At 38.4% G+C, this 72089-nt stretch overlaps 2 protein-coding genes and 1 long non-coding RNA gene across 5 annotated transcripts; 1 reads left to right on the top strand and 2 right to left on the bottom strand.

Moving 5' to 3' along the window:
* Nucleotides 1-40013: 40013 nt before the first annotated feature.
* On the top strand, nt 40014-42669 carry LOC110895640 (serine/threonine-protein kinase BLUS1-like). The gene is made up of 3 exons (XM_035981026.1): nt 40014-40983; nt 41293-41550; nt 42147-42669. Exons 1-3 carry the CDS (start codon nt 40110-40112, stop codon nt 42563-42565), a joined length of 1551 nt encoding a protein of 516 aa, XP_035836919.1. The 5' UTR covers nt 40014-40109; the 3' UTR covers nt 42566-42669.
* A 1430-nt stretch (nt 42670-44099) lies between these two features.
* Nucleotides 44100-45983, bottom strand: LOC110897010. The gene is made up of 2 exons (XR_002568364.2): nt 45062-45983; nt 44100-44448 (listed from the first exon to the last, which is right to left on the bottom strand). It is a non-coding gene; the product is annotated as an uncharacterized LOC110897010 (long non-coding RNA).
* A 140-nt stretch (nt 45984-46123) lies between these two features.
* On the bottom strand, nt 46124-49608 carry LOC110895641. 3 transcript variants are annotated; one of them, XM_022142959.2, is made up of 6 exons: nt 49360-49608; nt 49212-49275; nt 48844-49100; nt 48193-48321; nt 46880-46928; nt 46124-46742 (listed from the first exon to the last, which is right to left on the bottom strand). In XM_022142959.2, the coding sequence occupies exons 1-6, from the start codon at nt 49444-49446 to the stop codon at nt 46282-46284; spliced, it is 1047 nt and encodes a 348-aa protein (XP_021998651.1). In that variant the 5' UTR covers nt 49447-49608; the 3' UTR covers nt 46124-46281. The 3 variants fall into 3 exon arrangements, with proteins under 3 accessions (XP_021998651.1, XP_021998652.1, XP_021998653.1); XM_022142960.2 differs by having other exon boundaries at nt 48847-49100; nt 49360-49599; XM_022142961.2 differs by having other exon boundaries at nt 48853-49100; nt 49360-49588.
* Between the last annotated feature and the right edge of the window lie 22481 nt (nt 49609-72089).

The raw sequence follows: 72089 nt of genomic DNA, 5'->3' as shown, positions 1-72089 counted from the left end.
CCTCGATTGGCGTAAACAATATGACAAACAAGAGCCAATCCAAGAGCCAATCCAATCTACAAATTGTAGGCCAACATGAACCTACTAAGTAAGTAAGACATATCATTTGCACCCATTATCTTTTGGGCCCAACATGAAGCCTAAAGTCAATATACCCCTTATTACCCTAATACAAACGAAACATAGTACAATGAAAGAAATATAAGATGGACCTAGCAGTGGTCTTCAAATCCTTAACTAGTCCACATGATATGTGTTAGCCGCCAGCCTAATCATGTTCCAAGCCCATGCCATAATAGTCCAAACCCTCAAAAACATTTCCAGTCTTATTGTTTATTGTAGGGATGAGATCTTTTACCAAATACCGGTATCGTACTGTTACCGTACCGATGCTGTACCGTACCGATTATAAACGGTACCGGTATCGGTAATAGATTTTTTGAAATTCAGTATTGGTAAAAAATGGTATCGGTACCGGTATTTTTCGGTAAATACCGGTATTAATACCGAATTTAATAATCATTGGTAAAAAGCATGGAATCCATTGAAGTAAGTTAATTTTTTAATGGTTTGGTTATAAATTATCAATTTATCTTTTATTATTTTTAGATTTTTAATATCTTTATGTTTGGTTGTGTAGGGAGACGATACTATTATTGAAGAAACCCCTTCTGTCGAACTTGGTGGTGACTTGGAATTGGGTAAAAGTCGAACCCATGGATGTTTAATATGTTTACCTTTGTTTAAATTCCTCTATACATTACTCTAGTTCGGTTAATAATGGACGGATGAGTTGCACATGATATTTTTTTAGGTAAAACAATGGATGACACCAAAGCGGTACCAATGGGGTAAAGTACCGAAATACCGGTACCGTAACGGTATCGAATCTATAAATACGGTACGGTAATCGGTATCCATATTTCCTCAATTTCGGTAACGGTATTTACGGTATCGGTACCGGTACGGTACTGGTATCATCCCTAGTTTATTGCCACCTCCACTAAATAATAATACGTAGACATGTGGTACAACTTATAAACCTTGAGATATATATACCACTAGAATTAACATCTAGGCTCGTTTGCTAATAAACATCATCCAATATAAGTTCCAACATTTGTTCTCTTTCCCCCCGTGGCCCCGTTATTCATATAAATTTGGCCCAAGTTACTCCTGCCATAACCTAACCAAAAGCAACCCACAACGGTAAGCCCACGTTCCCAAACAAAACGCTACATAGCAGGCCCGTTTATCTCCAAGTCTCCAACTCCAACTCAAATCTATATATATTAATAAATGAGATGATTTGGGCTATGTGTCCTTAAATAGTGGAGCCATTTTGCTGATGTGGCATCCATTGGTTTAGTGAACCTTGATTTTGGGAGGGAATTCATGTAATTCTCTATAAACAAACCAACTTTCACAAAACATAAACCTAAAACCAAAGAAATACGCGGGATCCAAAAAAGTTTGGGCCGGGTTTCGGGTTTTTCAGATTACCCATTTTGAATATGGGTCCTTTAAATTGTTTTTACTCAATTATTGTGCATACCAATTCTTAATCAGTGATCTTCATTCTCTCTGTTCTCTCTCTTCTACCTACCTTCTCCGATCACAAGCTTAAATCAAGAAATCCTTCACAAATCAAAGCTAAACTACATGATCCAAGCGAAATAGTCTTTGTTTATGTTATCCGATCACAATCTTCAACCAAGAATCCGGTTCAAATCAAAGGTAAATAGACCAAATCAAACCAAGATCTGCGTTATTTATGTTATTCGACTTTATACAAAGTTGATTTTATAAAGATTATTTCGATTGCTAAAAACCATTTTTTTTCTGATTTCTGTAGATCCGATCAAAAAAATTAAAGGTATGTTGTTATTTATGTTATTCGATTGTATACAAAGTTGATTTTATAAAAATTGTTTCGATTGCTAATAACGTTTTCTTTGTTCTTATTTATGTAGATTCGATCAAAAATTAAAGTTGATTTTATAAAAATTAAAGGTATGTTGTTATTTCTGTAATTTTTTTGTTGTTGATGATGATTTTAATTCTCCGATTCTAATCTTATGAATGGATCTATTCTTGATGTCTTGAAAGAGTGATGTTGTTAGTGATTTTATTATTTTGGTTTTTGTTTTTTCTTGAGAAACCCTAAATTTTATGCAACTGCTGGACTCTAAATCTTCGTCGAACTGAAGAGGTAAGTTTAATTTTATGGTTGTTTTGGTGTTTTTTGATCCGATAATTGTTATAGGTTAAATCGTTTATGCTAATCTGTATAACTTTTTAGTTATTTTTATTATTTTTTATTTTTGAAAATCTAACTAAGATATTTTTTTAAAATTTGAATGTCTTTGTTTTCTTAGTAACAAATTTTGTATTGTATTAACTATCAATCCATTAAAGATTTCGTTATTTCCTTTTTTAGTATGATAATTTTCTGGAATTAAGGTTTCTATTTCTATAAATAAATGGTGATTTATTTTTAGTATGATAATTTACGGGATTGGATGATAGTTATTTAATTTTCAGAATTCAAATTTTAAATTTTAAAATTTGAGGTTTCTATTTTAAATTTAAAATTTTGAGCAATTTTAAATTTCGTTAGTGATTTATTTTTAGTATGATAATTTCCGGAATAAAGGTTTCTATTTCTATAAATAAATGGTGTTACGTTTTTTGAAACTTCAAATTTAAAATTTTAAGGTTTCTATTTCTATTTCCAAAATTCAAATTTTAAATTCAAAATTTTAAGCAATTTTAAATTTCATTAGTGATTTATTTTTAGTATGATAATTTCCGGAATTAAGGTTTATATTTCTATTTCCGGAATTCAAATTTTTAATTTAAAATTTTGAGCAATTTTAAATTTCGTTAGTGATTTATTTTCGAAACCTCAAATTTAAATTTTAGTGATTTATTTTTAGTATGATAATTTTCTGAAATTAAGGTTTCTATTTCTATAAATAAATGGTGATTTATATTTAGTATGAGAACTTTTAGTATGATAATTTACGGCATTGGATGTTAGTGATTTATTTTTAGAATTCAAATTTAAATTTTAAATTTTGAGGTTTCTATTCTAAATTTTAAACTTAAAATTTTTAAGCAATTTTAAATTTCGTTAGTAATTTATTTTTAGTATGATAATTTTTCGGAATTAAGGTTTCTATATCTATAAATAAATGGTGTTACGTTTTTTAAAACCTCAAATTTAAAATTTTAAGGTTTCTATTTCCATTTCCGGAATTCAAATTTTAAATTCAAAATTTCGAGCAATTTTAAATTTCGTTAGTGATTTAATTTTTAGTATGATAATTTTCCGGAATTAAGGTTTCTATTTCTATTTGAGGAATTCAAATTTTAAATTTAAAATTTTGAGCAATTTTAAATTTCGTTAGTGATTTATTTTTGAAACCTCAAATTTAAATTTTCATGATTTATTTTTAGTATGATAATTTTCCGGAATTAAGGTTTCTATTTCTACAAATAAATGGTGATTTATTTTTAGGATGATAATTTTTACTATAATAATTTACGGGATTGGATGTTAGTGATTTAATTTTCCGAATTCAAATTTTAAATTTTAAATGTTGAGGTTTCTATTTTAAATTTTAAATTTAAAATTTTGAGCAATTTTAAATTTCGTTAGTGATTTATTTTTAGTATGATAATTTTCCGAAATTAAGGTTTCTATTTCTATAAATAAATGGTGTTGCGTTTTTTGAAACCTCAAATTTAAAATTTTAAGGTTTCTATTTCTATTTCTATTTCCTGGAATTCAAATTTTAAATTTAAAATTTTGAGCAATTTTAAATTTCGTTAGTGATTTATTTTTGAAACCTCAAATTTAAATTTTAGTGACTTATTTTTAGTATGATAATTTTCCGGAATTAAGGTTTCTATTTCTGTAAATAAGTAGTGATTTATTTTTAGTATGATAATTTACAGGATTGGATGTTAGTGATTTTTTAGTTATTTTTATTATCTTTTATTTTTGAAAATCTAACTATGATATTTTTTAAAATTTGAATGTCTTTGTTTTCTTAGTAACAAATTTTGTATTGTATTAATTATCAATCCATTAAAGATTTCGTTATTTCCTTTTTTTTAGTATGATAATTTTCTGGAATTAAGATTTCTATTTCTATAAATAATTGGGGATTTATTTTTAGTATGATAATTTTTAGTATGATAACTTACAGGATTGGATGTTAGTTATTTAATTTTCAGAATTCAAATTTTAAATTTTAAAATTTGAGGTTTCTATTTTAAATTTTAAATTTTGAGCAATTTTAAATTTAGTTAGTGATTTACTTTTAGTATGATAATTTCCGGAATAAAGGTTTCTATTTCTATAAATAAATTGTGTTACGTTTTTTGAAACTTTAAATTTAAAATTTTAAGGTTTCTATTTCTATTTCCAAAATTCAAATTTTAAATTTAAAATTTTGAGCAATTTTAAATTTCATTAGTGATTTATTTTTAGTATGATAATTTCCGGAATTAAGGTTTATATTTCAATTTCCCGAATTCAAATTTTTTATTTAAAATTTTGAGCAATATTAAATTTTGTTAGCGATTTATTTTTGAAACCTCAAATTTAAATTTTAGTGATTTATTTTTAGGATGATAATTTTCCAAAATTAAGGTTTCTATTTCTATAAATAAATGGTGATTTATATTTAGTATGATAACTTTTAGTATGATAATTTACCGCATTGGATGTTAGTGATTTAATTTTCAGAATCAAATTTTAAATTTTAAATTTTGAGGTTTCTATTCTAAATTTTAAATTTAAAATTTTTAAGCAATTTTAAATTTCGTTAGTGATTTATTTTTAGTATGATAATTTTCCGGAATTAAGGTTTATATATCTATAAATAAATGGTGTTACGTTTTTTAAAACCTCAAATTTAAAATTTTAAGTTTTCTATTTCTATTTCCGGAATTCAAATTTTAAATTCAAAATTTTGAGCAATTTTAAATTTCCTTAGTGATTTATTTTTAGTATGATAATTTTCCGGAATTAAGGTTTCTATTTCTATTTGAGGAATTCAAATTTTAAATTTAAAATTTTGAGCAATTTTAAATTTCGTTAGTGATTTATTTTTGAAACCTCAAATTTAAATTTTCGTGATTTATTTTTAGTATGATAATTTTCCAGAATTAAGGTTTCTATTTCTACAAATAAATGGTGATTTATTTTTAGTATTATAATTTTTAGTATGATAATTTACGGGATTGGATGTTAGTGATTTAATTTTCCGAATTCAAATTTTAAATTTTAAATTTTGTGGTTTCTATTTTAAATTTCAAATTTAAAATTTTTAGCAATTTTAAATTTCGTTAGTGATTTATTTTTAGTATGATAATTTTCTGGAATTAAAGTTTCTATTTCTATAAATAAATGGTGTTACGTTTTTTGAAACCTCAAATTTAAAATTTTAAGGTTTCGATTTGTATTTCCGGAATTCAAATTTTAAATTTAAAATTTTGAGCAATTTTAAATTTCGTTAGTGATTTATTTTTTGAAACCTCAAATTTAAATTTTCATGATTTATTTTTAGTATGATAATTTCCGGAATTAAGGTTTCTATTTCTACAAATAAATGGTGATTTATTTTTAGTATGATAATTTTTAGTATAATAATTTACGGGATTGGATTTTAGTGATTTAATTTTCCGAATTCAAATTTTAAGTTTTAAATTTTGAGGTTTCTATTTTAAATTTTAAATTTAAAATTTTGAGCAATTTTAAATTTCGTTACTGATTTATTTTTAGTATGATAATATCCCGGATTTAAGGTTTCTATTTCTATAAATAAATGGTGTTACGTTCTTTGAAACCTTAAATTTAAAATTTTAAGGTTTCTATTTGTATTTCCGGAATTCAAATTTTAAATTTGGTTAGTGATTTATTTTTAGTATGATAATTTTCCGGAATTAAGGTTTCTATTTCTATTTCCGTTATTCAAGTTTTAAATTTAAAATTTTGAGCAATTTTAAATTTCGTTAGTGATTTATTTTTGAAACCTCAAATGTAAATTTTAGTGATTTATTTTTAGTATGATAATTTTTTGGGATTAAGGTTCTATTTCTATTTCTATTTCCGGAATCAAATTTTAAATTTAAAATTTTGAGCAATTTTAAATTTCGTTAGTGATTTATTTTTAATATGATAATTTTCTGGAATTAAGGTTTCTATTTCTATAAATAAATTGTGTTACGTTTTTTGAAACCGTTTTTTGTTTGTTTCGATTTTATATGTTTTCTCGCTATTATGAGTTTATTTCTATAAATAATTTATCGTTTTTACGTGTTTAAAACCGTTCACATTTAATTTGCAGGTATGGATTTGAGTAACAACAGTCCTTCATTCTTAAAGTTGATTGAGGACGATGATCCTGTTTTTTTGTATGTTTATTGGTTTTATGATTACTAAACATATTGTATTTAGACTTATGTATTTAATTTTTTATTTGTTTTTTTTTTTGTTTTCACTCATAGGAAATACCTAATGAATTTGCTTCATTAATGTGGGGAGAACAACCACCTTACAAGGAATCTAACTATGATTCATTGTTTACAAGGAATTTGCTTTATTTAATTTTTTATTTATTTTTTTCGGTATAATTTTAGGTTTCATTGTTTATGCTGATGTGTATAATTTTGTAATTTTTTTTTTTGCAAATCTAACTATGATATTTTTTAAATTTGAATATTTGGGTTGTTTCTAATAAATTTTGTACTGTTTTAATATGTATTAATTACAATCCATCAAAGATTTCATTATTTCCTTAAATTTTAGTATTATATGGTTTTCCTAAATTAAGGTATCTCTTTCTATAAATAAATCTTGGAGCAATTTTGCTTGGCAAGGTTAGACTTTCCTAATAAGTTTGCTTAATTTACGGTATTGGATGTTAGTGATTTAATTTTCAGAATTCAAATTTTAAATTTTAAATTTTGAAGTCAATCATTATTTTACATTTAAATTTGGAAGTCAATCATTATTGTAAATCTTCAATTTTTTTGTTGTTCAAGATGTTTAATTCGGTTAGAATTAAAAGGGTTTGGAAATAAAAGGTTTGGAGTTTAGGTTTTCAGTTTAGATCTACGTTAATTAAAACATTCTACCTTTTTTTGCAATAGGTGTTTTGCTTTCTTTAAAGTATGGTTTAAATCAATATGATAGAACCTACCATAAAGATAAAAAATATATAAATACCTCCTCGCGTTTGTGATGCGTGCGTGTTCACCTCTGCTCTCAGTCTCTTGCCTCGGTTCCAAGGACCCTATTTCAGTATGCAGTTTTCTGATCTGATCTGTGACAACCCTCGAAATTTCAGGTACTGTACAATTAATTAATTTTAATTACGTGCTTAATGACTGTGCTTGATAACAACTGACACTTTAAACTACTTACTGATTTATGTTACATACATACATGTGCATCACTTTACATACAGTCGCTCCATTTATTTCATACAGACTCTTAGTGACAGACCTGATGCACAAAGCACAATTAGCACAGTGAGCGGATACCTCAGACACATGCTGACAATGCCAGCACATAGACAGACACTATATTGTGGCCAGTACGAGCCAGGGACTGGATACTACACTAGTATGGAGTGTAGGGAAGTGAGGACCATAAGACTATGTCACTAAGTGATAGTTATAGTGTCGGGAAGTGCCTAAAACTCATTTTTAGTGCAGAATTCTGCATCTTCAGCAACGATGCCGCTTTTAACGTACTCGTATTATACAGAGAATTGACTAAATGGTCCTGAACGCTTTCCTAAGTGTTGGAATTAATTTCGTTACAAAAAGATGCATAAAAGACACTATACGATACAATTTAACACTTTAACGGAACGATACTTAACCGAACAACCGGACATTACCCGGGACACCAAAATTTTGTCAGAAACATTATTTTATTATTTCTAAATAATCATGGTCACAAAAATCCCCACACACTATAGAAACATGACATACACCCACTATTCTAGAAAATACCCGGTATCCAGTTAAACACCCGTTTTAGCCTACATAGGGTATGTTTATATAAAAATTCACACCTTGACCCCACCCCTTTGATATTTTCAGGTCATATCTAGTGTGGCCCTACCAAATTTTTGTAAATCTTGCAAAATATCATGTAAGACTTTTATGGACAAGTGTCCATGCATGCTAGCCCCATATCTCCTTAAATCTCTACATAATCTTCCAATTCCAAGAATCATCATCACTCAAAATCCTCTTCTCTCTCCCTCACCCAAACCGTCCCATCTCTCTCTCTCCTCCATCTTCATCTTCTTCATATCTCCATGTATTGTTCTTCATATTCATGTCCCTTCCTAGCAACCTTCAAGTTAGTGTGAAGATCTAAGGTGGTTCCAAGGTGTTCTCAAGTGATTCAAGCTTCCCATCATCTTCACAATAGAATTTCTACCCTAGCTTTAAGCTAGTAGTAAGTCTTACACTTTGCTTCATTTTTGTTCTTAGTCAAGATATGTAGTATGATGAAATTTACAAGAACACTAGAAAGTTTAAACAAGATATATGAACGAGAAACATGCTGATTGGAATTTCCAGCCAACTTCAACAGGCTGTAACTGGGTCATTTAAAATCGAAAAACTAAATTTCTGGAGTCTAAATTATGTATTTTTGAACAACCAAACAAATGGCACTGGAATCGTAATTTTTCGAGGTCGTTTACTATTTTTAAAGAATTGTTTTAAGACAGCAGCTCAAGCTGAAATTTTCCTGCTGAAAAAGTGTGTCGTATTCAGAGTCAAAACTCGAAACCTGAGTAGAATCAGCTCATGGGATTTTTACTGTAGATGGCCACTGTTGTTTCCGTGATCCTCCAACTGGAATTTTGTCGATCGGACTTACGATCAACTTTTAGTGAATTTTTCCGTAGACTGCAATCAGAAAGTAACAAATCTGATTGCAGTCGGGTAAATAAATTTTTATATAATATTGGTAACGAACTGGACCCCGATATTTTTACATAATAAAATTTGGAACGTTTATGACATTCTGTAAAAATTTGGGAATTTTTGAAAAATGTTAACTATTTTATTAAAATACTCTAAAACAGTCCAGTTTTGTTTAATAAAGCTGAAATGACATAAGTAGTGTATTGCATGCATGATTGTCGGGTTGGCTATGTGGGAACAATCTACGGGATATATGTAAAAGAAAATGATATGCTATTAAGCATGGACACCTCTATTTACAAAGGATACTATGGCGAAATTTTCCAAAAATCCTAACACTTAGTAAATATTTTCGGGACAAGCGTTACTAGTATATTCTAGACTATGTTTTTCAAGCATAAAACTCGCCATAATTTTTATAACGAAATACGGAATATCGGGGGTTGGTTTTATACAGGAATATGGTTAAATATGTATTCTCTAAAATGGGACTTAAAAATATAATCCCAATATGAACAGACACATGTAAAATATCCCATCCTTGGGAAGGAAATACGAATACACAAGCATGAGAAGTATTATTACTAAAATATTAAAGACACTTTAAAACGTAACTCAAAGGCACTAATCAATACTAAGACAAGGCACGACCCGTTCGTCTAATAGACTTTAGACCATTGTAGGTAGTCGTGTTTGCTGAGGAGATTTGGGTTACGAGTACCGAAGACGCAATACTGTGAGTTCATGTCCCCCTTTTCTCTTAACTATTTTCAGTTTTATACTTCGGGGATGAAATACATGTTATAATTATTACAGACATTTACAGACATTTACAGACCCTTTTATACATGGTATGATTAGCTAAGGAATTTATTGCTAGATCACGTGAATGGATAGGCTATTATCGTAAGACCATTAATCCTTGTATAAGGACCGAGGGACATGAGTGATAGATCTATTGGGTGTTGCGAGCCCCACACATGGGCCAGCGTGTGGCTGCATGTGGTGACTATGTCGTTCCGCCGGAAGGACCGGTATGAAATACGCGTTACAGGTTTGAGTGCTTTCTAGACCATGTCACTTATTAATGTGTTAGCTACACATTGATTGATCTTTCTTTTTCTTTCCTTATTGCTACATACCAAGGACATACAGACACATTTTAACAATTTATGCAGACATATATTAACGATTTGTACAAACTCACATACACATGAACTCGCTCAACTTTTGTTGATGTTTTTCAAACTACATGTATTTCAGGAAATTAAGTATGGATCTGGCGGGCGTTGGAGTTCCAAGTCATGTTAAGTATAAAGATGTCTTCCATGGTTCTTGGGTTTGGCCAGCGTGTCTTAATCCTGGACGAGACACATCTTCCAAACTTTGATTTCAACTATTATCTTTTGACGAGTCCTTAGCGAACTTTTACACAATTCACACGGTTTGTAAAACTTGAATTTGAAGTCTACGTTTTAGACAATGTTATTATGTTTTAAACTCATTTTATGGATGACAAATCTTTGATTTTATCATATAGTTGTTTGATATGGTTGAATGCAATGATAACAAGTAAGTCACACCATAATCACGCTTCCGCAAAAGTCAGGGTGTGACAACTTGGTATCAGAGCTTCGATCGTAGCGAACTAGGATTCTTTCTCGAGTCTAGACTACGATCATTAGGGCTCTCACGAAAATGTTTTCACGACTTGTTTTTCATCGCATACACAAAACGTCCAGATCTAGGGAACAAACATTTTTACAAACAAAAGGCACACATACACATTTCAAAATTTATATTTACAGATCAGTCTTAGAGGCTGAGGGAGGATCAGTCCTAGAGGCCAGGGAATTAGTCTTAGAGACTGGGAGGATTGGTCTTAGAGGCCAGGGAATTGGTCTTAGAGGCCAGAGATTTAGTCTTAGAGACTAGGAGGACTTCTTGCTTGCGTTGATTGTGACTACATACTTTTATTATTGCTACCTGCATGCTTAATTGCTAATTATTGATAAACGGGCATATGTGGTAGTTATTGCATACACAAATTGTTAATAATTACTATGGATATACATGCTACTCACCGGCACACGTGTCACTCTATTTAGAGAACGAGTTATCAGACATTGATAACCTTACGACCACCGCCACGGATAAGGAGACTGCATCTGCGCCAGAGATATTTACGGCAGACACTGAGAGTGATCCTGAGATGCTGACCAAGGACGAGGACGACTTCCTACAGTCCGCGCTACCAGATTCTGGTGATACTTTACCCTTGTGGATGGCTCCTCTGACAAGAATCCTTCTGACACTCTTATTTCGGTCCATGACCACTTCACCACTGGTCATCCCGATGGTGAGCACACTATGACCCCGATCCTCGACGATGCGTCTCCTATGGACTTTCCTACCGAAGGTTGGCTACGCGACGAGCAATTAATGATGATGTGGACATATTTGTTGATGGTCCTTCTGCTGAGACCTATGATGATAGAAAATTAGACGAGAACACTGCTGCTAATTTCACTTCTTAAGACCCCATTAACAAGCTATCCTCTGATTCTTGCATGCATTCGATTTCAGACTCCTTTGAGTCTGTGACATTTACAGCCTCATAGATGGCCGGAATACAACTTTTTTTTTACTACTGACACAGACGACGATGCCGTCATGACTGCGGCACTATCACTTGCTCGAGGCACCACACCATTACACGACCCAGAGTCTACCCCTGAGCTAGCTTCTGCACCTTTGTGGGACAGTTTGATGTTGTACCTGCTGAACCCACACCTTTACTTGACCATGACCATGTTTCTTTTGGTTTACCAGGCATGGCATCCCTTATACCCGACCCAGTACCTGCACAGATGATATTCTTATCAGTTGAGACGTTTGCACCTGCACCTTCACCCGCTGACGTTGTTCTTGTGAAGACCGACGTCCATTGTGCCAAAATGCCTAACGCTTTCCTTCAAGATATACCCGCACCCTGAGAAGGTACTCTAGATCAGCACCTGCGTAACGATCCCATCGGCTACAACAACATTTTCTACGACCTCACAGACCGCACCATTTGCTACTTTCACCCCTACGGCACTGGATGAGCCATTTTGATGGTTCTTATCATACACTACGCTAATGTTAAATCCTCACATAATGGAGGCCACACACGAGATGAGTTGCTCCTGTAACATGAGCTACAGTTTGAGGATATGATTCGCAGAGTGTTGGAGCTTGAGCTGACACCACATTTGGTAACTTCAAATGCAAAAACATTGCATAATTGAAAACATGATTTAAGTATTTACATCACAAGACAGCATATTGCCTGAAAAGTTTATGTAAGACACCATGCCCTCCACCCTGTCTATTGCCAGTATACATTGAACCTCCACATATATCAAGGTTCCTTTTGCGCTCTCGACCGTTGCTATCACACCGTTCCCAGGATTCTGATACTCATTTCTTTACTATCGAGCAGCAGAGCAGACAATTACTTCGACGTGTACACAAGCCCGAGGAGGAAGTCCACGCGTGTTAACGGTTTACTTTCTTTTCCTCCTCTTCCTCAGTCACCAGCATAGTTGGTTTCTGGATTCATGCGGATTGCATTACACTTTGGTAAAAACACTAATGATAAGCCGGGTTTGTGGAGACTTTAAAGACCACTTCTGACTACGTAATTTTGATGCACTAATATACTTGTTGGACAAGGGTAGGGTGACCCTGCGTTCCTTCTGATATGATACGTTTTGTAAGACACAGTGATTGTGGTCGGAGGATGACGAAAGCCCAATCATCTTTAAACATGCGACAATACTTATGACTAATAACTAATGAAAAAATCGGTCGCTATGTTCCCACTAAGCACGCTGTTGATCAGCATATTTGTGCTACAACTATAATGCTACATGTTTACTTGTTACGTTCCTATTTACAAGTTGTGCAATAATTGTGATGATACGTGATTGAATGTTACAACGACTGTGTATATACATATATGTAATATACCTCTGAGGTCCTATTCGTTAAATAGAGACTTGTGTACTCGTGTCCTTAACAAGACCTGACCTAACCAACTTTCTTCTAGGAAGATGTCGACTCAAGGGAACACCAATACCAGCAACCCTCTGCCAACGACAGAGGCGGAATTTCAAGAACGCCTCTTACAGGTCATCGCACAGTACGAGGCCCTTCGCTCTGAGCGCAGCGGAGGTACCTCAGGAAATAACCCAGCCAACGGCTGTACCTACAAGCAGTTCTTAGGCTGCCAGCCCCTACATTTCGACGGTACTGGGGGTGTCGTAGCTTTCGTGCGCTGGGTTGAGAAAACGGACACTATTTTGCGTGCGAGCAAATGCGCCCCAGAGCACCAGGTCACGTACATTTCCGAACTGTTCCAAGATGGGGCTCTGTCATGGTGGAAACTCCAGGTTCAGACGATAGGCGAGACTACTGCGTATACTTTATCATGGGACGAGCTGAAAGAGCTAATGCATAAAAAGTACTGTTCGAGAACAGAAAGCCAGAAGGTGGAAACTGAGTTCTGGAACTTGAAGATGGAAAGTCCAAAAATAGCTGAGTATGTGGAGAAGTTCCAAGTTCTGTCGCGTATCGTTCCTTACATGGTAGACCCAGAGTTTAAGAAGATTGAGCGTTTCATTTGGGGATTGGCACCCCAAATCATGAGCATGGTGACTACATCAAAGCCTGCAACGATCGCTGAGGCCATCAATCCAAGTGTGGCCTTGACTGAAGAGGCAATCAGGATGAACAAATTTTCAACCTCCGAGGAGAAGAAGGAGACTCATGTAGAGTCATCTGGGGACAACAAGAGAAAGTTGGCAAATTTCAAACAGGGTACCCAGTAGAGTAGCAACAACAAGGCCAAAAAGAGAAAAGAGTACATGGGTAAGCTACCTAAATGCGACAGGTGCCGACGTCATCATACCGGGCGATGTAAAAATGGGAAGTGTGACAACTGTGGCAAAGTGGGACACAACAAGGAAATGTGTTGGAGTGAGACGAAGCGTGGAAAGAAAGGAAAGGGGAAAGATAAGGGATGTTATACCTGCGGGGATAGGAGGCACTTTAGGAAAGATTGCCCAAGGGAGATTGAGCAAAATCATGGGAAAGATGTCTAACACCAGAGCCAGAGAAGCACGCCAGGAATCCAAGCATGGATATCGGTACGTCCCATACTACTCAATGTTATGCATCTGTATTGCCAAATACTGTTGCAAATTCTACGATTCGCACCTCTAGAGTTCGAGAGTATAATTGGTTTAAGCAGCGAGTAAGTAGATATTCTAGTACCCATTAGAACTAGCTTAGGGGAAGCTAGTGGAAGCCAACACAGTAACTGGAATTGGCAAGATAGAACCCGGGAAGTGTAAGATTACACTTGATCTACTGCCAATGAATTGGGAGACTTCAACAAGGTAGTTGGAGGGATTGGTTGACAAATGAACAATAGGAGATTGATATCCGCACCATGATGGTGAACGAAGAAGTGAACTTGACTCATGAAGTAGGATACGCCTCTGCAAATTACAAATCGCTTGAAGGCACAAAGAATGTTGCGAAAAGGATGGGTTATTTTATGGCTCATGTCGGGGACAAGGGAGCCGAAGAACTAGAACTCGAAGATACCCCCGTGATCGGATAATATCCTGAAGTCTTCTTTGAAGACTTACCGGAATCGCCTCCGCAACGATTAGTCGAGTCTCGCATCGATTTAATCCCAGGCACCACGCCTATAGCCGATGCATCGTAGCGACTTACACTTCCGGAGATGCAAGGATTGACAGTGCAACCCCAGTGGTTGATAAAGAAGGAAGTTAACAGACCAAAACTTTTGTTTTGGATAACCTCAGCTCTGCTCGCCAAAAGAAAGGACGAATAACTTTCAAATGACCGGGAGTCGGACGAGCTAGCCAACCAGAGTCGGTGGCTCTTGCTGAGGACTAACGAACTCCTTACATAACTGACTGTGAGGACCCAACTACTATTACATGACTGGTCGACAATCGAGCGTCGTTAACAGTGAATTCAAGAAGAAAGCTTACCAGTGAAAATTGTGGGACAATGATTAGTTCTTAGACGTACACAAGGTGCTTCCTACACAATGTACAAACCGGGTCTACACGGGATACGAAATCTGGAGAATCTAGAAAACTTATAATTAGGACTTTTGGGAACCCAGGTCCAAACTCGTAAGGGTTTCATTTAGGAACCATATTTGTCAACTCAATCAACCATCATTAACCTGGCGTATATGCCAGTTCCATTGACCAAACAGAGAGTACTTGGATTTCTTTTACTTCTGGCAAGTAGATGTTTGCATCTCTACTCCCCTTAATGGTAGTTGCATCACAATAATTTTCTCACTGAGAGCGAACACACATTTGCTTCGATATCTGGTCATTTCTTCACTTTAGCAGATACTCGTTGATCCTTTTCTTGGAAACTTACTTGACATACATGCATCATTTGCTACGCATGTGATTTCGTTTTGAACAAACACTTCATTGGAATTTACATATTATTTTGCTAAACTTAATTACTGATTCCTGATTCGAGTAACCTACATTATTGTTATTGTTGGCTCTTTTGTTACCAAGCCAACACGTTTTTCTTGAAACCGCTTTCTTTCAAATTACATTCATGGTTTATTTTGCTACCATGCCGAGAATTCCTTGTTGATACATACATTGTCAGGTTACGTTGAAACCAAGTTCAATTGCTTGGACTTATCCAGTTCACAGGTCTAACTTGAAACGCTATATGATGTATTGGGAGCATCTAACTTGAAACGCTATATGATGTATTGGGAGCATCATATTCAACTATTTTTGCAGACATTCTTTCATTTTGAGTCATAGTAGATTTGGTTGGTCTACGACTCCACTAGAACGTTTGATTTGTTTCGATACCTTGCGGTGATATTTTCACAAAATTGGAGCTCGCGCTAATTTGGTTACTCCATTCGTACGCGGATACAATTCACTATTTAGTTGTTAACAATCCATTTTGGATCTTCACGATCAAAGCGGTCTCAACACAATTGTGTGTTAAGGCAATGGTACATATATTCATTTCATAAGCACAATGTACCTCTTAACGATTCTTTCATTGTCTATCGAATACCTTGCGGTATTTAATACTTTTTCACCTTCGATCAAAAACAATGGCTCTTTGATATTCTTTGTTCAACTAGAAACTTTACGACATACCTTCGGGTTGCCTTTGTACACTTTTCGTTAAATTTCAGGCACGGTAAACTTGTTTAGTCACCACTATTATTGAATCTCGTCATTTCGACACCCTGTGGTGTCATTATCTTGTGCTAACCATGGTCAACTGTTTCACCCAAACTAGATATACTTTTGTTGACTTGTCATTAAAACATTTCTGATGCAACTACGAATCAAGACCGGGATACACCAACTTCGCTTATATTCCGTTCGGTGTACCTTCGAAACTTAAGAGTGCCAACACACTAAACCTTTCCGTTCATTTAGTCGGGAGATTTACAGATCACTTTACTACTACATTTGGGTTATTGATTTTGAGTTCATATAGCTGATGCTACGGTTGTGAAAACTCGTTGGCATATTGTGACCGACTATCTAAGTATCCTAATAGACAAGACTCCTCTTTTGTGGAACCCCTGTTAACCGGATTGCACTAGACTACACGTCGATACGTCTTGTACCCTCGACACCAAATGCTAAAAGCACATACCTTTTAACTATTGGATTTGTGATATATATATATATATATATATTCTTGGACTCACCTGAGGTGAGTAAGGTTTGATTCGGTTTGGTGATTATCTACCTCAATATTATTCATATACATACACGTGTGACGTAACCCAAAAGGAGTTAAGGTAGTACAAATTTCGAGGACGAAATTTTCTTAACGGGGGGAGAATGTGAAAACCCTCAAAATTTAAGGTACTGTACAATTAATTAATTTTAATTACGTGCTTAATGACTGTGCTTGATAACAACTGACACTTTAAACTACTTACTGATTTATGTTACATACATACATGTGCATCACTTTACATACAGTCGCTCCATTTATTTCATACAGACTCTTAGTGACAGACCTGATGCACAAAGCACAGTTAGCACAGTGAGCGGATACCTCAGACACATGCTGACAATGCCAGCACATAGACAGACACTATATTGTGGCCAGTATGAGCCAGGGACATGATACTACACTAGTATCGAGTGTAGGGAAGTGAGGACCATAAGACTATGTCACTAAGTGATAGTTATAGTGTCGGGAAGTGCCTAAAACTCATTTTTAGTGCAGAATTCTGCATCTTCAGCAACGATGCCGCTTTTAACGTACTCGTATTATACAGAGAATTGACTAAATGGTCCTGAACGCTTTCCTAAGTGTTGGAATTAATTTCGTTACAAAAAGATGCATAAAAGACACTATACGATACAATTTAACACTTTAACGGAACGATACTTAACCGAACAACCGGACATTACCCGGGACACCAAAATTTTGTCAGAAACATTATTTTATTATTTCTAAATAATCATGGTCACAAAAATCCCCACACACTATAGAAACATGACATACACCCATTATTCTAGAAAATACCCGGTATCCAGTTAAACACCAGTTTTAGCCTACATAGGGTATGTTTATATAAAAATTCACACCTTGACCCCACCCCTTTGATATTTTCAGGTCATATCTAGTGTGGCCCCACCAAATTTTTTTAAATCTTGCAAAATATCATGTAAGACTTTTATGGACAAGTGTCCATGCATGCTAGCCCCATATCTCCTTAAATCTCTACATAATCTTCCAATTCCAAGAATCATCATCACTCAAAATCCTCTTCTCTCTCCCTCACCCAAACTGTCCCATCTCTCTCTCTCTCTCCTCCATCTTCATCTTCTTCATATCTCCATGTATTGTTCTTCATGTTCATGTCCCTTCCTAGCAACCTTCAAGTTAGTGTGAAGATCTAAGGTGGTTCCAAGGTGTTCTCAAGTGATTCAAGCTTCCCATCATCTTCACAATAGAATTTCTACCCTAGCTTTAAGCTAGTAGTAAGTCTTACACTTTGCTTCATTTTTGTTCTTAGTCAAGATATGTAGTATGATGAAATTTACAAGAACACTAGAAAGTTTAAACAAGATATATGAACGAGAAACATGCGAATTGGAATTTCCAGCCAACTTCAACAGGTTGTACCTGGGTCATTTAAAATCGAAAAACTAAATTTCTGGAGTCTAAATTATGTATTTTTGAATAACCGAACAAATGGCACTGGAATCGTAATTTTTCGAGGTCGTTTAATTTTTTTAAAGAATTGTTTTAAGACAGCAGCTCAAGCTGAAATTTTCCTGTTGAAAAAGTGTGTCGTATTCAGAGTCAAAACTCGAAACCTGAGTAGAATCAGCTCATGGGATTTTTATTGTAGATGGTAACTGTTGTTTCCGTGATCCTCCAACTGGAATTTTGTCGATCAGACTTACGATCAATTTTTAATGAATTTTTCCGTAGACTGCAAACAGAAAGTAACAAATCTGACTGCAGTCGGGTAAATAAATTTTTATATAATATTGGTAAAGAACCGGACCCCGATATTTTCACACAATAAAATTTGGAACGTTTATGACATTCTGTAAAAATTTGGGAATTTTTGGAAAAGGTTAACTATTTTATTAAAATACTCTAAAACAGTCCAGTTTTGTTTAATAAAGCTGAAATGACATAAGTAGTGTATTGCATGCATGATTGTCGGGTTGGCTATGTGGGAACAATCTACGGGATATATGTAACACCCCGTGTTTTCGAATGTCAAAGTCAAAGTCAAAGTCAAAGTCCAAGTCAACTTTGACTGTTAATGTTTCTTTTTACTTTTTGTATTATGTGGAGTAAGTGTTATCTAAATGAAATGATCGAATGTTTAATCAATGCGACCGATTTACGACTGTGAATAGTAGGAAGTAACAATGCGATAAAGTTAATCAATCAATAATCAAGCTAATCGACTCATCAATCAAGCTCGAGACTCGAATTATGTGAACTCTGGTATTGTATTACGTGTGTGTGTGCCTTATGTGTTACTTGTGCGTGTTCACTTATATGTTTTGGTGTGGTATTCAAGCGAATCAATCGAAAATCGAATCGAAACTCGAAAGGCAATCGAACTCAATCGAAACCGACATCGAAACATGACTTATAGAAGATTGTATGTTAGATATAGTGGTTGAGACTGAAAGTAATTTGACTAGGAACCCTATCGTATTCATAATTACCGTCCATCAAAATCGAAACATCGAAAATCGTCACGAAATACTCAAAGTGGGTCACGGATCGAACAGGAGGCATCCTGATCGAACAGGCCAGCCGATCGGCTAGCATCTTCCTAGCCGATCGAGCAGCCCATTCGATCGGAGCTCCTGGCCGATCGGCTGCCACTTTCCTCTTTTGGAGCCTATAAATAGGGCTGTCATTGTTACACTTTCTATTTTTGGAAAGCTCTGACCGAACCAGCCTTCTTCTTCACCTTTTCTCAGATTTCTCTCAACTCCGGTAAGTTTTCACTCTAATTCTTGTACGTTTTCGATCATTGCATGATTCTACACCTTTCTATCTTTCAAAACTCGATTTCTAACCGTGAAATCACCAAGATCTAAGTGTTCTTGGGTGATGTCATCATGGTGTTCTTGAAGAACACCAAACTTTAGCCTCATTCAACTATGAATAGCTTAGATCTGACCGGTTTCCACATAAACAAACTAAGATTTGTAAGAATCTTAACATTTTTTTATGAATAATTTCCGACTTTCTTCAACCTTTTACACTCGAAACCTTAAAACCGGTAGAAACGGAGCTTGAACCGGCTAACTAATCGTTCTAACAGTTAAGAGGTTCAAGATTTGGATTCTATATACAAGGTTCACCGACGATGGGTTAAACTCTAAACCGACATTCCGAACCGTTCACCGGCCGGACTTGGGTGATTCCTGTCCGAGCCGAAGGAACGAGTAGGAACGGAGGATATCATAGTTCAACTCGTTATCAAACTACCTCGATATGACAACAAGTAATTAAACAGCCAAGAGTTAGACGAAAGGCCGACCAGGTCAGACTTGCTGGCCGAACGGCTAGGCTGTTCGAACAGCCCAGCCGATCGGACATGCCAGCCGATCGGCTAGCACATGGCGTCTCACTTTTCAAACTTCCTGAGGTATGGTGTTGACGAAGTGATGTTCGATTGAGTATGCTACTCGATTGGTAAACATTACTCTTCGGATCATGAGATACTATGCTTCAACACTTGATTGATTTTACAACTCGTTCGTAGTAGGGAATGCCAGCCGATCGAACAGTTTGTTCGATCGAGCGACATCCTGTTGAGAACCACTTCAAAAGTTCCCAGCCGATCGGTTAAGCCGGCCGATCGACCGGACCGTTCGATCAATCGACCTGAAAGGTAAGAACACCTTAGTGTTCTCATATACTACAACGAAAACTTCAAAAGTTCAAACCATCATACACAAACACACCAGAGGAAGAAACAATCCACTTGAATGGTCTAGCCGATCGAGCCTACCAGCCGATCGAACAGGACTGTCCAAACGGACATACCAGCCGATCGAACAGCCTATTCGATCCATCCACATTTGTTTACATTTCCACGTTACTCATTGTTGTGCTATCGAACTATTCAGGCTAACCCTACTCTCAGCGCTCCCTTCAATCCATAATCAATCACTGTGAGTATACTCGATCCCTTTTTGCTTTTAGCACTTTTGGGTGTTACATACGTTGCTTATATCAAAACACAAACGATCACACTACTCAAACTATTTTGAACGCTAACCAATATGCATGTATTACGTGACTAATGAATGCTTGTTGATTGTGTTTACACGTGGAATGCTGTCTACCTGCCTTAACGACATAGTACTATAGTTTGGACTCAGCACCCGTTCACACGGGGGTTGTTAAGGACAATTACTTGCATGGATTACGGTGGTAATCATGTATTGCGAACCGTCTCGGACGGTCAACCCGCAGTCATTGGTATCGATAGGTCCATGTTGATAATTAACATGCTTCGTTTTCCTCTGTGTACGTGCTGGTTATGCGTAAACTATTCAAACTCTATATGCTATTATCAAACTTGTATGCTCACCTTTACATTTTATGTATTGACTTTATTTTAACGTATGTGACAAGTATTTAGGATGCTTATTTGCTAGGAAAGCGAGGCTAGAATAAGTTTCTAGAAGACCCCAACAAATGGTTGTCTGCCAAGAACAAGTGTCTGGGGCATAGTTGTCTGTAGATCTTGTCCTCTGGCATTACAGCCAGAAAGTCAACAGAATAGGGGTCTAGAAGCAGATAAACAATTGCTGTAATAATATTTGAATCTGAGTTGTCGGAACGGAATTTCTTGTTTGGATGATTATCTGTAATGACATGTTTGTTTATTCGGGATATGGTATGGGACGTATCTTTAACTGGATTATATAAATAGTTGTTATGGAAACTTCTGAACAATCTGTTTCGCTTAGTGCCGCGCCCCGATGATTCCGCCATTGGTTGGGGTGTGACAGATTGGTATCAGAGCCATAACTATAGGGAATTAGGTTAGACACGACCTAGTCCGGGTCGCTGTCTTAGAGACCTAGACTATAGCTAGGAACCAACAGACCCAGTTTATGTGCCTTAATCTACAATCCTTCACTATCACTGCACTCGAATTTTCAATTAAAGTCAGGCGATTCAGTCAGGAATAGTTGTGAAAACCGCAAACTCCCGACTAAATTGACTGACTTACGATGATTTTATCCTAATATTTTCAATTACATATAAGGAGAATTATACCGAATCAGGAGTGAAACCCTCATTTTGATGAAAATTCTCTTTAAATTTTCTTAAACAAGGAAGAAATTGCTAAGCCAAGGGGTGAAACCCTAACCTTGGCAGTTTGTTCTGGACTTTATTTATCTCACCAAGGCCTCGATGGACTCCAACGACCTGAACTCATGAAGTATGACCTAGGGAATACGTTTTCAATGCCCAAGAATCGAGGCAAGGACACGAGCCCGAACGTTGAAAGTGACAACAAGTCCGTTGCGAATAGTCGAATCGCTTTGGGTAGTCGATGTCTAGTAGCCGCAGACAATCTCCCTCTCGATTTTATGCGTTTTGATTCTGAGAACTGCAGCCGCGTACTCTGATGACTCGTTGATTTTATGTGTTTCTGTGTGCTTTATCTGTTTACGTGTTTATATTTTAGACAGTATTCGATTTTGCTGCCATTTCGATCAACACACGACTCGCATTTGCTGTTCTATCTCAATTCGATCTCCAGTTGCTGCAATCTAGACGATGTTATATTATGATATGCTATACGACTAAGTTAGGCTATACTATATTATGCTACTCAATGTGCTATTCGCGATCGCTATATTCAAATACTCGTAAACTTAGAAGCAGTCAGGAAACGGAATGTGCTACTGTATACCGATAGGAGAATTACGTGACAATAACTGCTTCTGTGATTAAATACCTAGGTACTTATATGCATCTGTGTTTTGTGCTCTACGTGCTTATGTGCTTTTGTGACCTATGTGCTCTATGTGCTTCTGTGCTCCATGATTAGGTATATCTGTGAATCTGTGTTTATATGTTACGTGATTCGACGTAATTCTAAGCTTTAATAGTCTAGACGTGTGAGGTGAGATTCGACTACGTTGTGTTGAGTCCTGTGACGATGTCTAATGCAGACCATGTCGTCGTCTGGAACCCGACACCGCCTGACCCGTCAAGAAAAGAGAGACCAACGCCTCGCTGCTATCATCTCCAAGCAAGTGGCGAAGGCCGTGAGTGAGGTGTATGAAAATGCCAGCAAAACGTCTGAGGAATCCCGAGCTGAAAACCCTAAGGATTCAAGCAAGGCTGCTTTCAGCTTCAAGCAGTTCAAAGCATGCGGGCCAAAAGAGTTCACTCGCGAAGATGGTCCTACAACCATGTTTCACTGGTTCGACTAAGTCGAAGTCACTCTGCGCCAGAGCGGATGTCCTAAACATCTCTGCACTCTCAATGCTACAAGCGTCTTCCAGTCCCGTGCTATAGACTGGTGGACGGCCGAACGAAACAAGCGCGGAAATGATGCAGCTTACGAGCTAAAATGGGAGGAGTTGAAGGCAATTATGATCGACGAATTCTGCCTTCCTCATGAGCGCTAAAAGCTGGAGGACGAGTTTTGGACGATTAAGCAGAAAGACTGAGACAACGCTGCTCTCACTGCTCGCTTCAAGCAGCTTAGCATCATATGTCCCGACCAAGTCAAGACCTCAGATCAAGCCATCAAGAAGTATATCCGAGCTCTGCCAGACTGTGTAGCAGATTTTGTTCACGCCTCCAAGCCAGCAGCGATCGAGGAAACCTACCTGCTAGCCGCTGAGATCAACGACAAACGGGTAAAGGCCGGTTTCTGGGATAAGCAAACCAAGTCTCTGCACCAAGCTACAACAGCATCCACCGACAACACCACTGCTCAAGCCTCCAAGTCTTCAAGAAGAAGGAAGAAGAACAACAGCTCCAGCAACAAGAGCTGTGCTGCCGCAACCACTGCTGCTCCTCTTCAAGCTGTACCAGTTTAGCAGCAGCAGCACCAGCGCTCAGCTCCAGTGATCAATGCACCGCCAGCAAAGCGTGCATACACAGGCCCTCACCCACTCTGCCCGACATGCTCTTATCATCATCCAGTGGGTCTGGCTTGTCGTTTCTGCGCTCACTGCAACCTCTACGGGCATTTCACTACGAACTGTCGCTATGGTCCCTGTCAAGCCCCAGTTCAAGCCACTGTCAACCAAGCTCTACTCCCTGCCCCTCAAGGCCAACAAGCAGCTCAAGCACCAGCAGCCAATGCTCGAGTCTGCTTTGCATGTGGTGACCCTAACCACTTTGCAAACAGGTGCCCAGCAAGAGCCCCAGCAGCAACAGCCACAACAGCAGCCTCAGCAACAGCAGCAAGCAACCCATGCCCGAACCTTCAACATCAATGCCCGTCAGGCTCAGGCGGATAACAACGTGGTTAATGGTACGTTCCTTGTGAATGGTATTTATGCATCATGTTTGTTTGATACTGGAGCTGATAACTGCTTTGTGTCGTTTGAATTCGAGAAGCTCCTTAGTCGTAAGCGCACTTATCTGTCCTCGTCATTCGAAGTCGAAGTCGCTACGGGAAGGACTATTGCCGTAAATTCTGTACTCCGTGATTGTACTCTCGAACTCAACAATCACATCCTTCCAATCGACCTTATTCCAATGCAACTCGGAAGCTTTGATGTCATAATAGGCATGGACTTTCTTCGCGAAAACCATGCTGAAGTTGTGTGCTTTGAAAAGATGATTCGATTCTCGTTCGCGAATGGTGATCTATTGTGTGTGTACGGTGAAACAGCGTCGAAAGGTCTCAAGCTTATGTCATGCGTCCAAGGCAACAAGTATCTCCGCAAGGAATACCGAGCCTTCTTGGCCAACATTGTAGTAGCGGAGAGGGAAAAGAAAAAGAAAGTTGAAGTCAAAGACGTCCCAGTGGTTCATGAATTTCCTCAGGTGTTCCCTGATGATCTTCCTGGATTACCACCAAGTCGTGATATCGACTTCCGCATCGACCTCATTCCTGGAGCTAACCCCGTTGCCAAAGCACCTTATCGACTCGCACCACCCGAAATGAGAGAACTCTTGAATCAACTCCAGGAATTACTCGAAAAAGGCTTTATTCGCCCAAGCACCTCTCCTTGGGGCGCGCCAGTCCTTTTCGTCAAAAAGAAGGACGGATCGTTCCGGATGTGCATCGACTATCGGGAATTGAATAAGCTAACCATCAAGAACCGATACCCCTTGCCCCGAATTGACGATTTGTTTGATCAGCTACAAGGTGCATCATGTTTCTCTAAGATCGATCTGCGTTCAGGATACCATCAATTGCGGATTCAAGAGGAAGACATCCCCAAAACCGCTTTTCGAACCCGTTATGGCCATTACGAATTTGTTGTTATGCCCTTTGGTCTAACCAACGCACCCGCGGTTTTTATGGACCTGATGAATCGCGTGTGTAAGCCTTATCTTGACCATTTCATCATCGTGTTCATCGACGATGTCTTGATTTATTCCAAAACGAAAGCCAAACACGCGCAACATCTACGTTTGGTTCTCGAGTTACTCCAGGGGAACCGACTCTATGCTAAATTCTCCAAGTGCGAATTCTGGTTGGAGGAGGTTTAGTTTCTGGGTCACATCGTGAATAGTCAGGGCATCCATGTCGACCCCGCAAAGATTGAAGCCGTCAAAAGCTGGATCACGCCTAAGAACCCGTCAGAAGTTCGTTCTTTTCTCGGACTAGCGGGCTATTATCGATGATTCATTGAAGGATTCTCCAAGATCGCTGTGCCACTCACCGCTCTTACTCATAAGGACAAGCCTTTTGTGTGGGGAAACGCACAAGAGACTGCCTTTCAAACCCTCAATCATATGCTGTGCAACGCTCCGATTCTTACGCTGCCCGACGGAAGCGACAACTTCATTGTCTACTGTGATGCTTCTAACCTTGGTCTCGGCTGTGTCCTCATGCAGCGAGACAAGGTTATAGCCTACGCATCTCGTCAGCTCAAGATCCACGAGAAGAACTATACAACCCATGACCTCGAGCTAGGCACGGTTGTCTTTGCATTGAAGATTTGGCGACACTACCTGTATGGCACTAGGTGTACGATCTACACTGATCACAGGAGTTTACAACACATCTTTAATCAGAGAGAGCTTAATATGCATCAACACCGATGGGTAGAACTTGTCAACGATTATGACTGTGAGATTCGTTATCACCCAGTCAAGGCGAATGTGGTTGCCGACGCGCTCAGCAGAAAGAGTTACGTGCTCAGTTCCCGAAACATCCAAGCCCAGCACAATCTCGAAACCCTTATCCGCGAAGCTCAACATGCTTGCTTCAACGAGCGTACATTGAAGAAAGAGAGGATCTATCACGATGGAGCTCAGTTGGTAAGCAAATCCGATGGGATATTCTATTATCTGGACCGAATTTGGATCCCTAAGTGGACCCAATTGCGAAAGATTATCATGAATAAAGCCCACAAATCCCGGTATTCTATTCATCCCGGTGCAGATAAGATGTACCAGGACCTACGCTATAAGTACTGGTGGCCGGGCATGAAACGAGATATCGCCCTCTACGTTGGAAGTTGTCTAACTTGCGCAAGAGTCAAGGCTGAACATCAAAGACCTTCTGGCTTACTCGAACAACCGCCGATACCTATATGGAAGTGGGAGAGTATGGCTATGGATTTCATAACAAAACTCCCGCCCACGCCATCAGGTCACGATAGTATTTGGGTCATAGTCGATCGTCTAACGAAATCAGCCCACTTTTTGCCGATACGAGAAGACTATAAGGTGGAGCGACTAGCCCAAATCAACGCCGACGAGATCATTCGTAATCATGGTACGCCTCGTGACATCATTTCAGACCGTGACGCTCGGTTCACTTCGCGATTGTGGGAAACGTTTTAAGCGGCCCTTGGTACGTCGCTTAATCTAAGTACTGCATTCCATCCTCAAACCGACGGACAGACTGAAAGAACGATCCGTACTCTTGAAGACATGCTCCGAGCGTGTGTCATAGATTTTGGTGGTAGTTGGAACAAACACCTTCCATTGGTGGAATTCTCGTACAATAACAGCTATCATGCCAGCATCCAAATGGCACCTTTCGAGGCTTTGTATGGTAGAAGATGTCGATCGCCTATTGTATGGCACGAGATCGGTCACTCGCAACTAACCGGTCCCGAGATTCTGCAAGAAACGACTGACAAAATCCACCAGATTCGAGACAACTTGGTGAAAGCTCGGAACCGACTGAAAAGTTACGCCTATAAAAGACGCAAGCCCCTTGAATTTGAAGTTGGTGACTACGTACTCCTAAAGGTATCACCTTGGAAGGGTGTAGCCCGATTCGGCAAGAAAGGGAAACTCGCGCCTCGATATGTTGGACCTTTTAGGATTCTGGAAAGAATCGGAAAAGTCGCCTACAGACTCGAACTACCGGAGGAACTCAGTAACGTCCACCCGACTTTCCACGTCTCTAACCTCCGAAAATGCCTTGCTGATCATGATCTAATCATACCACTCGACGATATTCAGGTCAAAGAAACCTTACACTTCGTGGAAAAGCCTGTCGAAATCATGGATCGCCAAACCAAGCAACTCAGACGCTCACGCATCCCTATCGTGAAGGTCCGATGGGAGGGCAAACGAGGCGCGGAGTTCACTTGGGAACTCGAAAGTGACATGAAGGCCAAGTACCCGCAGTTGTTTGAATAGATCTGAAGCGTCAAATTGGTCAAACGACTCACGGTGATGTGCAGCTTCGAGCCTAATTTCGGGACGAAATTCCCTAAACAAGGGGAGGCTGTAACACCCCGTGTTTTCGAATGTCAAAGTCAAAGTCAAAGTCCAAGTCAACTTTGACTTCTTTGACTGTTAATGTTTCTTTTTTACTTTTTGTATTATGTGGAGTAAGTGTTGTCTAAATGAAATGATCGAATGTTTATTCAATGCGACCGATTTACGACTGTGAATAGTAGGAAGTAACAATGCGATAAAGTTAATCAATCAATAATCAAGCTAATCGATTCATCAATCAAGCTCGAGACTCGAATTATGTGAACTCTGGTATTGTATTACGTTTGTGTGTGCCTTATGTGTTACTTGTGCGTGTTCACTTATATGTTTTGGTGTGGTATTCAAGCGAATCAATAGAAAATCGAATCGTAACTCGAAAGGCAATCGAACTCAGTCAAAACCGACATCGAAACGTGACTTATAGAAGATTGTATGTTAGATATAGTGGTTGAGACTGAAAGTAATTTGACTAGGAACCCTATCGTATTCATAATTATCGTCCATCAAAATCGAAACATCGAAAATCGTCGCGAAATACTCAAAGTGGGTCGCGGATCGAACAGGAGGCATCCTGATCGAACAGGCCAGCCGATCGGCTAGCATCTTCCTAGCCGATCGAGCAGCCCATTCGATCGGAGCTCCTGGCTGATCGGCTGCCACTTTCCTCTTTTGGAGCCTATAAATAGGGCTGTCATTGTCACACTTTCTATTTTTGGAAAGCTCTGACCGAACCAGCCTTCTTCTTCACCTTTTCTCAGATTTCACTCAACTCCGGTAAGTTTTCACTCTAATTCTTGTACGTTTTTTATCATTGCATGATTCTACACCTTTCTATCTTTCAAAACTCGATTTCTAACCGTGAAATCACCAAGATCTAAGTGTTCTTGGGTGATGTCATCATGGTGTTCTTGAAGAACACCAAACTTTGGCCTCATTCAACTATGAATAGCTTAGATCTGACCGGTTTCCACATAAACAAACTAAGATTTGTAAGAATCTTAACATTTTTTTATGAATAATTTCCGACTTTCTTCAACCTTTTACACTCGAAACCTTAAAACTGGTAGAAACGGAGCTTGAACCGGCTAACTAATCGTTCTAACAGTTAAGAGGTTCAAGATTCGGATTCTATATACAAGGTTCACCGACGATGGGTTAAACTCTAAACCGACGTTCCGAACCGTTCACCGGCCGGACTTGGGTGATTCCTGTCCGAGCCGAAGGAACGAGTAGGAACGGAGGATATCATATTTCAACTCGTTATCAAACTACCTCGATATGACAACAAGTAATTAAACAGCCAAGAGTTAGACGAAAGGCCGACCAGGTCAGACTTGCTGGCCGAACGGCTAGGCTGTTCGAACAGCCCAGCCGATCGGACATGCCAACCGATCGACCGGGCCAGCCGATCGGCTAGCACATGGCGTCTCACTTTTCAAACTTCCTGAGGTATGGTGTTGACGAAGTGATGTTCGATCGAGTATGCTACTCGATTGGTAAACATTACTCTTCGGATCATGAGATACTATGCTTCAACACTTGATTGATTTTACAACTTGTTCGTAGTAGGGAATGCCAGCCGATCGAACAGTCTGTTCGATCGAGCGACATCCTGTTGAGAACCACTTCAAAAGTTCCCAGCCGATCGGTTAAGCCGGCCGATCGAACGGACCGTTCGATCAATCGACCTGAAAGGTAAGAACACCTTAGTGTTCTCATATACTACAACGAAAACTTCAAAAGTTCAAATCATCATACACAAACACACCAGAGGAAGAAACAATCCACTCGAATGGCCTAGCCGATAGAGCCTACCGGCCGATCGAACAGGACTGTCCAAACGGACATACCAGCCGATCGAACAGCCCATTCGATCGAACCTGCCGTTCGATCGACCAGCCTATTCGATCCATCCACATTTGTTTACATTTCCACGTTACTCATTGTTGTGCTATCGAACTATTCAGGCTAACCCTACTCTCAGCGCTCCCTTCAATCCATAATCAATCACTGTGAGTATACTCGATCCCTTTTTGCTTTTAGCACTTTTGGGTGTTACATACGTTGCTTATATCAAAACACAAACGATCACACTACTCAAACTATTTTGAACGCTAACCAATATGCATGTATTACGTGACTTAATGAATGCTTGTTGATTGTGTTTACACGTGGAATGCTGTCTACCTGCCTTAACGACATAGTACTATAGTTTGGACTCAGCACCCGTTCACACGAGGGTTGTTAAGGACAATTACTTGCATGGATTACGGTGGTAATCATGTATTGAGAACCGTCTCGGACGGTCAACCCGCAGTCATTGGTATCGATAGGTCCATGTCGATAATTAACATGCTTCGTTTTCCTCTGTGTACGTGCTGGTTATGCGTAAACTATTCAAACGTTATGCGTAAACTATTCAAACTCTATATGCTATTATTAAACTTGTATGCTCACCTTTACATTTTATGTATTGACTTTATTTTAACATATGTGACAGGTATTTAGGATGCTTATTTGCTAGGAAAGCGAGGCTAGAATAAGTTTCTAGAAGCCCCCAACAAATGGTTGTCTGCCAAGAACAAGTGTCTGGGGCATAGTTGTCTGTAGATCTTGTCCTCTGGCATTACAGCCAGAAAGTCAACAGAATAGGGGTCTAGAAGCAGATAAACAATTGCTGTAATAATATTTGAATCTGAGTTGTCGGAACGGAATTTCTTGTTTGGGTGATTATCTGTAATGACATGTTTGTTTATTCGGGATACGGTATGGGACGTATCTTTAACTGGATTATATAAATAGTTGTTATGGAAACTTCTGAACAATCTGTTTCGCTCAGTGCCGTGCCCCGATGATTCCACCATCGGTTGGGGTGTGACAATATATGTAAAAGAAAACGATATGCTATTAAGCATGGACACCTCTATTTACAAAGGATACTATGGCGAAATTTTCCAAAAATCCTAACACTTAGTAAATATTTTCGGGACAAGCGTTACTAGTATATTCTAGACTATGTTTTTCAAGCATAAAACTCGCCATAATTTTATAACGAAATACGGAATATCGGGGGTTGGTTTTATACAGGAATATGGTTAAATATGTATTCTCTAAAATGGGACTTAAAAATATAATCCCAATATGAACAGACACATGTAAAATATCCCATCCTTGGGAAGGAAATACGAATACACAAGCATGAGAAGTATTATTACTAAAATATTAAAGACACTTTAAAACGTAACTCAAAGGCACTAATCAATACTAAGACAAGGCACGACCCATTCGTCTAATAGACGTTAGACCATTGTAGGTAGTCGTGTTTGCTGAGGAGATTTGGGTTACGAGTACCGAAGACGTAATACTGTGAGTTCATGTCCCCCTTTTTCTCTTAACTATTTTCAGTTTTATACTTCGGGGGTGAAATACATGTTACAATTATTACAGACATTTACAGACCCTTTTATACATGGTATGATTAGCTAAGGAATTTATTGCTAGATCACGTGAATGGATAGGCTATTATCGTAAGACCATTAATCCTTGTATAAGGACCGAGGGACATGAGTGATAGATCTATTGGGTGTTGCGAGCCCCACACATGGGCCAGCGTGTGGCTGCATGTGGTGACTATGTCGTTCCGCCGGAAGGACCGGTATGAAATACGCGTTACAGGTTTGAGTGCTTCCTAGACCATGTCACTTATTAATGTATTAGTTACACATTGATTGATCTTTCTTTTTCTTTCCTTATTGCTACATACCAAGGACATACAGACACATTTTAACAATTTATGGAGACATATATTAACGATTTGTACAAACTCACATACACATGAACTCGCTCAACTTTTGTTGATGTTTTTCAAACTACATGTATTTCAGGAAATTAAGTATGGATCTGGCGGGCGTTGGAGTTCCAAGTCATGTTAAGCATAAAGATGTCTTCCATGGTTCTTGGGTTTGGCCAGCGTGTCTTAATCCTGGACGAGACACGTCTTCCATGTGACAACTGGCACAAAACCGGTAACTTCCATACACTTTAATTATTATTTAATGACTGCAATTATATGATTAAATGTCAACATTGACTGATTAGATGCTAAACAAGTGAATTCATGCACGTTGTATACTACAAAATATTGCTTATTGCAAAAACGAGAGCGTTGCGTCAGAAATATTAGTAAACTCACCGGTAAGACACACTATGCCAACGAAACTGTAGAAAGCAGTTAGACAACAAAAATTGGAACCTAGGTGTAGGCCCAACAACAAGAATACATTAAAACCCGAGAGTACATACAAGGGTTAATAAATATTACGGAAGCAAAAATAAGCACTAAAAAGCACCCGAAACGCACTTTAAGTGCAGAAATTTACATAATTCAGCTATAATCAGCATTTTGGCACTAAAACATTATGCAAAAATGTCGTTTTATCATCCAGAATATTTCCCTAGGTGTTGGGAACTGAAAGGGTACAAGAAAGGTACTTAAAAGACACTAAAAAGTGTAATTTAGCACTTTAACGAATCGGTACCTAACCGAACAACCGGATATTACCCGGAACACCAAAATAATGCTAGAAACATTGTTTTTATTTTTCTAAGCTAGTTAGGGTCCCCGAACACCCTAACGCACTATATATTACTTGACATACTCAAACCCCTAAATCTAATGCTTAACTTGTAACTAAATTGTGTAACATGGAATTGAAATGCAACTAGATGCCCCCTCCCCCCATGACCGATTATAGACAAGGAATCCACCTTGTGATTTCTTTTGATTAAATTAAAAGACCTTGTTCCCTTGTAGTGAACACAAAAACCAATGGAAAAACCCAAGACATGGATTATAAGTAAGTCTTGTGAATCATTTCTCATTCATAACAACACACCACACCTTCTTCTTCACCCTCCCTTAGCTCACGGCCCAAGCACCCCCTCCCTACACCTTCATCTTCAATCCATTCTAATACATTCCAAGGTGATTCAAAGGTGCCTCGAGCCTATTTAGGAAGGTTGCAAGCAACAGATCTTGAAGGACCTTCTCCATTTGCTTTTATCCACCTCTTTTGTCCTCTTGAACTCCCCTAGTCTTGTGCTAGTAGTAAGTGCTTCTAAACATCTTCTTGTTCTTGTTTATGATGGTTAATAGATGATTTAATGGCTAAAAATCATAAACACTAAAGATCACCAACTAAAAGTCTTGTAAAATGATGAACTTGATGGATAAAAGGAAAGTAATGGTGTAAAACTTGTTAAACTTGTTTTGTGTTGTTTAATGCTAGTAGTAGTTTGGATCGTCATCTAACCCGGCTAGGTTATGTTCATAGAACATGAGCTAGTGTATGTTAAAGGGTATGAAAAGGACTAGATGATGAACACTACTACTATTAAGCATGAACTGGTGTAAAAACAATTTATCTTATGAAATGGAGTTCTAAACTAGTAGATCTAAAGATCTACAAGTGGTATTTTCGAAAAACCAACTGTAAGACAAAACCATGTTTTAAAACCAGATCTTTCATGAACTAGAGGTGTTTTTGTGAACAAACAAGTGCGTGGACACTTGTGTAACAAAAGTTTTAACAAAGAAATAATTTTCGTAAATACCGACTAGAAGTTGTAAAACTTCATATTCTTTAAAAATAAAGTTTTCGAGATAATGATTTTATTTTAAGAAATGGAAAGACTTACTAAATGTGCTAGTAAGTTACTACACATTTTTGTAAATATTCAAGTTCATGAAATGGAGAAATTAGTGATTGTTGTTGATGATTATCGTTGATAATTGTTGTTAATGATTGTTGACGATTTAAAAGAAAATAAACACATGTTTTGAAAACATGGGAAACCTCCTTTTTTAGGGGAAACTCTGTCAAAATTTTTATAAATTTTGACACTTAGAAAAATATAAGTTTTTGAGAAACTTATTCCCTAAAAATGTATTTAAGAGTATTACCAAGGTTTCCCTAATTTTTGGTGATAAGAAATGAGGATTTCTTCAAGAATAAAAATGGATATAAGTATGTATTTTTGAGAGAAAAATATATATTATTTTATCACCAACTTTTGTGCTAAGTGTATATAGTATGTGTTATACGTGCTAGCGTATTAAGACTTAAAAATACACTAAATACTCATGAGGAGTATAAACATAAAAATACACATACAACATACAAGATACATAATTCGGGTGCAAAGTGCAAAACACGAGATACTTATATTAATTTTAGAGAAAATAATATAAGTAAGATACTTAGTTAAAAATATAAAATATTTTTAACACAAGAATATATACACCAAAGAGAGTGACTGTACTTGTGTGACGCAAGTCTAGAAACTAACGTTGAGAAAACGCTTATAGGTTACGACGTTAATTAAGAAAACCCGGTGAAGTTTACGACGCAAGGAACGCAAAGTTGTGAGTTCATGCTCCCCCTTTTCTCTTAACTGTTTTCAGTTTTATAACTTCGGGGGTGAAATACATGTTACAAATATTTTTATGTTTACAAATGGTATGATAACAAGAAGCACACTTGGTGAGAACGAGTACCAAGTGTGATGAGAAATAAGAGTACAAGAAGCGCGCTTGGTGAGAACGAGTACCAAGTATGATGCGCTATGGGAATTGATACGAGAAATCGTGTCACGGATAGGGTACCATAAGCACCATTAATCAACAATATACCTAGACCGCGGAACAAAAGGTTAGATCTAACGGGTGCCGGGCAGCCACACTCTCGGTGAGGGCGAGAATCGAGTAGTGCTTTTGTGTCTCAGAAGATACCAATTAAATGCCTAAGGTTTGGTGACTTCCTATGTCGTGTCACATGTTAATGGCCTTGCAATCCATTAACAATCCTGATAACTTACAAGAATACTTTGTATACATAAAGACTCATACCATACTAAAACTTGATTTATACTTGAGTACGTGGGGTACTCAAGAGAAACGTGAATTATACATGAGTACGTGGTGTACACATGAATACTTGATCTATTTATGAAAACTTGATTTATACATGACACAAACTACGTTTTCATATAAAGTATACAAACGTAAAATACAAAAACTGCATGAATTCACACCAACATTATGTTGACGTTTTTTCAAAACTCACATGTATTTCAGGTAACTAGGATGGATGTGCGCGTGGTCTTACTTATGCTCGTGGATGTCGCTTTGTTTATTGTTAAATAAAGTTGTAACCTTTAAGACAATATGCTATCTTGTGTTGTAAACACTTGACTTATGTTTTGGCAATGTAATGTTTGAAGTTATTTTCGAGCATATAGTATGTTTACCTTTCGTATGCAATGAGAACCTTTCATGATCACACCTCGTGCTTTCGCCGCAGAAAGGGGTGTGACAGATTGGTATCAGAGCTGCGATTGTAGTGAATCAGGATTCCTTTTCGAGTCTAGTCTACAATCTCTAGGATCCTATCACGAAAACAATTTTTTTTTCAAAGAGTTTTCATTGCATAAAACGTCCCGCGACATCCACTGCCTGAAACTGTTTAAATGAGTCTAGAAAAGACGCTACGTGACTTAGGGTGCACTGGGGTAGAACTTGTCTATGATTAAGGATTACTTGCAATTATGTGTGATAATTGATATTTACACATGCTAGGTGTAGGATGTCACAAGTATACGTGACTTTACCTGAAAACAATGGCCCATCTGAAGGAAGAAATACGAGGATGAAACGAACTGTGCGGACTGTGCAAGGAGTTACGTAATTATGGATGCATACATAATTATGGAATTCAGTGCACAGAAACCACAGCAAGTCTTGTCACGTGTAGATTCCCTCAGTGCAAGCCTACTAAGTACTCTGCTAGAGTAATAATTGTTTGATGTCACTTATGTGGTATATACCTGTGAATATATATGCTACTACTGTTTAGTACGACGACATCAAACAAATATTTAACCCTGTTGTGTTATGTTCTGTCAGAACATGGCACCCAGGAAAGCTGTGAATGCTCGAAATGGTGATCAACCTCCTCCTCCCCCACTGCCAAGAACTGCTGAAGAGCTGAACGCTCTACTGGAAGAGAGGATCTCTGCTGCTATCGCCCAGTACGAGGTGAACCGTACTCAAGACAGTGGAGGACCCAACAATGCTAGACGTGACGGGCATGGAGATTCGTCTGGAGGAAACGCAGCCCAAGGTAACCTTAAGACAATTTGCTAAGCATGGAGAAATTTATGAACGGTCCTTGCTTCATTATTTCTTCGATTGCTCACATGTGAATTGGTTGGGTTAATTACAGGCTGCACCTTCAAGCAGTTCCTCGACTGCAAACCAATGAACTACGATGGAACTGGAGGAGCGGTAGCATTTGTGCATTGGACAGAGAAGACTGAGGCCACTATCCGCATGAGCAGGTGTACCGCGGATCAGCAAGTCACTTTCGCTACTGGACTGTTTGTCGATGAAGCACTGACATGGTGGAATTTGCAAGTTCAAACGCTGGGTGATGAAGCCGCGTACGGCATAACTTGGGATGAACTGAAAGAGAAAATGAGAGAGAAGTACTGCTTTCGTGCCGAACTCCAAAGGTTGGAGACAGAGTTCTGGCACTTGACTATGGAAGGTGCTGACATCACTGGGTATACTCGAAGGTTCCATGATTTGTCCAGAGTGATTCCCTACATGGTGACTCCGGAATTTAAGCGCGTTGAGCGCTATATTTGGGGACTGGCCCCGGAATTTCGCGGCATGGTGACTTCAGCCAAACCCCAGACAATCACTGAGGCTGTAACTCTGGCTGTCAGCCTTACTGAAGACTGTGTTCGCATGGAGAAGCTATCATTGAACCCGACAGAAAACACCGTGACGCATGCAGAGTCGTCCGGTGACAAGAAAAGGAAGCATGCAAACCTGAATCAAGCAACTCGCAACAACAAGGGTTCCAACAAGAAACGTGACACCAACCCTCTAAGGAGGCAAATGCTGCAGCCAAAGGGTACCAAGGCACCATGCCTAAGTGCCAAAAATGTAAGTATCATCATGATGGAGCTTGTCGCATTCCAAGGTGCGACAAATGTGGTAGATTGGGTCATCAAACGGAAGACTGTTGGGGTAAGGGAAAGAATCGAAATGGAAACGGTGCTGGTAACAAGAATGGTAACGGGAAGGGGCGGAACCAAGGATGCTTCCGTTGTGGAAGCAATGATCATTTCATGAAAGACTGCCCAAAGAAAGACAATGCTCAGGCTCGAGCATTTGTGATTGGAGCAAAGGACGCACGCGAGGACCCTAACGTGGTCACCGGTACGTTTCTCATTAAGAATCACTTTGCATCCATACTATTTGACACTGGTGCCGATTATAGTTTCATGTCTGTGGAATTTAAACGTACGCTTGGGATAGAGTCTAGTAGATTGGATATTCCTTATTCCATAGAACTAGCCAATGGTAAAATTGTTGAATCGGGCGAAGTTGTTAGAGGTTGCACACTAGAACTTGGTGAACAAAGGTTTAGCATCGACCTCTTACCTATCCAATTGGGTAGCTTCGATGTAGTTGTCGGAATGGACTGGTTGTCCAAGAACAAAGCTGAAGTTATTTGCCATGAGAAAGTCATTCGCATCCCTTTGGCGAATGATGAAACTCTCATCGTACATGGAGAAAAGCGAGACGCGCCTCTTCGAATCATCAGTTGCATGAAGGCACAGAAGTGCTTAAGGAAAGGATGTGTTGCCTTCCTAGCACACGTTGTAGATAAGAAGGCTGAGGAGCCGAAACTCGAAGATATTCCTGTGGTGAAGGAATTTCCTAATGTTTTTCCCGAAGATCTACCAGGACTACCTCCGCAACGTCAAGTCGAATTCCGTATAGACTTGATCCCAGGAGCCGCTCCTGTAGCCAAGGCACCCTATCGACTTGCACCATCCGAAATGCAAGAATTATCTACACAACTCCAGGAGTTGTTGGATAAAGGATTCATAAGGCCAAGCTTCTCGCCCTGGGGAACTCCAGTATTGTTCGTGAAGAAAAAGGATGGAACTCTGCGAATGTGCATCGATTACAGAGAACTCAATTAAGAGCATTAAAAGTCTGACCCAAATTAAGCAGACAACTAATTTTGTTTTTTTTTTGTTTTTTTTTTTTTGCAGATTACTTCTTTGGTTGTGAAGATCGTGTGATTTTGGAATAAGAAGTCTAGGCTGAGATTCGTTTCGTTTGAGTCTCTCGACTGCGGCTTCTTCTGAGGTTCGTTTCGATTGTAATGGTTACATGCTAATGACGAATTTATGATAAAATTGTTAGGGTTCTATGATGTTTGGTTGAGAGTTTGGATTTGGGCGCACAAATATTTTTATGAAGAAGATTTTACCGTTTTATACCTTCATGGTGTCCCTTTGTTTAGGATATTTTATGTAGTATGATATTTTAGAATAAAAAAGAAATTACAAACAACAAATAGTGGATGAATGCAACTTGGTCGATTTCATTTGGGTTTGATTAAGTTTTTGTCTTGACCTACTTCAGTGGTATTCATTCTTGATTTATGTCTGAGTTTCTTTATTTGTTGATAAAATGTTAATCTTCTTCATGAAACAAATTGATAAGGTTCTACTAAATCCAAACATGTATCTTTTGGTTGATGTTTTTTGTTGTAGCTGATGTGGGTGGGGCAAGGTTTCGTGGCTTGGTTGTAACTCCGTCATTCCACCGCGTCAAGAGGTAGTCGTTTTTACGTGGTCACGGATTTGCAAATGAGTGGGATTTGCCATCTCCGGCGTTAGTTGCAGATCCGTCACACACGTACATACACCGTGTTTCTCCCTGTTATTTTGATCTTAATCGCCGCCTCCCTGTTATTTTACTCTTAATCGCAAAGGTATGTTTAGAACCATTAAACCTTTTCTGTTACTTTGGATATTTAGATTTTTGATGTGGGCGTGAATGTGTACATTATGTAGGTAGCTCTAATCGATGAGCAGCAGGCCAAAATAATCTTTGCAACTCTCCTTTTCCTCATCAGATTTAGCATATTATAGATTTGCTTATGTTCTATCAATAGTTAGGCTAAAAGAATGAGAGTGGCTAACCAAAACATAAATTTTTAAAAAATAATCCGTTATTGTCTATACGTGTTTATAAATTTTAAAAAAATAATCCATTATACTAAAAAAAATATACATGATTAATATACATTCTTGCTTTTGTATGTTTTTATGGCTCTTTACAACAAGAAAAAGTTTAAGAAACCGAATTAAAAATTCATGGTGAAGAAAATGGAAAGATGATACTTTAGATGTTAAAAGTGTTATTTTTATACTTTTATTTGTTGTAAATTAATTTTTCCTACCCGGAAAATTTCCGGGTTATAACCTAGTATTACCTATAAGGAAACCATCTCAATTCTCACATAAACTTATGGGTCACTTATGTAAATATGTATTAGTTTGTTTCTATTTAGTATTTACTTCCCTATTAAACCAACCAATTTTTAATTTAATTTTATTTCTACGCTTTCGCCCTTCGTTTAAAATTACGTTTTTGCCTCTAGCTTAAAATAAAATTATAATTTTGCCCCTAGCTCAAAATTACGTTTTTGCACTCGGTTCAAAAACTCATTTTATTTTGTTCACAATTTAAAATTATGGTTTCGTCCTCCGTTTAAAATTACGTTTTTGCCACCAATTCAAAATAAAATGTTGTTTTTGCCTCTAGCTCAAAATTACGATTCTGCCCTCAGTTCAAAATTACGTTTTTGCCCACAGTTCAAAATAAAATTATGTTTTCCCCCTAGCTCAAAATTATGATTTTGCTCTCAGTTTAAAATTATGTTTTCGCCTCCACTTCAAAATATAATTACGATTTTGCCCTCTATACAGGCATACATATTATGAGAGAGAAATATTCGGCTTATTGCCCCGCAACGCGGGTGGGGCAAAAACTAGTTTGTAACATAAACAAGTACAAGGGTCATGTATGTCAATGTTGTATAGTGTATAGATGTGTCGTATCTTTGAACGACGTGTCTCTTTGTAGTATCGGTATAACACCGAACAAGCATGTACCGAACAAGGCTTACGAACCCTAATCATTCATTCAATACGGTAATCTCAATTCTATTGGCCGGTTTAACTTACTGAGTACTTGGGTATTTGACTAAGGGGTCGTTTACCCAACCTTGTATCTTGTTACACACCATCCATCATATGGGTTCATATTGAGAAATTACTGTTTAAAAATGTTATGTCTTTGCTTCCGCTACCAAAATCTGAAATACAAATCTCAACATACCAAGTGTAATCTTATAGACTCGCACATTGTTTAAATATTACTTTCATTGTTAGAAAAGTAAAGAGTTTAAAATATATTTGGTAGGAAACTTTTGCGCTAGATGAGATGAATTCTCACAAAAGCATCATACGCTTTTATTCTTATTTTAGGTATAAAAAAATCAATCTTTATCTTTAAATTTCTACCTTAAAACAAAAACGGCAGATATTGCCTTTGCAAGAACAGTTGCATGATCACATGCATCATCTCACTGCCTCACTCACTATCAATCAATGATTCACAAGAAAACCGCTTCAATTCAACCCTCCTTTACTTTTTCTCTCCAAATTAAACCCCACACCAAACCAAACCCCAAATTCACTTTTTCTGTACAATGGCTCACGATGATGAGCATGATCCAAAAACCAAAAGATCCCACTACCCACTCGACCCCAACAGTTACCAAATCCTGGATGAAATCGGTAGAGGATGCAGTGCCATCGTCTACAAAGCCTTATGCACCACCACCTCCACCGTCGTTGCCATCAAATCCATTGACCGATCAACCACGGGTGATTTCGATAACATCCGTCGTGAAGCTAAAACCATGTCCCTTTTATCCCACCCCAATGTTCTCAAAGCACACTGCTCCTTCACCGTTGGCCCTCGTCTATGGGTGGTCATGCCCTTCATGTCTGCAGGCTCTCTCCAATCCATCATGGCCTCTTCTTTCCCTAATGGCATTTCTGAGAATTGTATTTCCATAATTCTCAAAGAAACACTTATGGGTTTGTGTTATCTTCATGATCAAGGCCATCTGCATAGAGACATCAAGGCTGGGAACATTTTAATGGACTCCAACGGCTCAATCAAGCTGGCTGATTTCGGTGTTTCAGCTTCCGTTTACGAAACAAGCTCTCGTTGTCTTAACCTCCACGAAATCACTGGTACGCCTTACTGGATGGCGCCTGAAGTTATACATTCATATAATGGGTATAGCTACAAAGCTGATATATGGTCATTTGGAATAACTGCACTTGAATTAGCACACGGGAGACCTCCCTTGTCCCACCTTCCCTTTTCGGAGTCTTTAGTGATGAAGATCACAAGAGGGATGCGATTTTCCGAGTACCAGAAAGAAGAAGAAAAGGGGAAGAAATCAAAGTTGTCAAAGTATTTCAAGGAGATGGTAGGATTGTGTCTTGAACAAGATCCTTGTAGGTGGCCTACTGCCGCAAAACTTTTGAAGCATTACTTCTTCAAGAACTGTAAGGCCACACGGGGTGGTTCACTAGTGATGGGTTCTAGTGATGGGAGCACCCAATCAAATCATGCCATGTCAGCACCCAATATTCTAGTGATAGTGATAGAAATGTAGTGGGGGTGGTATCACTAGTGATGGGGATTCCAATGTACAAGTATTAATGCACAATGTACAAGCCATATCCTATCAAACTCAAAAGTTCAACGCATGATACACTTGACGCGTTAATAATATAACGCGTTTTCATTTGAGTGGCGGCGGTGTAGCTTTGCAAACAACGCGTGATGGGGTGGCCGAACACGGACCACCCCGGGTAAAGGGTGTGATTTTCTTGTCAAGAATTTGCTGCATGGATTACCTTCTGTTGAGTTTAGGTTCAAAGAAACTAAGGTTCAAAGGAGTGGATCAATGAGTAAGGAACATGAGGATGAAGATGATGATGATGATAATGAAGAAGAAGAGGGTTTGATAGGGAGTAATGTGAAGAAACATAGGAGGATTAGTGGATGGAACTTCAGTTTGGATGCTTGTCAGCATGGTCCTGTGTTTCCTCTTGTGGACTCCATAAGTGGTATGATTTATTCTAAACATATGTTTTGTTTTATTGTTTGCATTTAAAATAACCTATTTTACGGTTTTGTAACATCAGAAGATACCTACTTTGAATATAACTCGGTTTTCAATAAAAAGTTTATATCCGAACATGGAAAAAAAAAACCTATTTTACGGTTTTGTAACATCATAAAATACCTACTTTGAATATAACTCGGTTTTCAATAAAAGTTTATATCCGAACATGGAAAAAAAAAACTATTTAACGGTTTTGTAACATTAGAAAATACCTACTTTGAATATAACTCGGTTTTCAATAAAAGTTTATATCCGAACATGGAAAAACAAAATTGTGTGTTTAAATTTTAAAAAAAGTATAATATATCACAACTTAATGGAGAAAAACTGAAAATGGGAGATGCACCCTTGCAATGTGGCAAGTTTATGTGTAAAAGTTTCAAGATAATACTCCAATGTAATGTAATCACTCTTTTAAAATTACCTATTTAAAAAATCAATGTTTTTCAAGGGATGCCTTTTTATTAAAAGTTTTTATTGTCTTTATACAGTTGTTTTTATAAATTTATACATATAAATATTGCGCCTTTCATGTAGGTCCATCCACGAACACAAGTTGTGGAGATGAGGAAACGGTGAAACAAGTTGCATTTTCAGGTGAAAGTGTTGTGTCTGAAAATGAAGGGAGTTCGTGTAGTAATGTAACAGATGGTGGTGAGGGAGAAGTGTATATTGGTGGTGGGAGTTGTGTTGATAAGGAGGTTGTGATGGGGAGTTTGATGACATTGAAAAAGAGTTTGGATGATCAAAGAGAGAAGGTGATATATATGCTCGCGGTGGTTGGAGCCGAAGAGACTAGTGGCGGCGGTGGTGAATTCGGTGGCAAAGAAGAGAAGCTAATGCAAGTGATTGAAAAGCTAAAATTGGAGTTGGAGAATGAGAAGAGAAAGAGGACTAGTTTGGAGATGGAGCTAGAGTTCTTAAAGCTTAATATCACAAATACTTCTGATGACTAAACTTTTCACTTGTCCATAGAGGACTCTTAGATAGCATTCGTTTCGTGAAATGTAATAGAATTGGAATTGGAATTTGCATAGGAATTGAAATCTAATTTGGAATTGTAGGCATGTTTGTTTCACATAATGGAATGGAATCTCAATAGAATTGGAATGTAGATTTTGTTCCTTATGCTATTGTTCAATTCTAATTCCTTATTTTGTTGGAACAAACGACATAAGAAATGGAATCTACATTCCTATTCCATGCAAATAGCATACCATTTTGTGAAAGTAACACTATCTTAAGTTTCTTTTTTGAAATTGAGGTCCCTCACTTTTTATCTCCGTTTCTCTTTCCTTAATGTAGATTTTACATTCAATAAAGTGAGAAAATACACTCGCCAGTTATACATGTGAATTTTTGATTGTTGCAGGTTATTTCTGCAACCCTAAGCGCTGGGAGGTATGGTTGTTTATAGTAGCAATGATTGCTTATTTGTATCAGCGACGATTGATGAAGCTAGGGTCTCATGGTGATGACGGTGGCTAGTGATGATGGCTGATGACGACGTCTACGGCTAGGGTTAGGGTTAGTGACGACAGTAGTGACTGAGTTGTGGTTGTTATGAATTGGGTGGTTGTCGGCTTTAGTGTAAAACGATGGTATGTGTGGTGGTGGCTAGGGTTTCTCCATGGGTGGAAGCAGTAGTGGTGATGTTGGTGTTGTCGTAGTTAAGGGCGGCAGAAGAATAGAAGAGGAAGACCGTGCGCAGGTTTTGTGGTGGTAGGGCAGCGGCGGTGGCCAGCCGCCCCTCCGGTGGTTGGCTACAAGGCTCTGATACGAAGTTAAACTTTGTAATCAGAATTGTACTAGATTGTAATTGTGCAATTAGGGTTACATGAGGTGTGTGTTTACATACAACATCATATTACACATCTAGTCCCTATACTATAATACTTTTTCTAACAAAAAACAAAGACACTTATACATCAATATTTATTAGAAAAAATGCATGATGTATAAAGTAAATATATTGTAACAGCAAATTCAATTCTAATAATTTACCAATTGATTGACTATCATTTATATTGACAATTTGACCAATGATAATTATAACAATTTGACTAACGTTCATTTTCGTTGCCAAAGACACCACTACCATAACAGAGAAGTAACTATATATGCCCATGTAGTTGACATGGCATATGCCGTGTCAACGAGGTGACATCTACCTGGAAACATACAATCCAACTTAAGCCAACTATAGCAATTACTAAACCAACATCATGTTGTTTCTACCCGTCATACCTTCTTTGACATGTTCGTTTTCTAGCCTCTTATTATCTTCCTCTAACATCCTCTTACCTTACATATAACATGGATGAAATAAAGGTTTGAAAGGAATACGGTTCAATTTGTCTGTGATGACAATTTATGAAAGATATACTAAGATGGCCAAAGCCAAAAGGTACACCCTAAATTGAAAATGACTTGAAACATACTACAGCCCTAGGTGGTGAAGGGCCGACATCAAGGTGCCAAACCTTCCCGTTGATATGAGCTCTTGGTGACATTATATTTAAATCTAGAAAAAGTAGGTCCAGATTTTTTTCTTATCTTACAACCCTTTCTTATCTTATTAACATTATAAGATTTGGTGGTAAAAGTTAAATATCAATATAACCCTTATAGACACCTTATAATTTAGTTTAAAACCATCAAGATTTGGTGTCAAGAGTTAAATATCAATATAACCCTTATAGACACCTTATAATTTAGTTTAAAACCATCAAATAACCAAATTATTCCTTGACACACATACATGGGAACGTAATCCGACTTCAAGGTGAGTGGTCCCCGAGCACTTAATCGTCGTCCAGCATCTTATATGAAATTTTACCTAAGACATTACAATACAATATTTAGCATAATTAAGTAGAATCATCATTAGATATCTAAAACCAATAGACCAATGTAAAAATATACATAACCAGGCGTATGATACGTCATTACCTTGGTTCTTTCTAACGTGCCACGTAGGCAGCCCGTTTGGGCGTATCACCAGGGTAGGTCGGCGTATTATACGCCCTGCTTAAAACCAATTTATGCGCAAAAAGGGCGTTTTGGTCATTTTAAAGTACATAACAATCAACTTCATCATATAACTAACCAAACCTTATAACCATAAAGTATAACCTCAGAGGGTTGTGTATTTTTTTTAAACCATCTCGATCATGTACAACTTGTTATCACATCTAAACCCGATATATACAAATATGTAATTTTTGGTAAGTCTTAATGACACATTCCGCTCATAAATCTAGTTTATTGATTCACACAATCCATTTACAATTTGAAATGAGTCAAAATTCAGCATGGAAACTACAAACTAAACAAGAAAAGTCTAATAAATCTTATCATCCTAGCTTCATTCATTCATTTAACCTCCTGATATAAATCTATGAATTCAATGTATATCTTCATTTATTAAACAGGGTGTAAGAATGTCTTACCTTCGTCCGTAGGATTGATTTGACGTTGGACTTTCTTGCCGGACCGTTGACCCCCTTCTTGAAGTCAAACAATTCCAATGTAAATCACCTTACTATAAATGGGTCCATTGAATTACATATACCTGTATCTTCCTTCATGATATTCATTCAAGATATAATACTTGTGCAAGCAACTTGTTGCTCGTCTACCTGCCATTAGTCTATAACCGTCTCTGTTTTAAATGATAAACAGCATACAAGGTTTATTGACCCGTTAGTGCTATATCATCATAAATTTCTCCGTAGCTACAATATTTAACGTTTTGAAACTTTAAAAGTAGACCAAAAAAAGTTTCCAAGAATGTACAAAACCCTCAAGCGGACACTCGTATGAGTTTTTATAAGATTTTTGCCAAACATGGATATTATGTTTTATTACAACCTGTACAGCTACTACATATTCATATTTTTCACACATCTACTGATCGTATTGATTATTGTTCTACAAATCTGTAGAAACCAGACTCGTCAAGCTTTCCGAAAGTATATAAAAACCTCGATCGGATAGATGGTTGATTTTATATGATTTTTGCAAAAAAAAAAAAGTCTAAAATTCGGACTGAAGCTGAAAAATTCAGCTAAAATGTTATTTCCCCATTTCGACCCAAAAAATATTTGTAGCCTCGTTTTCATAGTTTAAATCCTAGTTAACCAATCAAGATAAGTTATACACATTAGGTACACAACACTCGGCAATTAAGATAAAGACCAATTAGCGCATGTACTCCTTGTCTTTCGGCTGTCAACGTCACCATATGATGCATGATCAACCATCCCCCTCTTTTAATACTATTTTCACGAAATTAGTAAAATAACGTTAAAATTAGTGCACTTTCACTTTTGCCCCCCAAGCGCCCACACATATATACATTATATGCGCATACCGCAAGCGGGGCGTTCTATCAATCTTTTAACATGCCTTGTCTAAAATCTAAGTACACTCCTCTTTTGGGATATATTTTGTAACTAAATATAATTCAAGTATTTAACATTAAACCCATCATGATAAACCTTTATGAAATGTAAAGATAAAGATTGGGACCTAAATTCCGCTTAGATTTCAAGTATCGAGTTTTCAAAACTTTCAGCTCTACACAATAGATGCCGGTAGAGAATACATCCTAATTTACTAAAAGTATTAAATTGTGCATTTGTTACTAAAAGTAACTAACAAGTTCATATTAAGCAAACTTCCAAGATGATGATGTAGTAGCAGGTGACTTTATAAGCCTCTGCAACCAATTGACTTTGTTGACCAGTTCCTCCAGATCAACCATGGCAGCCTCTAGCGTGTCTTCACGCATTATATTCAACTCTCTTTTTTCAACCTCCTCTGGAGCTGCTACCTCTGCTGCTTTTCTCTTTTCCACACGCAAACTCGAAACACTCTCAGAAGATTCCACTAAACCGCAATCCATTTTCGCATTTTCATTCTGCTCACCATCTCTATCTCCCTCTGTTGGTATACGAGTGGTGGAAGATGCGTTCACAGGTCCATCAGCCGCATGCTCCACTTCCAAATCCATTTTCGCATTTTCATTCTGCGCACTATCTCTATCTCTATCTCCCTCTGTTGGTATACAAGTGGTGGAAGATGCATTCGCAGGTCCATCAGCTGCATTCTCCACTTCCAAATCCGTGCCTGAAACATACGTACACTTTGCTCAACTAAATGTTATAATAATTATAATCAACTGCCAACAAAATAAATAACCCCTTCCCGTTTATATGAACATTAATCGGATTAAAAATCAGAAACACAAGTGTAACTGCTTTTACCTTGCTTTGTCGGAGTAATAAGTTTTGCATCACACAAAGTCTGACCCTCCTGCATGTAGCAATATTTGAAATCAAGTTTAAAGAAAATATTAAAAAACAAACAAGTTTAATACAAAGCGTTGGGATTAAACAGACACGAAACTCAACACACGCACACAAAAGCAATAAACGAACACGTAGATTTAAAGTGGTTCGGTCGGCTGACCTACGTCCAGTGTGCTGTAACTAGGGTTTCTTATATTATTCGGGTGCTACAAGTACAATGCTATCATATATATATATATAGAGACAAATCTAGGGTTAGAAAACTTAATTCTCAAGTTAGGCGCATCCATAGCGGGTACATAGCGGGATTCTAGGTTTTTCTGTTTTAATATAAATAGCAGGATTTTATAGGTATATAATAGCAGGATTATAGGGCTTTTGTTAAGTATACATATAAAACAACGTATTTGGATATAATACACATATAAAATATTTAAAAAAAATATTCTTTCACTGTGTTGCTAAACATAAAATAGTGCCCGCTATTTCATCGTTATCGCTACGTAGCGTATAGGTAGCTTATCTCTGTTGTCCACTAATGGCTACGATAACATTTTTTTTTAGTTTAAGCACAAGTTATGTATATATAAATAATAAAAACAAGCATAACAAGTGTCTATATCCTACTCTGTTTTTCAACTATTGATGGAATCCTCTCCACTACAAACGCAGATATAGATATATTGAGCATTCAACCATAATTGCAGAGTCACCATTATCATTTTAGAATAGGTAATTTATTCAATAATGTTGGAAGAAATTTTTAGTATATTTTAAGCTCCAGGTTGGGCTAAGATGTGCATGGACCAAATTGGATAAAGCCACGCCACAATGTGACAATATCAAACAAGTCAACTCCTATGCAGTTAATGCGGTAAAATATCAGATATCGGTCAAGGACTGATATTTGAGATATAGGTTATCTCGGTGAGATATCGGTAATTATAATATAATGCAAAATTTACATATATAGCAATTTAACAATAATAATTCAGTGATATATCGGTTGTATCGGTCAAATATCGGTGATATATCGGTCAAATATCGGTCAATATCGCCGATAATATCGGTACCGATATTCTGACCGATATTTGACACCGATATTTTACTAGGGGACCGATATGACCGATATAACCGATATCTCACCGATATTAACTGCATAGGTCAACTCACAAAAATTGGTTATTAGTATGCCTCTAACGTACAAGGCCTAATCCGTTAAAATTTATAAGAAAAATAAAGGAATGAAAGAGAGAAAGAAAAGGTACCACGATATGAAAGGTCCAGCCTTTTGTTTCGGACCAGTCTAAGCATGGGCGTAAATCCTTACATAATGCTTCAAGCTTTCTATCTTCACCTTCTTTCCCTTCTCCTACCGGAGGTAATGGCAACTCAATCTACAATAGAAACATATCAGATCATACGCATTATACTTTCTTCAAGGACATAAGTAATTTCCTAGTAATAGAACTTGGCTAGAGTATGAGAGGAATAATATCTAAACGGACCATGAAAGATTTTGTCTTTGTTTGCAAGTAATCTTCTTTCAGAACTTTAATATTTTGATGTAGCAAGATACGATGTATATTCAGAAATTTAAGCAGAGATATATATGCTATAGTGAATAATATACCATGTACATACATACTTGTTATAATAATAAATCAACGGGCAGCAGCCACGATTTGATCTTGCAAGACCAGTTTCCAAAGTTGAATAGCTAAATCCAACAACAAGTCAAGTCGTAATATATCATACAACCCTCAACATTATTCAAGGTTTTCCAATGTAGCACAACTATCTACTTTCTCCCTATGAGTTGTACTATCTATATAAAAGCCGAGCCTCCATCTATCGATGAACTTAGATTTTTGTTTTGTGATAATATGAGGAATATTACGGTAATAAATGGGTACTGCTACCTGAACCTTGTCATTGCTCAGTAGTTTGACAACCCTTGCAGACCAAAAACAATCGTCTTTAAACCAATCTACCATATTTCCAACCTTCCATTTACCATGAATGACAACAGATTCTTGTGAAATAGAGTTGAGAGGCGGCATTTGATCTTTGTAATAGATTGCAGGATATTGAGGGCGCACCATGAGCTGCCTTTTAAAATGCTTGGACTTCCTGGCATAGGGAGGCATTTGATAAATCTCTACCCAGCTTGGTTCTGACAAAAAAAAAAAAAAAAAAAAAAAAAAAAAAAAAAAAAACATTACAGAAATGGATGCTTAGAAAAAAAAGCAAGTAAACGAAATGAATGATGTGATGTGGATCTCACCTTCCAATTCAAAATCTATGTAGTCCAGCAAAATCTTGTTCGCATTGCGTTTGATATCGTTGATCTGTGTGTGTGGCAAAATTAAAGGTGGTGGTTGGTATTGTTAGAAAGAATTTATACCAGTCATGGATGGATATGGAATACATACCTTGCATCGGAACCAAGCAGAACGAAATCCATCCTCGAATGTTCTCATTTCAGCAAGTTGCCCAACTTTAAAGCTTGCCTTCTCCATTCAACGATGATGACGAACAACAATTAAGTGTATCTGTAATCCAATTTTCTTATTTTCAACTGTAATCGAAGAAATCAAACCTTGAATTTAGGGTTTATTTCAACAGCGTCGCCCAATTCCGACTTTTGTATCTGAACCCAACAACTTTCAACAACTCAAACAAAAACTACACTTAAATAACTAGGTTAAACCCTAGGGGGTGAATAATGAAAAGAGTAAATTGTCATTTTAGTCCTTGATCTAAAATAATACATTAGTCTAAATAGTTTCTTTTTTGCCATTTTAGTCCCTGTTTTTTTTTATTTTTGGCTATTTTCATTCAACCCACTAACTCTATTTAAAACAGTCATTTACCTTAGTGGCATTTTGGTCAAACCACATTTTTCTTTTACTGGTGCAATGGTATAGGGATGGTGGTGTGCCAGTCTACAGCAAAGATGATGGCATTGGTTGTTGGTTTACAATGATGGCGGTGATGTTGGTTGATGACGAGGGTGGTGGAAAAGCGGGCGGTGGTGGTGGAAATGGTGGGTGGTGATGGTAGTGGGTGGGTGGTGACAGTGTTGCAGGCACGTGGTGGCGAGGATAGAATGTTGTGATGGGGTTGGTAGTGGGAGGTGGTGGTGGTGGTGGATGAAATGGCAAAAAATGACAAAAGTCAGGGACTAAAATGACATGCAAAAAAGCTATTTGGACTAAAAAGGCAAGAAAAAAACTATTTAGACTAAAATGTGTAACTCCATAAATCGAATCTTAACAATTATATCAATAAACCCCTATCTAGTGCGGTGAGAACACATAAGAAACGATGAATCAAGAGAAACAAGAAGAGATAGAACAAAGACAAACTTCCATACGATTACTTATGAAATCGTCTTATACAAGTGTATTGCTCCTAGATGATTTTGAATTTGCACAAGTGAACCAACAACCCTAATTGATAACCTATAACCCTTTATATAATGGTCAACATGACCTAGCCCATCTCGAAATCTAGTAATCCCTAGCCCATATTTCATAAACCTTTATTGACCCAACAATCTCCCCGTAGGTTTACGCAATAGACTTCAAGCATTGCCTCCAACAGCACACGCACCTGCTCCACTATTAGCACCAACACTCAGCCGATACTCTTTCACATTTATTGCAGCATTAGTCCACATCTTAACACATACTTTATATTGCTCTGAAGACCAAATCTGATTGGCACACAACATAAGCAGGTCTTCTTGATGAAAGCTAATTAAATCATTTGGGTCCACAAGTCGATAAGCTTGATCAACAGCACAGACTACCACCGCCCCTCCCATCTTTTCTTCATAGATCCAATACTTGAAGTTCTTCAGGCAACCCAGTGGAAACTTCTTAGGAAGCGGTATAGTCTTCTCCTTTTGAGTTGATGGCCATATCACCGTTTGCAGACATTTACTAGTATCGGGGTTTATCACGCCTGGATTTGTCTTCAGATAAGTCTTGGCAGTCTTCATGTTTGGAAAGTTATTTCTAACCTCATGCTCTAACTTTCTAAAGAATGCCCATCCAGGCCCATCTGTCTTGGCGTCAGCATATGGAGCCCTTATCAGTGTCTACAAATCTGGTTAGTTAACGACTCGAACGCAGCTTGAGTCTTGTAATACTCAATCTCTAGTTAGTTCTAGTGATAATCCATAAGCTTCGATCATGGTCGTATCTCCGACTCACTATACCTGACTTGTTCCTAACTTTGTCATACAAGCTCTTACCAACATGAGTCAAATATCTGTCTAGAACTTTGCTTGGATCAACAAAGTTCAGATTTTCATCCAGTGGATTCACATTCTGATTCTTTGTAACAATGATCTTTTTCTTCTTCTTTGTTGGCCGATCTCTTTTCTTTGAATGTGGAGTGTCAAGACATTGTTGCAATAGGCTTCACGTTCAACGTCTAATTGAGCGCTTTCTTCAGCAGTTGGCACTCTTCTCTGTTCACATCGTTCTTTATCACCCTCATCAGCAAATTCCTCTCCAAACTTCTTCTCGGGTTTTCCTTTAAGAATTACATGTAACACTTTCAATTCATTTTAAACCACAAGAGTCCTGTTGTTTTTAAGTTGTTATTGGTTGCACCACCTGCTTATCTCAGGTAATACGTTAGTGTCTTCATAAAGCTAGAATAAATATTTAAATTTTGAGTTAACTCGTTCAAAGGAAAATTCGTTGTTTTTGTTTTTAAATGTAGATGTCAGTCATTTCATTAGGTTTGTACACAAAAACATAACTTTAAAGTAAGGTGCAAATATAATATAATTTTCATGTCTGATGTGGTATATTACTAATTCTTTTTGGGTAAAGGGTATACCCTAGTGATTTTATAAATATCAAACACAAAACAAGTAGAGGGTTGTATTCCTAGGCATTCGAAGACGTCAGCAGAAAGTTCTGTGGGCTAAAGCTGTTTGGACCTCGTGTTGTATTCCTAGGCATGCTTTTCATTTGTGGTTGGTGTTTAGGGAGAAGTTGTGGACACAGGATCGGATCCGGAGTGTGCAAATAATATCAAATGGGTCGATGAATATGATGTGTTGCATGCTATGTTTCAACAACTTGGAGTCTCATTCCCATTTGTATTTTGAATGTGATTATTCTAAAAAGGTATGGAACTCGCTAAAGGGTAGGGCAGAGTTGGATGATGTTTCGGGTAGATGGGAAGATGTAGCTGAGTGGATGAGTATCAATGCTAAGTTAAAATCGGTTAAAGCTGTTATTGGGAAACTATTGGTAGCGGCTATTGCTTATTTTCTTTGGCAGGAAAGGAACTCAAGGCTTCATAACAACCAGCCTCGGCCACCAGAAAAGCTAGTAGAACTTATATCCGAGACCATTCGCATGAAACTACATTCTTTTAAGTATAAGCGTACGGAGTCAGCTTGTCAAATCCTAAGGGAGTGGAAGATCACTAGCATGGATGTTTTTTTGGCTAGTTAACTTTAATATTGCATTGTTTAGAACTGATGTATAGATAGCAGTAGTGTTTTTAGTGGTTTTGGAGGTGTTGTTTTCTTGTTTTACACTTGTGTGGCATGTCACACTTGTGAACTAGGGTGGTTTTTCACTCTACTTGTGCTTCATGGTTTGGTTATAATATAAATCACCGGGGTAACCCTTTACCCAAAAAAAAAAACAAGTAGAGGGTTGAATACCACTCTAGTTCATTGGAGTGACATGCCACTACCAATGTAGACAAGCCTTAAGCATACCACAAAAACAACCGAAAACTAATCAACTAGTAACAAAAAACTACATAATTACTAGTCATTCGCCTTCCATCACCTTTGCTGAAGTGATCTTCCATTCTTCTAGGATTCTTCTTACCCGATCATTTTTCTTGAACTTGAACGAGTGTAACTTCAGTCGTATTGTTTCAACAATAAGTTCTTCAACTTTTTCTGGCGGCCTTAGTTGGTTCTTGAAGAACCTCGTGCTTCTTTCTTTCCAAATATAATATGCCATAGCAGCCAAAAGAAGCTTTGCAATCACCGTTTTAGCCGACTTTGAAGTGGCTTTGGGGATCAACCACTCCGCAATTTCATCCCACTTACCTTGAATATTATTCATACCTCTTTTACCTCTGAGCGAGCACCAAATCCTATTGGAGTAAGTACACTCAAAGAAAAGATGATTATGCGTTTCAACACCCCTTTGACAAAGCAAACAACACATTAAATTCATAGAGCCCGACGCCTTGAACCAAGCTTGAATTCTGTCTTGTGTAGATAACTTTCTACGAAAGATTAACCAACTTACAAAAGCATGTCTTGGTATGTTGAAAGAAGACCAAATCAGATTGTGCCAAGATGTTTGCTGATCACGGTTTCGTATCGCATTCCAAGATAATTTAGTAGAGAAATGTTCCAGAATACCTTCTTCATTCCACCATCTGATTGCATCCGGCTTAGCTCCAACTGAATCGACATTAGCTGATAAAGAATCGGGATAACATCCCTCCACGCCTCCGGCCACTCCCACCGAGACTCATGAACAACATCAGCAATAGTGGATTGCATCGATAAGCCCTCTTGGTGTATTTGTCTAGGAGTCACATAAGAACTTAAAGGACATAAGTCGCACCACCGATCGAACCATAACGAAGTGCTTTCTCCATTGCCTATTTCCGACCAAAAGAACTCCCGGATTACTGGCCTAATGTTAAGGATGTTTCTCCAGCTCCAACATATGTTTTTTTGGATAGGAACTTGCCATAAATTTCGGTTTTTAAATGATACTCATGAACCCACTGAACCCATAATGATTTTCGATGTGAAAGAATGCTAAACACATGATAGGCCATAAGAGCTTTGTTTACTTCATTAACCTTTCGGACACCCAATCCCCCCTCCTTTTTCGGCAAACATACAATTTTCCAAGCTACCTTTGCATTTCCTTTAATCAGGGATCCTTGGTTCCAAAGAAATCTGCGCATTTTCTGCTCCAGTTCTTTAACAACACTACTAGGGATAACAAACACCGATGCCCAGTAAATATAGAAAGCTGAAAGGACTGAGATAATAAGCTGTAAACGACCTGCAAAGGATAGATATTTAGCTTTCCAATCCATGATTCTCTTTTCCATTCTTTCCACTAGAATTTTGCAATCCGAACGCACAAGCCGAGTAGCAATTAGAGGAACTCCAAGATATTTTACCGGCAAAAAACCCTCATCAAACGGCATAATATCAAGGATATTCCTCTTGGTTCTAGCTGGAACATTACAAAAAAACGCTGTACTCTTAGGCAAGCTAGGAACTAGGCCAGACATGTCCTTGAAAGTGTTAAGAGAATCCATAATAATTTTTACAGATCTCATATCACCTTTAGCAAATAAAAACAGGTCATCCACAAAGCAAAGGTTAACAATCTTTTGTTTCTCACATTTTCTATGGAATCTGAAATCTGAATCAATAGAGGTCGCATGTTGTAGTATGGACGTTAGAACCTCCATGACCAGCGTAAATAAATATGGCGACATCGGATCCCCTTGTCTTAAACCCTTTTGGCCTTTAAAATAACCATGAATATTTCCACTGATGCTAATCGAGAATGATGGGGAGGAAACACAGCTCATTACCCAGTCTACCATTTTCAAGTGAAAGCCAAACCCGAGAAGAGCAGCTTTTAGAAAATCCCAATCAACTGTATCATATGCTTTCTGGACATCGACCTTAAATGCACATCTTGGGGGCCCATATGTCGGTGATAGTTGTGTATAAGCTCTTGTGTTAATAATATATTATCAGATATTCTTCTACCCGGAACAAAAGCTGATTGATTCAGACTAATAACATCTCCAAGCCCTTCCAATATTCTGTTAGATAGAATCTTGCTAATACATTTGTAAAGGACATTACAACACGAAATTGCTCTAAAATCCATAACCGATGCTGGAGTTTGGACTTTAGGGACCAGTGCAATAATCGTATGATTAAGTTCCTTTAACAACCTACCCGAGTTAAAGAAATCTTGAATTGCCAGAGTAACTTCTTCACCTATCACATACCATGACTTCTTGAAAAAAGCCGAAGAATACCCATCAGGCCCTGGAGCTTTGTTTTCATTAATCGAGAACATTGCTGATTTTACTTCTTCATTCGTGATATCCCTTATCATGTGATCTGCCACTCGATTACTAATGACATTTGGGAACAAATCGAGAGTAGGAAGTTTAGTGCTCGTACCTTTTTGACCCAAAAAATTACGGAAGTGATCCACAATGGCATCCGCAGCCGCATTACCTTCAAACACATGATCATTTCTATCTCTTATAATATCTACACGACTCCTGTGGTTTCTTGCTTTGACCGAATTATGGAAAAAAGCTGTATTAGAATCGCCCACCTTCAACCAATGAACTTTTGCCTTTTGCTTGAGAAAACTCTCTTCATCTAGCACCGCCTCTTGATACTTTGCTAGTAATTCTGATTGCCGAAGACGAATAGAAGCATCCGCTAGGCTCACATCCATTTCCTTTTGAACCAAATCCAAGTCCGTTCGCAAATCTTTCACTCGTTTGTGAAGGTTTCCTTGTTTAGCAAACAAACTTCTAATCGGGTGTTTCATGGCCTGGAGTTTCTTCACAACACAAAACATAGGCACGCCATTAACATTCTTTAACCATTCTCCTTTCACCAATTCTATAAAACCTTGTTTATCAACAAGAAAATTTGGAAACTTAAATGGTTTCGGTTTGGTCGATGTAATAGACAGAAGTTTTAGAACACATGGGGAGTGATCCGATACCCTAAATGGGTTGAAAATAACACACGATCCCGGGAAAGAGTCCATGAATGATATATTCGCCATTGTACGATCTATTTTCTTTAACACACCTATTCCCTCCTTTGGCTTTTGCGTCCATGTGTAATGTAAACCAAAACTATTCACATCCGAAACTTCTATTTTTTGCACACAATCTTGGAAATCTTTGTTACCCTTAGATATTTTCGAAGACCCCATAGCCGTATCTTCAGTCGAAAGAGCTGAATTAAAATCTCCCATTACTACCCAAGGGTTCCCTTTCACAAACAATTTATGACAATCCAAATTCTCCCATAGATTTCTTCGAACCATATAATTATTATCAGCATAGACAAACGAACAATAAAAAGCTTTATCATCCGTCTTAAACATAATCTGGGTGTGCATTACTTGCAGAGTTTGAGTGAGAACCATAACATCTACCATATCAGTATTCCATCCTAACAAAATTCTGGTACCTCTCGTGCATACCCCCCCATTAGAAGACCATGACCATCTACTACAAATTTTGTTACAGACTCCTAGTAACTTTGCAACATCAACATGAGATTCAAGAATAGCACATACTTGAATTCCATTGTGCTTTATAAGATCCCGGACCTCTCGTTGTTTCAGGGGATGGCCCAAGCCCCTTATATTCCAACAAGCTATGCTAGACATTGGAAACCTTCTCAACAGGAGTGCTTGCCCCTGTAGATACGTTTCCACTTCTCATAAACGCAGACGTCTCATCATTAATTTCAATTACTTCTTCTTCGTCTGATTCTTCTTGTTCTCCAACTCCATCACTCGCACCTAGACACTCAAACAGGTTTGCAATTCTAATCATTGGCTAAATTTTTGAGTTACTCGGCTTTGAAGCTTCACCACGCTCCAAGTGTTTAGGTTCATTAATCTTCACATTATTGTTCTTAATCGGCCTATACTCAAACCTCTTCTTCTCCTTTATTGCAACCTGTTTATTTTTCGGCTTCTTCTTATTTCCTGCCATAGTGAACCCCTGATCATCCACTTCTTGTTTTTCCTTCCCTTTATCGCATTGGATATGCTTCGGACAACTATTAATAGTATGACCAAAAACGCAACAAGTGGGGAATCGAGGTGGCGTCCATTCATACTCAACCTTTATAGAACTATTCAAGAAACCACCCTCTTCCACATTTGGGATAGCAATTGACACAGACTCCTTTAACTCTTTTCCAGCATCCAACTCTATGATGGCTCGTGCAAAACTACTCTTTCCCCAAGACTCAAGGCACATGTTTGAGGTTTCATTATCCAAAGTTTTCGGGACTCCAATTCTAGACGCTATCAGACTTAACCCATCTTCAGTGTAAGCCACTAGGGGAACATCATGCATCTTAACCCAGACAGGCACCTTTTTTAGCTCCTCCTTTTTTATCTCAGTTTTGGACGACCACGGCTTAAGGAATATGGGGACATTACGAATTAACCAAGGTCCATCCTTCAACACTTGTTCCATTCCCTCGGCTGAGTCAAACTTGAAAAAGAAAAACCCACGAGCATTCATCATACTTTTCTGCAACCCGTATTTAGCCCATCGGTTTTTAACAAAATATTCTACTACAGGAAATGCTAACCTTTTGCCCAAGAAATATCCAAATAAAACATTGCTGCATTTTTCTTGTACCATTCTCACTGATTCAATCGGAATGGTGACATCAGCATCACCATGACATTCTAGATTTTCAAGGAAACGAAAGTTTACCTTCCTAGTAGGCTGCCCAGTTTTTAATTTCCCAGCATATGAATCCATTCCAGATTTTTAACCTTCTACCATGTTCACCTCTGGCAATATTGGTTTAGATATAGCCTCTAAACCATCAATCACCGATATGTTGTTGGTAAAGTACATACCTCTCCTCGGCAACATAGTATATTACTAATTCCGGTCTGGTGAAAATATAATTGGATTGTTACTAAAGGAGTTCAAGGTTAGTGATACAATTGAAGAGAATCTAAGAGAGAGAAGGATTTCAATCACAATCAAGCGGATCTCTCATTCAGTTACTACTGTTATTATAACGATGATTACAACTAACTACCTGTTTACAACGACTAACAACTAACTCTTACGACCAGCCCTCTAACTTTCTAACAATTAAAATATAATCCCTAAACCACTAATTCTTATTATTACAATATTAGTCTCTGTATCCTTTAACATGTAACAATACTCCCTCGGTAAGGAAAATTCTTGTCCTCAAGAATTGAAATGTGGAAAACAAAGCTGGAGACCCTCCAAATCTTCTATCACACCCCAACCGATGGTGGAAACATCGGGGCATGGCACTGAGCGAAACAGATTGTCCAGAAGTTTCCATAACAACTATAGTTACCAATTATTTAAAGCATCAGGTCCCATACCATGACATAAAAGTAATATATTTATTACAGACAAAATCTAGTCAAATTGTTCTGTTTCGACAACTCAGATTTCAAATACAAACAATTCGTGTATTCGTTTCTAGACCTTTCCTAGCCTCGATTTCACAGCAAGCCAAGCACATAAACATCGTAAGCACCTACCACATACGTTAAAGTAAAAGTCAATACACATAGTGTAAAGGTGAGCATACAAGTTTAATAGATATAATAGAGTTCGAAAAATTGATTACGCATAACCAGCACGTACACAGTGTGAAATGAAGCACGTTAGTTATCGACATGAACCTATCGATACCAATGACTGCGGGTTGACTGCCCAAGGCAGTTCGTAATACACACTCACCACTGTGAGCCATGTAACAAATTGTCCTTAACAACCCCTGAGTGAACAGGTGCTGAGTCCAAACTATAGTACTATCGTTGCTAAGGCAGGTAGACAACACTCCATGTGTAAACATAACAAACAAGCATTCATTAAGTCACGTATAATATGCGGTAACGGTTAGCGTTAAAATATTGCGTAGTGTGTTCGATGTGATTTAGAATAAGTAACGTATGTAACACCCAAAAGTGCGTAAAGCAAAAAGGGATCGAGTATACTCACAAGGATGAATGGATTGAAGGGAGCGCTAGAGTAAGATTAGCCTGATCAGTTAACGATAGCATAAACGATAAGCGGCGCGTAAAACGGTGCAAGGTGTCAATGGATCGGACGGTAATCCGATCTGGTGGCAATCTGATCAGGTGGCCGGTCGATCGGATGACAATCCGTTAGGGTGGTCGCCCGATCGGGTGGCCACTTGATTGGGTTGTCATCTCGTTTGGGATGGATTTGTTTGTGTATGATGGCTTGACTTTTGAAGTTTTCGTTGTAGCATTTTGAAAACAGAGAAGTATCTCTACCTTTCAGGTCGGTCGATGATGTGTGTAAAATGCAACATATAAGTTACATCAAATGAGGCATAAAACTAACCCTTTTTAAGTACTAATGTTGGAAAAAGTGTGTTTTTGTCTTCCTTTTGTATTTTCAGGATTAAATGAGCTCAAATTAACAAAAGAAGTAAAAAGACAACTAAATCTAACATAAATACAAGAAAAGGAACAAAAGTGGATTGCCCGACCCCTCAACAGCATCCTCCTAAGCAAAACAGAGAAGGCAGAAGACTGAACACGCCCCGTGCTCAGCGAGCACGGGGCCGTGCCCAAGAAGCATCAGAAAAGACAAACCTGTAGAAGCTTCTATTGCTCACCACAGGGCCGTGCCCAGTGAACACGGGGGCATGCCCAAAGTACTGCAGGCGCATTAATTGTAATTGCGAATTACAATTAATGAGGAGAAATAGTGTCAGATAGGCACGGGGCCGTGCCCAGCGGACACGGGGCCGTGCCCAGGCCTCTGTTCAACCTATAAATAGGAGTGCTTGGCTTCATTGCAACTCATCCCTTGGCACACCACCTCTCTCACACTTCATCCACCAGCCACCACCATCACACCACCATCATCCATCACCATCATCCATTGTCCATCATAGAGTGTGTGAGTCGTCTCGGGATCCAAGATTGATCATAAGAGTTCTTGACAATCAAGGCCATGTTTGCCTAAGTCTCTTACATCACTTGGTGAAGACAAGTGTTTAGTATAATACTTTTTATTTTTAATCTTTTGCACTTTTTATTTGGTTTTGTATTAATGACTTTAATAACTAGTTTCTTATGTTGAAGGTGACTTTTCTTTATCGTTTGTCCGTGGTGTCTTGGCATTATTTTTACTGTCTATATAAAATAAAAGATTTTCACCATTCATATCTCCACGGTCTATATGGAGGTATGTTGGCTACCTGGTCGGGGGTTAAGGGAACGGTTTGGTAAGGGTCTTGCCCTTGTTCAACGTTTAGAGGTCCTGCAAGGGACCTGGGTCAAATTTAGTAGGATCTCCTTCAATACCCAAAGGTATTGGATGGCGGGGATCCAAACTCTTTGACCCCCTCATAAGTAAACTACTATTAATACTATAACCCGACTATTTAGGACTGTATCCCTGCTGACTCAGACTACTTAGTCGAGGGTAACGTCACCTCCAAAAGAGGGGCCTACCATAATTTGCATTAATAACTTAATTCATTATCTTTCAATAATCCGACCCTTTAGGATTGTATCCTTGCTGACTCAAACTACTGGGTTGAGGGTAACGTCGCCTTCAAAAGAGGGGCCTACTACAATAACTAAGATAATCTCTTAAACAAGTGCAAAAGTGCGAAAATATTCAAAGGTTATACTAATACACGAGTCGGATCTAAGTGATTCATCTTGTCTATCTGTTTTTATTTTTATTTTATTTTTCAGCATTTAGTAGTTTTATTTTCTTAGTTTAAAAATCTTTTTCTAACATTTTGATTTGATTAGACGTTGAGGATAAACCGGTACTAAAAGCTCTTGTGTCCTTGGACGACCTCGGTATCTTACCAACACTATACTACGTCCACGATGGGTGCACTTGCCCATATGTGTGTTTAGTGTTAGTAAATATCGTGTTTTATAAATTTAAAACTTGGCTAAAAAGTGTAAAAAAGGCTTAAAATATATATCTGAAATTTATTACACTACACACGCATCAAGTTTTTGGCGCCGCTGCCGGGGACACAAGGATTTTAAGAAAGTTAGGAATCAACGGCCTAATCATTTTTTTTATTTTCTTTTTAATTTTTTTAGGATTTTTCTTAGTTTTTCAGCTTCTGCAGAGCTCAGCACGGGCCGTGCCTGCTGAACACGCCCCCGTGCTCAATCATTGGAACTGGCAATCTTGTTTTAAGTCAGACAGTAAGCTGAACACGGGGCCGTGCTCACTCAACACGCCCCCGTGCCCAAGATTCAGTTACTAAAAACAGAACCGTTAGATCCCGGCGGTTGGTAATTTCTGACACAAACATGAGTGATGGTAATTCTTTTTACTTTCGGCACTCTTATGGTACGTGGTGTCAATTATGTGGAGGCAACCATAAAGAATTAGAATGTTACTTTCTAAATTATAAGCCCCACTATATAGACCCACCGTCTCCCTGTAACCTTAAGAGGGGCGAAAGTAAAAATAATCACTATCTCTCCCTCGAATGCGCCCAGCCAGATATTCTAGGAGAAATGCTCCTTGACGAGTTATTTCAACTAGAAAATCTAATTTTAAATTGGTTAAAAGAGCTTAGGAAGGATTTCATTAATCCATCCCAAGACGCCGACCATGAAGAAATGTTGCGGTCGCATTCCAACAACCTAGTTGCTCCCAAAAAATACCTTCAGTTCTAGCGAAGACTTGGACGATAGTCATCCCTGTGCCGATTGTGCCGTGAAGGACTCTCCATCGACTTCGTTCGGTGCATACATAGACCTGAGCGATTCGGCATATACCTTCTTTCACGAGAGCCCGGGAAAGGGTTGGACTTGTCCACCTAGAATAAAAATACGAATTACCCTCACCGACAACCTCTTGCGTTCTCGCCTTAGTCTAGGACAATTAAGGTATCTTAGGCACTTTGGGGTTGTTCCAACCAGTAAGGAACCACCCGATACAATTAAGTTCCTTAAAAAAATTAGATAAACTTCATAATCAGCCTCTCGACACGGGGCCGTGTCCAGCCAACACGCCCCTGTGCCCACCAAAAGATTCCCTTCTAACCTTTACGTCAGAATACGGACAAACTGTGTCAGAACTCTATCTGCACACGGGGTCGTGCCCATTGGACACGGGGCCGTGTCCAGGACGCTGTCGTTTTCTATAAATGCAGCCAAGAATTCTGCACATTTGGACCATCTTGGGACAGAGATTTGAAGGAATATTCTCTCAACTATCCTAGGTATGTTCTAAAAGAAGGTTCCAACAAACCATCTTGTCCTTTCCTCTTTTAACCATTTCCGTCTTCTTCATCTTTCTCCAAGAACCTCCATTAAAGTTTGAAATTTCAAGCTTTGTGGTGAGGATTATTGAGTTTTGTTCAAGGAATCTTGTTAAAAATAAGTTGTATAACATTGTTTTAAGTTACTAATATCCAAAAAGACCTCACAAATTCAGAAAATAACTTAAAACTTCAAGATTCCTTGTTTCAAAACTCTGCAGAAAGATGAACACGGGGTCGTGCTCAACGAGCACGGGGCCGTGTCCAGATTACTGTTTCAGCAAATAAACTATTTTCAATTTATTTTTCGTAGAATATCGAGTGAAAACAGCGAGACATCTTTCGTGCATTCATCAGACAGTCGAAGAGGAAGGAGGCCCTCCATTGAAGCTACACTTGTACACTATGTCATAGCATTAAAGGAGGCTCTCGACGAAATGACGTCAGTAGAGGAGGTCCTAATCGACCGTATCAACTATCTTACAGTGGGACTTGAGAATAGCTTCCAAGAAATTAACCTCTTGCACCAGAGGTTAAATATTCTTGTAACACCCCCGATGGAACCGATCCTCCCTCAAGAGGATTGGAACCTAGCGCTTGAAGTTAACAACCCTACCGGGTGGGACGACATTCCGGCGGAACCTCCCGTAGAACACCAACAAGAGATCCCGGTGGAAGTCGCAACTCCTCAAACTAACGCTAACGAACCCTCTTTTCTCCTCCCAAGGGAGGTGGAGGAGTGGCTCACCGACATGTGAGGAAACCACACCCGGAAGAAGGAGTTCTATAAGGCCACATCTAACCAAGACTACTAGCTTCTTGGAAATTTTGCTAATTAAAATAACTTGTAGGCTAGAACTCCATGGTTTAATGCTTCTTTTGTTTTCTTATCTAGCTTAATATTATTTTAGGACTATGTATCTCTCTATGGTTTTAATGGAATGATGGTTTTAAAGTTTGAATGGTGTCATAATGAATAAAACACACTCATGGTGGTCAAGGATGACAAGGGAAACGAGAAACATGGCCCCATGCACAAAAACAAGGCCATCCGACAACAATTTCTCTATTACAGTAAGCTCAGCACGGGCCGTGCCCAGCCAACACGGCCCCGTGCTAAACACCCTGCAGATAAATGCCCAGTTCAGGTAACTGGACACGGGCCGTGTTCACCGAACATGCCCCCGTGTCCAGGCTTCTGTTTCTTTTCTTTAATTATTGTTACTGGCACCTGAACACGGGCCGTGCCCGGTCCCCACGGGGCCGTGTCCAGACTGCCAGTAACATAAATTTTTGCTTTTAACACCATGTTACACATTCAGTCAACCTAAAAATTTATTTTTGGGACACATTGAGGACAATGTGTAATTTAAGTGTGGGGGGATGCTAAAACCTTGAATTTTGCAAGTCCTAATAACAAGCCTTACACAAACTCTATTGGAACCGCTAATCACCCCAATTTTTTTCAAAAAATTTTCATTTTTTTTACTTGTCTAAAGTTTAAGTTGGGAATTCTAAGACTAACAAGGTTATATTTTTACAAGTTTACAACCGATAGCGTCGTGATAAAAGAACCAGCATAAGAAAATTATGAAACGGCATGACAAGCTTAGTTAAAATTCGATTATATATACTTGATCACATAAAAACCCATTCCCACAAAAAGTGAGTTTTGAGCCTTTATTGAGCATACAAATATATATCTTTACGCTAAATGCTCATTTTTCGTTTCTTGTGTGAATAGCCGCTTGGTTCTTACGACTCTAGTACTTGCCACGACAATTCATTCCCGGTCCTTACCAACTTAAACCCAAGTAAGTAAATGATGGAGGCATTAGGACTAACCCTTTTTCTTTCAAAACCATTATTTTTATTTTTCTTTTCACCTACCCAAAAACTCCCCCTAGTTAGCCTCTTTGAGCCTAAACCTTTTCGTTTCTTAACCCCAAAACCCTTTTTACCCAACAAAAACAAAAACCCCTTTTTATTTTTACCCTTTATTTTAGTAACAAGCTCGGTTTTCGTGTGACTAAAAAAAATATTTACAATGAAGTTAGAAATAAACAAACAAAGCTCCTCAAACAAAAGCTTGTTTGAAGAAATACTTCATTAAAAATAAAAAGTCACAAAAACAAAATGTTTTACGAAAACCGATGCTTTTTACGACTTTCGCCCTTTTCTACTAACCACTAACCCAACTACCCACCTTTAGCCCAAGCCTAACCCTTAATCCCAAAAAGTCCTCTTGATATTTACAAAGGTATAAAGTTAAAAAGGAGGAGGATTGATTGCTTGGCAAGCTTATGGTAGGAATAAGTTCCATGCCGCTCTCGAGTGATTCACTAAAAATACACCTTTGGCCGAATGTGAGTGATTTCTCCCGTGAGGTATGTGAACTTGTATATAAATGGAATTTTAGAAAGGTATGTTATGCCTTAATAAATAATTTACCATATGAAAAGTTTTTAATAAATCATGACGAATAGGATTGTAAATAAATAAAAATAAAACTCAATAAAGATCTTGGATTCCCGACACTCTATGACAAGCCAAAACCTTCTCTTCTACCCATTCCATTTGGGAGTGTAAGCCACATATTAAAGAGTTTTGCTTGAGGACAAGCAAAAATTCAAGTGTGGGGATATTTGATGCGTGTAAAATGCAACATATAAATTACATCAAATGAGGCATAAAACTAACCCTTTTTAAGTACTAATGTTGGAAAAAGTGTGTTTTTGTCTTCCTTTTGTATTTTCAGGATTAAATGAGCTCAAATTAACAAAAGAAGCAAAAAGACAGCTAAATCTAACATAAATACAAGAAAAGGAACACAAGTGGATTGCCCGACCCCTCAACAGCATCCTCCCAAGCAAAACAGAGAAGGCGGAAGACTGAACACGCCCCGTGCTCAGCGAGCACGGGGCCGTGCCCAAGAAGCAGCAGAAAAGACAAACCTGTAGAAGCTTCTATTGCTCACCACGGGGCCGTGCCCAGTGAGCACGGGGGTGTGCCCAAAGTACTGCAGGCGCATTAATTGTAATTGCGAATTACAATTAATGAGGAGAGATAGTGTCAGACAGGCACAGGGCCGTGCCCAGGCCTCTGTTCAGCCTATAAATAGGAGTGCTTGGCTTCATTGCAACTCATCCCTTGGCACACCACCTCTCTCACACTTCATCCACCACCCACCACCATCACAACACCATCATCCACCACCATCATCCATTGTCCATCATAGAGTGTGTGAGTCGTCTCGGGATCCAAGATTGATCGTAAGAGTTCTTGACAATCAAGGCCATGTTTGCCTAAGTCTCTTACATCACTTGGTGAAGACAAGTGTTTAGTATAATACTTTTTATTTTTAATCTTTTGCACTTTTTATTTGGTTTTGTATTAATGACTTTAATAACTAGTTTCTTATGTTGAAGATGACTTTTCTTTATCGTTTGTCCGTGGTGTCTTGGCATTATTTTACTGTCTATATAAAATAAAAGATTTTCACCATTCATATCTCCACGGTCTATATGGAGGTATGTTGGCTACCTGGTCGGGGGTTAAGGGAACGGTTTGGTAAGAGTCTTGCCCTTGTTCAGCGTTTAGAGGTCCTGCAAGGGACCTGGGTCAAATTTAGTAGGATCTCCTTCAATACCCAAAGGTATTGGATGGCGGGGATCCAAACTCTTTGACCCCCTCATAAGTAAACTACTATTAATACTATAACCCGGCTATTTAGGACTGTATCCCTGCTGACTCAGACTACTTAGTCAAGGGTAACGTCACCTCCAAAAGAGGGGCCTACCATAATTTGCATTAATAACTTAATTCATTATCTTTCAATTATCCGACCCTTTAGGATTGTATCCTTGCTGACTCAAACTACTGGGTTGAGGGTAACGTCGCCTTCAAAAGAGGGGCCTACTACAATAACTAAGATAATCTCTTAAACAAGTGCAAAAGTGCGAAAATAATCAAAGGTTATACTAATACTCGAGTCGGATCCAAGTGATTCATCTTGTCTATTTGTTTTTATTTTTATTTTATTTTTCAGCATTTAGTAGTTTTATTTTCTTAGTTTAAAAATCTTTTTTCTAACATTTTGATTTGATTAGACGTTGAGGATAAACCGGTACTAAAAGCTCTTGTGTCCTTGGATGACCTCGGTATCTTACCAACACTATACTACGTCCACGATGGGTGCACTTGCCCATATGTGTGTTTAGTGTTAGTAAATATCGTGTTTTATAAATTTAAAACTTGGCTAAAAAGTGTAAAAAGGGCTTAAAATATATATCTAAAATATATTACACTACACACGCATCAGTCGATCAAGTTGCGAACAAGTTCACCGCATGACGGTCACTCGATCGGATTGCAATCCGATCGGGTGGTAGTCCATATGCATTGAACATGTTGAAAATTGTTTAAGTCCCTAAACGTCACACGATCGGACGGTCACTCGATCGGATGGCAATTCGATCGGGTGGTAATCCGTTTCAATGTTCAGATCCTTAAATAGTTTGAGAAAATAGTTTAAGTATAGAACCAAGTGCAGCGCGATCGGACGGCCGGTCGATCGGGTGGTAACCCGATCGGAAGGTAATCCGTTCCGACGGTCTGATTGTTCTAACACTTGTTTCTGTTTGGAGTGTTGCAGTTTTGAATGAGACGTTTTGATGTCTTGCTTGTACAACAGAACCCTTATCTCGTCCCAAGTGACCTGGCCGAACAGGAATCACCCTAGTCCGAACAGTTCACGGTTCGAGTCGGTTGTTTATGTTCAAACCCGAAATCAACATCTCTCTGGGTAGAATTCAGATCTGGAACTAATGCATCACTAAGGAAGAGTAGAAGATCAGAACAAGCTCCGATTCTATCGGTTTTTGAGTGCATTGAGTGTAAAAGAGTTGAAAGAAAGTTAGAAACCATCTTTCAATCCTTTCTCACCATGAATATGTTTAGATCTATGCAAGATCTTTGTTTATTTGTGTGGAAATCATTCAGATCTAAGTTGTTCTTGGTGGATTGAAGCCAAAACATGAAGTTCTCAAGAACACCATGATGACATCATCCTAGAACACCTCAAATCTAGTGATTTCACGGTTAAAAGTTAAGATTCAAAAGATAGAAAGGTGTAGGAGTGCGTGTGGATCAAGAAAGTACAGGATTTAGGTTGAAAACATACAAGAATCGTGAGAAACCTGAAGAAATAGTGGCTAGGGTGAGTTGATAACATCAAGAGATGTTGACATATGAGGGTATTTATAGGGTTTCCATAAATGGAAAGGGGGATAAGTGGCTGGTCGATCGAGTGGTAACCCGATCGGGTGGCAGCTCGATCGGCTGACCACTCGATTGGTGAGTTCGGCGCGATGAGTTTTGCGGTTTTGATTCGCGTGTTGAGCGTTGCGATGCAATAGGGTTTCTCATTCAAATTACTTTTAATCCCAACTAGTATATCTAACATACAATCATCCTACATTACTTGCGTTTAGCGTTTGCGATTCAATTGCGATTGAGTTGCGATTGCGTTTTGATGAATCACCACAACATAACATAAATAAACATGCACAAATAACACATAAGAAGCACACACACGTAAAATAATATCCAAAACGCGTAATTCGAATTGCGAGTGCGATTGCGATAAGCGATAAAGCGATAAACCAAGCGATAAATAGCGATTAAAACTCGATTAGTAATAAGTACTCCACATAATACAACTAACGTAAAAGCATAAAAAGACTATCTACAAGTCAAAGAAGTCAAAACAGGAGTTGAGCAAGGAGTGACAGGTCGCAATTAGCCATCTTTTCTTCCTTTGACTTCAATATTGACTTTGACTTTGACTTTCAAAACACGGGGTGTTACAGCCTCCCCCTATTAAAGGAATTTCGTCCCGAAATTAGGCTTCAGCCGTAACAAACAATTGCGGGTACTTTGCCTTCATGTCACTTTAGAGTTCCCAAGTGAACTTTGCGCCTCGTTTGCCTTCCCATCGAACCTTCACAATGGGAATGCGCGAGCCTCTGAGTTGCTTGGTTTGGCGATCCATGATCTCGTCAGGCTTCTCCACGAAGTGTAGTGTTTCGTTTACTTAAAGATCATCAAGCGATACATACAAATCATTCTCAACCAGGCACTTTATGAGGTTTGAAACATGGAAAGTCGGGTGAACGTTGCTAAGTTCCTCCGGTAGTTCGAGTTTGTAGGCCACTTTTCCGATCCTTTCCAGAATCTTAAAGGGACCAACGTATCAAGGTGCGAGCTTTCCTTTCTTGCCGAATCTGACCACACCTTTCCAAGGTGATACCTTTAGGAGTACAGGGTCGCCAACGTCAAATTCAAGGGGCTTGCGTCGTCTATAGGCGTAACTTTCCTGTCGACTCCGATCTTTCAGCAGATTGTCTCGAATTTGGAGGATTTTGTCAGTCGTTTCTTGTAGTAGGTCAGGACCGGTTAATTACGATCGCCCGATCTCGTGCCATACAATAGGCGATCGACATTTTCGTCCGTATAAAGCCTCAAACGGTGCCATTTGAATGCTGGAATGATAACTGTTATTATACGAGAATTCGACTAACGGCAGGTAGGTGTCCGAATTACCACCGAAATCTATGACACACGAACGGAGCATGTCTTCAAGGGTACGGATCGTTCTCTCAGTCTGACGTCGGTTTGGGGATGAAAAGCGGTATTTAGATTAAGCGTAGTACCGAGTGCAGCTTGAAACGTTTCCCATAGACGCGAGGTAAACTGAGCATCACGGTCAGAGATGATGTCGCGAGGCGTCCCATGTCAACAAATGATCTCATCGGTGTAGATTCAGGCTAATTTTTCTACCTTGTAGTCTTCTCGTATTGGTAGAAAATGAGCAGATTTGGTCAAACGGTCAACGACAACCCAGATGCTGTCATGACCTGACGACATGTGTGGAAGTTTCGTTATGAAGTCCATATTTATGCTTTCCCACTTCCACATAGGGATCGGGGGTTGTTCAAGCAAGCAAGAGGGTCTTTGATGTTCAGCCTTGACTTTTGAGCAAGTCAGGCACTTCCCAACATATAGAGCGATATCCCTCTTCATGCCCGGCCACCAGTACTTGTAGCGAAGGTCCTAGTACATCTTATCGGCACCGGGATGAATAGAATACCGAGATTTGTGGGCTTCGTCCATCAGAATCTGTCGTAAATCGGTCCGCTTAGGGATCCAAATTCGGTCCAGATAATGGAATATCCCATTCAACTTATTCACTAGCTGGGCTCCATCGTGGTAGATTCTTTCCTCCTTCAAAGTGCGTTCAGTAAAATAAGCATGTTGGGCTTCGCGGATGAGAGTTTCGAGATGATGCCGGGCTTGGACATTAACAATGCTATGCAGATAGCTTCGCCTGCTTACACCAAGTTGTCTCGAATCTGGTGGATTTTGTCAGTCGTTTCTTGTAGAATCTCGGGACCGGTTAGTTGCGAGTGACCGATCTCGTGCCACACGATAGGCGATTGTGACAACTCGACCTTTCGACTTTAAATGCACGTTGACTTTGACTGTTGAATTTGACTGATTAGTCGTTTGACTCGTTTGACTTGTAATGTGTACGTTGTGATAAATGAAAGTGTTTCGTGATTGCTTGATTTTGTGTTAGTGTGATAAGCTTAATTGTAAAACCCGAATTGGATAAAGCCCTCTAGCCCGTTAAGGACCCGACGAATCATATGTGATTCGTCACACAACATCTCAACGAATCAGATTGTGATTCGCTAAGAACCATTCGACAAAACAGGAAACCTGTTTCGCCAATACTGTTTCACCGGCCCAACCAGTTTCGCCAAAGCCCAGTTCGGGCCCATTATGCTACGTAATATTATGCCGGACTCTCTGTTCATTTGTCACTTTAGCAAACAGAAAACCCTAGAACACCCTCTGTGAAACGGCGACCTTGAGGCCCTAGATCAATCCCGTTCTTGCTCTCATTTATTGCGGTTAGTGTTTAACTCTTTCATGATCGTTAGTTTGATATCCTTATAAACTGTTAATCAAAAAGTATGATCCGTTGATGTTATGCAATGCTAGACCGTATGTTGAATCCCTTGATGATTGTTGATGATGATCACTATGCATGATATTGAAAACCGTAAACACTACTCGAATTATATGGTGACATGATACTAAATCTGCAAATGTTTACGGTTCAGGATGTTGTAGCCTTGATTAGATTATTGATTCCTGATAGATTGATTTATGTGTTAGAAACCGTAAATTGTGTGTGTAGACTAGTTGATGTATAGTAAAGATCAACTGATGTTAACGAAAGATTTTGCCAGGTTCTGTATGATAATGATTCTGTGTGATGTTGATGTTACGGCTGTAGATGATTAGGGTTTCTGTGATGATTGCGTAACTGTATGATTGACGTAACTGCTGCTTAACGAATTAGAATGTTTGACGACTTTGAATATTTGACGAATGTGAATGTTTGACGAATTGGAAGTCTTGACGAAACAGAGAATGTGTTTCGCCAAAGGTCCCCAACGAAATAGAAGTTTGATTCGTCAAAGGGTAGTTGACGAAACACATTGTGTTTCGTCAACCTGTGTTTCGCCAATTAATGTGTTTCGCCAACTTGGATAACTTGCACAGTAAACTGATTTAATTCTGTTAAGTGTTAACTGAGTTAACAAGCTGATGTTAAGCACTACGCATGACTTGTGTGATGTTGATTAGTGATGTATACTACTTGGTGACCATTGATTATGCTTATACGTGAACTGTATGAATGCAAACTGATTGTGTACGTGCATACTCTAGGACGTGATTGATTTAATTTGAGCACATACTTAGCATACCGAGCAAACCAAGGTGAGTTCACACAGCCAAGGCATGGGATTCCCGGGTTGGGAATTGGGTTGGATTATTTGAAATGGATGATTACTCGTACTTACGCTATTGCTAGACTATAGACCATCGTCCTCAGGATAGTCAGGACACTTACGTAAAACCTACGTAAACTAGTATCTACCATTGTCTCCCGGGTCGGGAGGACACTTACGTAAAACCTACGTAAACTAATACCTACTACTGTCTTCCGGGTCGGAAGGACACTTACGTAAATCCTACGTAAAACCCCACGCGTACCACTGTCCTCGGGGAAGGGCACTCACGTAAATCCTACGTGACCTTTTACGTATTCCTGTTCTCGGATTAAGAAGAACACATGGCTGCAAATAGTCTAGTAAGTACCATAATGGGAAACCCCCATTAGTAAGGATAAACGTGGGAATCCCCCACTAGTAATATTTATATACAAGGCAATGGGAAACCCCCACCATTAGTACATACATGCATGGGAAGCCCCCAACTAGATGAACATACTCATTACTATTACGAACTTATTTTCTGTGAACTCGCTCAACTAGTTGTTGACTCTCTGATGCATGCCTTGCAGGACCTTAGGTATCATATGGATCTTGCACAAGGAGGAGCGGGTCGTTGTGGAGCACAGATCATGAACACTATGTTTAACGTTTCGAGTATTCGAACTTATGATTTACTTTGGGTTTACATTATTATGCTTCCGCTATTGATACTATGTTTGGTTTAGAACATCAATTATATTGAATTGGGTTTTACGAACTATCTTATTTATGTTATGCTATGTTCCATATGATTGATGGCTTGATCCTGGTCAGTCACGCTCCCAAGCGGTGGTACTCCGCGGGTGGATTTTGGGGGTGTGACAGATTGGTATCAGAGCCATTGGTTATAGAGAACTTGGTTTTAATATGGGAAAACCGTTTTTATTAAAACCGGACTATAACCAGAACAGTGCTCTCAACGATCCACAACGACGCTTCGCTCCACGTGCAAGACTCAACATCCTAGGTAATAAGGTTTATGTTTATTACCTGCTCGCTAGAACTGCTTAGAACTTTGCTCGTAGTATGTTAGATTACATTGCTTACTATACGTCGTTACATGAGAACCCTTATGTGCTTACACTCTTCTGTCATCGCTCTATTCGCGAACCTCTCTAACTCATGTTGCATTTGCTATGAAGATCATGTC

Source organism: Helianthus annuus, chromosome 12 (assembly GCF_002127325.2).
Source record: "Helianthus annuus cultivar XRQ/B chromosome 12, HanXRQr2.0-SUNRISE, whole genome shotgun sequence".
NCBI lineage: Eukaryota > Viridiplantae > Streptophyta > Magnoliopsida > Asterales > Asteraceae > Helianthus > Helianthus annuus.
This window is presented reverse-complemented; position numbering and strand designations above follow the sequence as displayed.

Bases quoted from the DNA above. Each gene is read 5' to 3' on its own strand.
- LOC110895640 (XM_035981026.1), top strand. From the start codon at position 40,110: ATGGCTCACGATGATGAGCATGATCCAAAAACCAAAAGATCCCACTAC. The intron at 40,984-41,292 runs GTAAGGCCACAC...GGACCACCCCGG, and splicing joins GCATTACTTCTTCAAGAACT to GTAAAGGGTGTGATTTTCTT. The intron at 41,551-42,146 runs GTATGATTTATT...CCTTTCATGTAG, and splicing joins TCTTGTGGACTCCATAAGTG to GTCCATCCACGAACACAAGT.
- LOC110895641 (XM_022142959.2), bottom strand. From the start codon at position 49,446: ATGGAGAAGGCAAGCTTTAAAGTTGGGCAACTTGCTGAAATGAGAACA. The intron at 49,276-49,359 runs GTATGTATTCCA...CCACACACACAG, and splicing joins CTGCTTGGTTCCGATGCAAG to ATCAACGATATCAAACGCAA. The intron at 46,929-48,192 runs GTACCTTTTCTT...TGCTACATGCAG, and splicing joins GCTGGACCTTTCATATCGTG to GAGGGTCAGACTTTGTGTGA.